General features: G+C 57.7%; 2 protein-coding genes and 1 long non-coding RNA gene across 4 annotated transcripts in view; 2 read left to right on the top strand and 1 right to left on the bottom strand.

Annotated features, from left to right (window-relative positions):
• LOC136407113 (uncharacterized) overlaps positions 1-5,528 on the bottom strand; it is a 7,631-nt gene extending 2,103 nt beyond the window's left edge. Inside the window, exon 1 of the long non-coding RNA XR_010751770.1 lies at positions 5,329-5,528. This is a non-coding gene — a long non-coding RNA (uncharacterized lncRNA). The remainder of the gene's footprint in view (positions 1-5,328) is intronic.
• A 3,422-nt stretch (positions 5,529-8,950) lies between these two features.
• TRMT44 (tRNA methyltransferase 44 homolog) lies at positions 8,951-30,326 on the top strand. 2 transcript variants are annotated; one of them, XM_066385932.1, is made up of 11 exons: positions 8,951-9,589; positions 11,623-11,737; positions 15,038-15,257; positions 16,665-16,733; positions 17,446-17,553; positions 18,778-18,849; positions 21,119-21,225; positions 22,206-22,389; positions 22,971-23,388; positions 25,390-25,506; positions 29,568-30,326. In XM_066385932.1, the coding sequence occupies exons 1-11, from the start codon at positions 8,956-8,958 to the stop codon at positions 29,795-29,797; spliced, it is 2,274 nt and encodes a 757-aa protein (XP_066242029.1). In that variant the 5' UTR covers positions 8,951-8,955; the 3' UTR covers positions 29,798-30,326. The 2 variants fall into 2 exon arrangements, with proteins under 2 accessions (XP_066242029.1, XP_066242030.1); XM_066385933.1 differs by having other exon boundaries at positions 9,451-9,589; positions 15,067-15,257.
• A 32,438-nt stretch (positions 30,327-62,764) lies between these two features.
• Positions 62,765-68,679, top strand: part of CPZ (carboxypeptidase Z) — a 16,695-nt gene continuing 10,780 nt past the window's right edge. The window contains exons 1-2 of the mRNA XM_066385275.1: positions 62,765-62,948; positions 67,347-67,379. Of these exons, the coding sequence (XP_066241372.1) occupies positions 62,867-62,948; positions 67,347-67,379 (115 nt within the window). The 5' untranslated portion in view covers positions 62,765-62,866. The remainder of the gene's footprint in view (positions 62,949-67,346; positions 67,380-68,679) is intronic.

The raw sequence follows: 68,679 nt of genomic DNA, 5'->3' as shown, positions 1-68,679 counted from the left end.
TGCTACTTGAAAGAAATACCTTAGGCTCGTGAACAATGTCTTTGGGCCTTCAGTGGCAATTCCCAGCATGCTGGGCAAGGTCAGGTCACAGGTAGCTGGAGCAGGGCTAGAGGAGACTGAACCCTCCCTCCATGGAGCAAGGGGAGAGCTTACCTTCTTGTGTCCCTTTTCCACAGCAATGATGTGTCGCTTGATGGGGTCGGGAGCCTGGCAGGCTTCAGTTCAATGACCTTTCTTTCCACTCTTGAAGCAGGGCCCTAATGGAATCCTATGAAGACCTTTAGGGTGCTAGAGCCTTTAAGAGCGTATGCCAAAAGCTGGTATTTCCTGATTTCTTTTGGGCCTTATTTGCCTTTTCTGTTACTTCCTTGGCCATTATAGACCTTAAAAGCCATGCTCAGAAGATCTCACTGAGGGGTTTGACTAAGAGAGCAAAATTGGGAATCCAATGTCTAAAGAAGCCTATTAGACCAGGGGTCGGTAACCTATGGCTTGCGAGCCAGATGAGGCTCTTTTTTTTTTTTTTTTTTTCATTTTTCTGAAGCTGGAAACGGGGAGAGACAGTCAGACAGACTCCTGCATGCGCCCGACCGGGATCCACCCGGCACGCCCACCATGGGGCGACGCTCTGCCCACCAGGGGGCGATGCTCTGCCCATCCTGGGCGTCGCCATATTGCGACCAGAGCCACTCTAGCGCCTGGGGCAGAGGCCACAGAGCCATCCCCAGCGCCCGGGCCATCTTTGCTCCAATGGAGCCTTGGCTGCGGGAGGGGAAGAGAGAGACAGAGAGGAAAGTGCGGCGGAGGGGTGGAGAAGCAAATGGGCGCTTCTCCTGTGTGCCCTGGCCAGGAATCGAACCCGGGTCCTGATGAGGCTCTTTTGATGGCTGCATCTGGCTCACAGACAAATCTTTAATTAAAAACATAATAACGTTAAAAATATAAAACATTCTCATGTATTACAATTCATTTTCTAGCACTCATGTTCATGGTTGCGGGTGGCTGGAGCCACTCACAGCTGTCCTCTGGGACAACACCAAAATTTTATTGTATAATGCATATGTACATGGGTTGTTGTGAGATCAGGAAGTAAACTTCCCTCCTTTTAATCAAGTAGTCAGCTAGCTAATTGCAGAAATCCTTTTGACTAAGAAGATGGCTAAAAGAAAAAAAGATGAGGAGTATCATACTTTTCAGCAGGAATGGACAAAGGAATTCGCCTTTGTGGAGAGAGCTGGTTCTGCAGTGTGTCTAATATGCAATGATAAAATTGCATTGATGAAATGGTCAAATATAAAGCGGCACTTCAATACACGCCATACTACATTTGCATCAAAATATCCAGCGGGGCACAGCAGGAAGAAACCATGTCAAGAGCTACTGTGCAGAGTGCAAGCTAGTCAGCAGCAACTCTGTGTTTGGACCCAACAAGGTGACTGGAATTCAGCTAGCTTTGCTGGTGCTTTAGCAATTGTGAGAAATGGAAAGCCATTCACAGAATGGGAAGTATGCCAAAACATTCATGCTTGATGTTGCCAATAAACTTTTTGACGACTTTTCAGATAAAGACAAGATAATCAAATGAATAAAAGACATGCCTCTGTTGGCAAGAACTGTTCACGATCGTACCATCATGATAGCAAATCAAATTGAGGCAACACAAGTGAAGAACACAAATGCAGCACCATTCTTTTCTCTCGCTTTGGATGAGTCAACAGATGTAAGCCATTTATCCCAGTTCAACGTGATTGCAAGGTATGCTGTCGGTGACACACTATGTGAGGAAAGTCTTGCTGTTTTGCCTATAAAAGAGACAACAAGAGGGGAGGATTTATTCAAGTCTTTCACTGAGTTCACTAAAGAAAAATATCTACCAATGGATAAACTTATTTTGGTGTGTACTGATGGTGCTCCGTGCATGGTGGGGGAAAACAGAGGATTTGTAGCACTTCTTCGTGAACATGAAAAGAGACCCATCCTAAGTTTTCACTGCATCCTACATCAGGAGGCACTTTGTGCTCAGATGTGTGGTGAGCAGCTTGGTGAGGTGATGTCGCTGGTCATTCAGGTGGTCAACTTTATTGTTGCCTGAGCTTTAAATGATCGCCAGTTTAAAACACTGCTGGATGAAGTTGGGAATAATTATCCTGGTCTGCTTCTGCACAGCAATGTGTGTTGGTTGTCAAGAGGGAAGGTGCTCAGCTGTTTTACGGCTTGTCTGAGAGAAATCCGGACTTTTCTTGAAATGAAAAACATCGAGCATCCTGAATTAGCTAACACTGAGTGGCTCCTGAAGTTCTACTATCTCGTGGACATGACTGAACATCTGAACCAGCTCAATGTGAAAATGCAAGGCATTGGAAATACAGTCTTATCCCTTCAACAAGTAGTGTTTGCATTTGAAAGCAAGCTGGAACTCTTCATAACTGACATTGAAACAGGCCACTTACTACACTTTGAAAAACTGGGAGAGTTTAAAGATGCATGCACAGCAAGTGACCCTGCTCAACATCTTGATCTCCAGCAGCTAACAGGCTTCATATCTCATCTCCTACAGTTATTCAAAGCATGCTTTGGAAAATTTTGTGAGCGCACTCATCTTTTTAAGTTCATCACCCATCCACACGAGTATGCAGTGGACAGCGCCGACCTGAGTTACATCCCTGGTGTCTCCATCAGAGATTCTGAGCTATGAGCTGCTGACCTGAAGGCCTCAGGATGAATAAGTTCAAGTCACTGAATGAAGATTTGGAAAGACTTGCACGACAGCAAGCAGAGTTGGCGAGCAAACACAAGTGGGGAGAAATGAAAAAACTTCAATCCACGGACCAGCTGATTGTCAAAACTTGGAATGTGCTTCCCGTCACATATCACACACTGCAGCATGTGAGTATTGCTGTAATGACAATGTTTGGCTCTACGTATGCATGTGAGCAGTCTTTCTCACCTCTAAAGAACTTTAAGACCACCCTACCATCACATGTAATGGATGGAAGTCTCAATGCCTGCATGAAGCTTAACCTCACCACGTATCAACCAGACTACAAAGCCATCAGCAAAAACCATGCAGCACCAGAAATCGCATTAATGGTAAGAAGTACTTTATTCATCATTGGTTAACAACAGTATTACAACGTTATTAAAAAGAATTCAGAGACTTACTGTACTTTAAGAGTGTTGGTCTTACATAAAATGCACACATTTACTTGTATTTAGTGTTAAACATATTGTATGGTTCTCATGGAATTACATTTTAAAATATGTGGCGTTCTTGGCTCTCTCAGCCAAAGTTTCCCGACCCCTGTATTAGACCAAGGAATGAAAGAATTTGATTTGCGGTGGTAGGTGATTGGAGACTGCGGAGAGTCTGAGTTCGATCTAGGGTGAGACCTCAGGTGGTGGGGGTTAAGGAGATGCCCAGATAGACTATGGAATGAGAGTGACGTTGAGCCTTAGCAGAGAAGACAAGATAACACTTCGTGGCAAGAAAGTTAAGAAAGGTGGCAGTGTGTCTCCTTGAGGCAGGCAGGGAGGGGCTGCAGAGGAGTAGGTTATTTACATATTGTAAGAGAGTACTAGTTTCGAGATTGCATGCTGCTAAATCCTGAGCTAGTGCCTGCCCAAACAGGTGTGGGCTGTCTCTGAACCCCTGGGGTAAGACAGTTCATGTAAGTTGCTGGGCTGCATTAGTGTCTGGGTCAGTCCAAGTGAATGCAAACAGAAAGTAAGAGTCAGGGTGTAGAGGAATGGTAAAGAAGGCATTCTTGAGATCTAGAACCGTGAAGTGAGTGGTGTTTGAGGGAATGTGTGGCAGTAATTTATAGAGATTAGGGACTACTGGATGGAGGGGAACTACCGCCTCATTGATTAGGTGTAAGTCTTGTACGAGGCGATAAGCCCCTGAAGGTTTTTGAATAGGAAGGATGGGAGATTCCATGGGGATGAGTAAGTCTTGATTTAAGAGGCGGGTAATTATTGGTTTAAGGCCTTAGAAACAGATACAGTTACATATTAAACAAAGACTTCACATACAAATTATAAATTTAAATGAGCATGCTTTGCTTGTTTTAATTAAAATTATACTAGAGATATTTTCTGACAAAGAGACAAAACAGGTTGCTTACTCACACAGTTCAATAGACAACTCTGCCTTTTTAAGTTTTTTAAAATGGCAGGGAGTTGTCAGCATAGAGGGGAGGAAGAGAGAAAGCAGACGGATGGACAGCGTGAACAGCTGGATGGAAAGAAGGAGGGTCAGAATCTGCAGCAGGAGGAGGAGGAGATTAAAGTGCTGGTAGTGGCACCACGTGGTCAGAGGAGTCAAAAAGATTTGGAGCTCTGAAGAGAGGGGAGAGGACGAGGGGGAGAAGGGCATAGCTGGTGGGCAGGGGGGAATGGCCAAAGAAGAAAAAGAGACAGAGCCACTGTCCGTAAGGAGGGAGGAGGGGTTTAAGAACACAGTGGAGAAGGGAGGGGCCCCTGGCCAGCAGGGTAGGAGAGAGACTGGTATTTGCAGGTGAATGAGAAACAGGGTCCTGCGAAGGGAGGGCAGGGGGCTCCTGGAGGAAAGAGACCCGATTGAAATAAGTCAGCAAAGGGACCAGAGAGGGGTCCGGAGAGAGGGGTGCCTCCAGGGGTCAGGCAGGAGGGGAAGAGAGTTGGGAGTCTGCGGAGAAGGAAAGATTAGGAGCGGAGGTTTTAGGTGAGGTTTCTTTGGCCATAAAACGGTCTGCGTGTAGAACAGGAGACACAGAGATTAAGGACAGGAGTGAAGGGAGAAGAGAGCCCGCACGTAAGGAATCTCTGAGACCTTCTCAGTCCGGTGGCAAAAATTATCTAGGTCCCTCAGAATATTGTAATCGAATGTCCCATTTTCAGGCCAATGGGAGTCATTGTCTAATTAGTATTGGGGCCACGCCGTGTTACAGAAGAAAATGAGGTTTTTTGGCTTAAGGTCAGAGAGGCCCAACTTAGTGAGGTTTTATATGAGACATCCTAGAGGGGTCTGGTCAGGAACCTTAGACTCTGAAGAACCCATAGTGGAGACAGGTGAGCAAGATGGGGCGTCCCCACCTTTTGACACTGTCCCAAGAGGAGAAAATCTCTGTGTGGGGGAGTCGTCCCTGATAGAGGTCGTCACCACCTGTCAGGGAGCTCCGAGAGAGAGAGTGGAGAGGTTTGGCTAGGCACCTAGTCTTCCGTGCAGTCCACTGAGACTGAAAGTCAAACCTCTCAAAAGCTGAGGTGTGTCAGAGAAAACTGTCTGACCAGAGAAAGTTTTGTGGGAAAGAGAAGCTGACCGTGGAAGGGGAAGGAGAAACTCCTTACCTTTCTGGTCCGGCAGGGGTTTGGGACAGGGACAGATCGCCGGCCAATAGTTTACACATCCAAACAGAATCAGGGAGTAAGCCCGGGTCGAGCTGCTGCTGCCCATTGCTTTCCTGGTTGTAAGTTTGGATGGCAAAGAGGGATCATCCAGGCAGTTAGTACCCTGTCCTGAGTTTCGGCACCAAATGTTGGAATCCATGGGAATCCGAAAAGACCAGAGTAACAGGCTTTATTGAAAGGAAGAAAGAAACCCTGCCAGGCACTTCTCCAGGGAGGGCACAGGTACAGACTAGGGGCGAATTTTTATAGGGTTTGGGAGAGCCTGAGGGGGTACTGAGTCAGAAGTTCTGGTATGTTCCCTTTTATGGTTTTACAGTTTTGACTTCCTAGAATGCTCCTTCTTGAGGCAGTTGACCAGCTTCCTGGAACTCTTCTGCCTCAGGGGCGATTGTCCAGTAAGTAAGGGTGAGGTCAGGCAGCCAGGCAGAACAACCAAAGGGCAGTTGGAATTTCTGGTAAATTCATATATCTGTCAACTTTCATTTGTATATGAAAAGTAAAAAGTAAACTTGAAAGTAAAACAGCAACAACAAAAGAAACGGCATGTGATACTATATCAGATTAAATATGGTTCTATATAATACAAGAATTGGAAGAGTCCTAACTGATAGGCTGTGTGGTATATAGCTTAATAAAGCACCTGGCATAGGGAACCAGGCCTAGGTATGGTTTCCTGTGGGCTATACTGGCGTGAACTTTACAACTTTATTTAACCCTTTAAGTAGTGAATTTTTTTCATGCTCGTTGACTCCTGGGAGTGAGTTTTCTTTCAAAATATGAAATTAGTTCCAGTTCCAATTTTATTAACTTAAAATCATGTTTGTTTGATAACCAATTTATGGAAACAAGAACATACATTTGCCTTTTTTTAATGTTGCCTACACATTTTTAAAATATATCGATTGAACTCTGTATGATCAGGAGGCAGAAGGACGTCCATACTACTCAAACAGTTAATATTTATGCTAGGTAATTAAATACGCAGTTAGTTTTTTTTTACTATATGATGCCACCAGAACATTTTGTGTGAGGAACCAAAGTGGACCCAATCCTTTTTTAAAACGTTTCAGGTGGCGTCTCTCCTCGAGATTCCAGCAGGGTCAGGCAGCTCCCTGGAGAGACCAGTTGATTCGGGGTGTCTCTACCTGGTGACATGAAACACCGGATCCCGGATGAGCCCCCATATGATGTAAAGTACCGTACCCCATGTTAGATTCAGGGAGTGCTGATATGCTGGGGCTACCAAGAGTGTAACTATTGAAGGAACAGGGAGTGCTGATAGGGCCCCTGTGAGGCTGAGAACAAAGAAGGTCAGAGACCCTTATCAGAAGTTTATGTTTGAAATTCGCCACTAAGCTAAAACCGGCCCCTGTTGCTATGCCGGCTCCTGTTGCTATGCTGCGTGCAACCTCCCTAGCCAATAGCTAAACTGCCACATCTGCTTCTGTAAATGCTCGCTCACTTAGGATATATAAGGACCTGGCTGTAAGCGCCAGGTGCGGCTTCCGTTTGCAGCTCCTTGTGAGCATGGTGTATCCAGACATCTTGGGAGTTTGCCCCTGCGCAGGTTAAACAGGCCAATAAAATAACATCTAAACTCCTGAAAGTCTCCGACGTTTGTTCTTGTACCCGGTGGATGCAACACCCCAGATGCTGAAAAGTACCGTACCTCACTCCCGCGGGTTTACGTAGACACCAAGTCTAGGTGAATTTTAAGGGGTTTTATTAAAGGAGGAGATTTATTAAATACGCCGGCCACATATGGCTAACATGGGCAGCTGCAGACCCAAATTGTATGTGCCAAATGCATCTCAGAGGCTGGTTATATACCCTTGATCACACAAGCTGGGGGGAGCATGACATCATGACACAAGCTTATAAAATTTGCTTAGGGAATCCATAGAGACATGAAAACTTTCAAGGTAATACAATCAAAGATATTTACAAATCTTTTAGTATCTATCTCCCCTCCTTCGCCTAGAGCAGGGGTCCCCAAACTACAGCCTGCAGGCCACATGCGGCCCCCTGAGGCCATTTATCTGGCCCCTGCCGCACTTCCGGAAGGGGCACCTCTTTCATTGGTGGTCAGTGAGAGGAGCACATTGACCATCTCATTAGCCAAAAGCAGGCCCATAGTTCCCATTGAAATACGGGTCAGTTTGTTGATTTAAATTTACTTGTTCTTTATTTTAAATATTGTATTTGTTCCTGTTTTGTTTTTTTACTTTAAAATAAGATATGTGCAGTGTGCATAGGGATTTGTTCATTTTTTTTTTTTTATAGTCCGGCCCTCCAACGGTCTGAGGGACAGTGAACTGGCTTCCTGTGCAAAAAGTTTGGGGACCCCTGGCCTAGAAGTATTTTACTCTCAGGATTCCAGGAAGGGGGAGGAACTACAGTCAATGCAGGGGGCATGTAAATTCTGTCTCTTATTGAAAGAGAAGTAGTTCCTCAGTTAACCTTTATTTTAGATTTAAAACTAAATGACACATTGTCCTTACAAGCCAGAAACTTCTACATTCTTCTCCCTCCCCTCCCCAAAGGAAGGACAGGACAGGAAAGCCTGACCTTTCCTCCTAGAATATCAATATTAATTTTGCAACTTTTTGGTACCTTACTACACACTCACCTTTCCCCATTCCTCCTGGGGACACTCAGGCGTCAGCAGCCTTGAGACACACACCCAGGCTGTGCTGGGGCAGTGTGGCAATGCACCACTGTAGCCCTCCCACCTGAGACAGAACAAACATGAACAAACATGGGGAGGAAGGAGCTTCCAGAGGTGTCATTTTGAACACACACATTCTCCGGCACCCTGACTTCAATCTGTCCTTTTTGGGAAAGTAGCTGTGTTAGGCTTGCTGGCCGGTTAACTGGGGGCAAGCACTTTGCCTGATTGATGCGTGGGCTTGTGGCAGCACGTGTGTGTGTGTGTGTGTGTGTGTGTGTGTGTGTGTGTGTGTGTTTTCTATGTAAGGCTGCGGGTACTTGTGCTCAGTGTGGATTGCAGACGGCGAAGGGCGGATTGCCCGCCCGCCCTGTGAGGGACCCTTCTGCTGCTTTCCGTTTGCTGCTGTGAGAAGAGGGTTCCCCCTGCCTGTCTGCTCCTCCGCCCTTGCGAGAATCTATTAAAACGGGAGTGGCTCCACGTTTCCCTGCTCCGCAGTTTCTCTACCATCCCGGGGTATCCAATGTGGGCCGGCCTGGCCTCGGCCACCAGCATTACAGTCACGGTTACTGGAGCCACTCTGAGATCAGCATGCCGGGCTGACCCTTATGACTTCGTAAACACACCACCTGCAGAACTCTCCCAAACGCGGCTCCGACCGTGCTTCTGCACGGCTGGGTCAGGTCCCCGCACAATAAAACAAAGGTTCAACTCCGCAGCCCAACCCCGCGCTGGAAGCACAGCGGGCACGTGCAAGGCGATGGGTCCGTCCTCTCCCCTCTCCTATCGGGTCCACGACGCCCCGCCCCCATGACGCCAACAGGCCGCGCCGCCGCCGCTGTGCGTCATCGCTGCGCGCGCCGCTGCTGCAGCTGCCAGGCGCAGTGCGCGGACCCATCATGGCGGAAGTGGGCCGGTCCGCCGTGCGCGACCCCGGTGCGCTGCTCCCCGGCGGCTTCTGGGCGGCGGTGGCCGTGTGGCTGGAGAGGCCGCAGGTGGCCAACAAGCGGCTGTGTGGAGTCCGCCTGGAGGCCCGGCGGAGCGCTGCCCTGCCCCGGACCGACGCCCGCGGCCTGAGCCCCAGCGCAGGCCCCGGGCAGGAGGAGGAGCGGGTGGCGGCGGCATGCGCACTCGAGGAGGGACCGGGACCCTGTCATCGTTCCCCCGAGAGCGGCCCGGGTCCCAGGCCGAGCGCAGGGCCCGAGGAGCCCCAGGGCCGGCGCCAGCAAGGGCAAGACGAGAGGGAAGCCACCGCCGCAGCGCCTCTGCTCGCAGGGGCCCCGCGACCGTCCAGCAAGGATGGACGCCGGGAGGACGACGATCCCGCGTCGGATCTGGATTCTCTCTGGGACGGTTTCTCCCGCAGCCTCGTCGGCGGCGACAATGGGGAGATGCTGGCTTTCCTCGCCGGCCCAGGGGCCGGCGTGCAGCTGGAGGCTCAGCACGAGCTCGACGTGGTTCTCAGAACCGTCATTCCGAAAAGGAGCCCGCATTGCCCGCTGGCTGCTCCGAGGAGAGAGCTCGTCGTGCAGGGTGAGAGCGTTTCTGCTGACGGGGGGTGTCCCGTAGTGACAGACGGACGCCGGGTCAAGTGGCAGGGATGGGTTTTCATTGTAATGCACTGATTTGCAAGAGGGACTCGAACTGCCCCAATAGCTTGCTCCTTAACTCCTCCGTGGGTGACCGGGCGTTTTAAAGGGAGAATGGGGTTGGAGGTGGGGGTGAGGGGAGCCGTGCATGTGTGGAAATTAAGCTCCTGCTTTCCCACGGAGGCGGGAGGTGGGCCCCCTCTTCAGGTGTGGGCTGGAAGAGTCGATGATTCTTTTCTCAGTCTTGACTTTTCTCAGGCAGACACTTGAAAGGGGCCTAGGGGCATCCTAGGGATGCAGCCTTGAGCTCTGAGAACCCATTGATTGGGGTGGTGGCCGGAAGGCGTGGGGGAGAAGGGCAACACGCAGCGAACGTGAGATAGTTTATCCGGTAGACAGATGCGCAAAAAAAAAAAAAAAAAAAAAAGCCGCGCCTGGAGGGACCCGCAGAGGCCGCCGTCTGGCTCTTGCTCGTAGCTCCCTGCGTCTCAGAGCCTTCCGTGTTGACCCTTCTTGCACTTGGCATCTTTCCTACAATACTTCCCCCTTCTGCTGCCCCGCTTCCGCCTCCAGCTGGAGGTGCTCCACTTTCAGGGTTCATGTGACGAGATAGAGCCCACTGTGCTCTCCCACTTCTAAGGTCAATAGTCCGAGCCACGTCTGCCAAGCCCCTCTATGCTATGTGACACGATGCCGTCCAGGCTCTGGGTGTTAGGGCGCAGACACCCACAGGAGGCTGCTCTGTGCACACCGGCAGCAGTGCTAAAATGCGGGTAGGCGCACACCTCGCTCTCCCCCCTACCCGCAGTACTGTCTGCCTCTGCCCCTGGGAGTCTCTTCCAGGTGTCCCCTCCTCCAGGAGGCCCTCTGACTCGGCCGTGCCCAGGCTAGTATGGGAGGCCTTCCAGCTTTTATCAACTGTGGCATCACCCTCTACATTTCACTCTACTAAACCTAGAGAGTTCGTGAGTCAGGACCCATGCGGCCCTCAGATGTGGCCCTCTGTGTGCAGACTGGTTTTACTAGAAGAGGCAGAGCCAAACTTCTGAGTGTGAACTCTGAGAAAATAGCTGCAGGAGAAGAGCTCCTGGTGGCTAACTGGGCTCAAGTTAAAAACAAAAAAAACACAACAGAACCTAGTAGCCATTTATACGTAGGGGCCACTCACTCACACTAACCGTACTTCAAGGAGAAGCCTGCACAGCGCTCCTGCCCAGTGAGCCAGCCCTTGTGAAGGACCTGGAGTCCTCTCTCAGCCAATAGGACCGAGGTCTTCCCCATCCTATTGGAGCTGTGCTACTCTGGCCAGTTAGAGCAGTTTCTGGTCAATCAGAACAGTGCCTTTGGACCAATTAAACTGTGAGGATTTGGAGTCTTCATTTGCATGAGGCAAGACCAATCAGGGGCCAGGGGTGGGATTTCTGTCTATTTAAGCCAGGTCCCTCTCGTTGGGGGAGCACGTTTTCCTTTCTTGCTGAGGTTTGTACTCCATTGGCTGAGTGGGACCGTGGCCACGAAGTGCAGCTCTGTTGGAGGTGAGCTGACTGCTCCGTGTGAAGCAGTGTGGAGGGGCCTGGCCCCAGCGCTGTCTTATAATTACTGTTTTCACAGTGGTGCTGTATTACAATTAAGTTGTTCTGCACCGAAGGCAGTTTCTGTCATCACCGCATCCCAAGTTGGTGACTCCTGTGGTGGTGAATTAGTACTAAGGACTTTGTCCCTCAGGTTGTGTGAGGCTAGTGCGCCTGTCAACCAGGAGGGTCTTTTTTAGGACTGCTCCTGCTGGCGGTGTAGGCTCGGTGCAGCAGTGGCCAGGACAGAAGAGCCTGTTTGTCCTGCCTCAGCGTTGCAAACGGTGGGGAAAGCCCTGGGAGACTGAAGACACAACATCTGATCTGTTACTACTTTTACTACCGCTTCCGTTAAGACAGGGCACTAAGCAGCATTAACCTGGCATCCGTGTCCTTTTTTCCTTAGATGTCCTTAATGGAACCGCAACTTTTTTACCTCTGGAAGAAGATGACAAAGGGAATTTAAAGGTTAAGATGGGCAATGTGTATCAAATTCAGCTCAGCCACGACAAAGGAGAATGGTAAGAACTGGATAATGATTCCTTTTCCGATGTTTCAGTTTCTCTAGGTGGCTGCAAGGTTCTGGGCCGTTGAAGAGCTAAAGGAGCTCTCTTAGGCAGTTAAGGTTTGTGGGAATGTGCCTTCCAGCTGGTGCTTCTGTAACGTGGTTTTGTTCAGCTGGTGCCCAGCCCACGCCTGTGTGGTCCTGGCCTGGCAGGCAGGAGTCCTTAATCTCCACATTCCACGTAGCATTTAGTTTTACCAATGAGGTCAGACAGACTCAAACACCTTTATTTTGTTATTTTTTTATTGAGTTAGTTAGGGTGTCGGTAATTAACATACAGGTTTCAGGTGCCCAGTTCTATGACACATCTCTACATCATACTGTGGGCTCACCCCCCCCCCCCAAACCCACCGTCAAGTCTTTGTAAGGAAGCTTCGTCCATCACTGTTTAGGCCCTGGAGTGGAAAGAGCTGTGGTTGGGCTTGCTCACTTGTTTTCCGACTGTGTGCACTTTGCACGATTAGTGGATGAGCACGTGGCAGAAAGCCACGTGTGTGTGTGTGTGGTCTATGGTCTATGGTCTATGTAAGGCTGTGGTCCTGATCGCTGGCCCACCACCACGAGAAGCAGTTTTCCTCTGCCTGTTCGCTCACGGGCCTCTGCAAGAATCCAGTAAACAGGAATGGCCCAGTGCCTTTCAGCCCCGCAGTTCTTCTGTGGCCTGCCCGAACCCACTGTGAACCTGCCTGGCCTCGACACCGGCAGGACACCTGGTGTAGTGACAGGGTTCGGCTCAAACTGCTGTGGAAATGCATTCCAGCCCCCGCAGCCACCTCCTGTTTTCTCACACCTCGGCGTAGAGAGTATGCGTGAGACTTATTTCCTGCTGAGGCCCATGTCATTTTAGATGTGGTGGGTACTTAGTAATGCTTATTACAAACCTAGCAGCTCAGTGAACTCCCTTGTGTTCTGTATGGTGTTTGTGTCTGTACATGACAGTGCATAACTTGGTTTATTTCCAGTTGGTATTTTCAAAAATGAAAAGGTTGCCTTGGTTCTCGAGCATCGTCCCAAAGCACAGGTTACCAGTTCGATCCCCGGTCAGACCGATGCGCCTGTCTCTCTCGCTCTTCCTCTATTCTTCCCTCCCTCCCTCTAAAATCAATAAAAATATTTTAAAAAGTAAAAATGAAAAAGTTGACTGGTAAATTCTCTCACTGATGTTCTCCTGAGAGCCGTATCTGTCTATACTTTCTAGAATAACCGAGGGGAACTTGTCTGTTTACCTGTGCTGGGCTTTGCACATGGTTTTGTAGAAAGCAGAGGGTACAGTGGGAAGAGCTTGCTTTGGGGTCGGAGGGACTCGGTTTCGCCGTTGGCAGTGTGGCCCTACGGACGTGGTGGCCTGTGGCTCCCAGTCTCCACAGCTGTGCAGTGGGTTTCATAATTAAGCTTCTGAGGAGGGGCCGGGCTTCATGTTCACGCTGAGAAGCTGGCTGGCGTGCTGAGGGTCCATGTTCACGCTGAGAAGCTGGCTGGAGTGCTGAGGGATGCACAGGTGCTAGCTCTTGAGAGTTTTAGGAGGTTGCTCCAGGCACCTTGTCCCGGGCGTTCCTCTCTGCACGCTCTGGTCAGCGGGGAGTGGGAGTGACCCTCTGGCTTGCCTGCGGTGGCCCTGCTGGTGGGAGCTAGTATGGAGCTGTTAGGTGACCCCGGGGCCGCGTCTCTGCGTAGGGGTGGGAGAGCTGGGGAGGCCCGGAGCCATCCCCCCATCCCGCCCCTGTCCCAGCAGGAGTGCTTCCACAGTGAGGGGTCCGAGGGGGACACCTGGCGCCCGTCCCAGGCTCTCCTTTGTGCTCTGCCCGCGGGCCTCTCGGCAGATAGGGCGCCTAGTACGGGTGGGGCTGGGTTGTGACCCTCTGATGCTCATGGTGACAGAGCCTGACATCTTCGTTCTGGCCCCACAGACCACCCCTTGCCCCTGCCGGTCTCCAGCCTGGCCGCTCTCATCTAGCTGCCCGAGCTCCGCCTGCTCTGAAAGGCCCCGTGGAGTGCGCAGACCCACAGAGCTGATGCTCGCTCTCCTCACGTGCTGCCTGAACTGCAGCCTCGGGGTGTGCTGTGCTCGGGGCCCACTGGTGTGGGCGCCTACTGTGGGGCCGGGGGCTGGGCAGCGACAGCCCAGGCGGGAGCCGCCCGGCTGTGTTCCGGTGGTGGGACGCCCGGCTGTGTCCTGGTGGTGGAACTCCCGCTGTGTTCCGGTGGTGGAACGCCCACTCTGTTCTGGTGGTGGAGCCGCCCGGCTGTGTCCTGGTGGTGGAACGCCCGCTCTGTTCCGGTGGTGGAGCCGCCCGCCTGTGTCCTGGTGGTGGAACGCCCACTCTGTTCTGGTGGTGGAGCCGCCCGGCTGTGTCCTGGTGGTGGAACGCCCACTCTGTTCTGGTGGTGGAGCCGCCCGGCTGTGTCCTGGTGGTGGAACGCCCGCTGTGTCCTGGTGGTGGAACGCCCACTCTGTTCTGGTGGTGGAGCCGCCCGCCTGTGTCCTGGTGGTGGAACGCCCGCCGTGTCCTGGTGGTGGAACGCCCGCCCTGTTCCGGTGGTGGAACGCCCGGCTGTGTTCCGGTGGTGGAACGCCCGCTGTGTTCCGGTGGTGGAACGCCCGCTGTGTCCTGGTGGTGGAACGCCCGCTGTGTCCTGGTGGTGGAACGCCCGCTGTGTTCCGGTGGTGGAACGCCCACTGTGTTCCGGTGGTGGAACGCCCGGCTGTGTTCTGGTGGTGGAACGCCCGCTGTGTCCTGGTGGTGGAACGCCCGGCTGTGTTCCGGTGGTGGAACGCCCGCTCTGTTCCGGTGGTGGAATGCACCGTAGGCAATGGACCTGGAAACTGCATGTGGACACGTATGTGTCCTTAGCTCTGTGGCTGGACACTCGGCTTTCGGGCCACTGGATGGCGAGCCAGTAAACACACTGAGTTGCACGTGTGAAGATGCGTGGAGAACAGAAGCTCTGGGCAGACCCACGGGCACTAGAACCGGGTGGTTGGTTGGTGGGAGAGGCAGGAGGCAGGGAACATGGTTGTTTGTGGGCGGCCCTTCCTGTGGGCTCCGTAGGACGTGTGATGCACTTGAACAATGTTTGCAAGAGAAGGAATTCTGCTCTTTGCTTTTCAAATGGTTTTCTCTGTTGGTGAAGGTTCTGTAACTGTTCGGGGAACGTATTTTGTAACAGTAGCCATCTCCTCTCCCCTTTGGTAGATGAACGTGTGACTGCACTTGAGACCAGCTCTGCTTACTCGTGTTTCTTTTTACTTTTAAAGGTTCATATCTGTTTTAATTTTCTGTCCAGAAAGATGGCATTCAGATGGAATTGTCTATCCCAAACCCAGCTGGCTTGGACAAGAGCTGCTGGCCAAGCTGGCCAGGTGGTCTGTGGAGCGCAAGGGGAGTGGGTTTAAAAGCACCCTGTCCCTCATCCCCATCCTGAAGTACAGCCAGGCTTACCAGGAGCTCAAGGACAAGTGCAAAGATCTGGTCAAGGTAATTCGGCGGCCGCCTGCCATCCCCTCATAGAAACGGGTCATTACAGCGTGCTGGCAGGTGGGGCTGTGTCCTGGGAGCCCGCCCGTTTCCCACAGCTGCGGGCGTGTAGCCGGTGAGCCCACCCTAGCCCTCTGCGGCGGCGGCTGACGCACCGCGGGACGCGGACTGCACAGCCGTGTTGGGGAGAGGATTCAGAATTGCCCATTGCTTTTCCCCCAAGAGAATGAAAGGGAAATAATTGAAAACAGTTGAACATTACCTTGATTACTGAATTACCGTAATTCTTTGGTATGAATCAGGTACTTTGAGGAGGTAAATGAAAAGTTCAAGTAAACAGCATCCCCTTAGAATTGACGTCCCTCTTTCTAGACTTCACAGTACGAAACACACGCATTCGCCCGAGTGTAAGAAGTAAAGCACAGTGTGGTTGGAACTCCTTTTTATTCCTCCTAGTTCATGTCTCCCTCCCTGCTCCTAGAAATCGCAAGGCTGAGCATTTCCATGTCTTTTATCAGTCACCTCTTGCTGTGTAACAGAGCAGCCACAAGTCTCGGCTGGGGACCACCGCCCTTCCTTTCTGCTGAAACCTGTGGAGGCTCTGGCTGGGCCGACCTGGTCCCTTCTTTCCTGGGTCCTACCCGAGCCTGCCTTTTTATCCTGTTACCTGCTCAGTCCCTCCAAGAAGGGACTCGTGTTCTTCCAGCTTTTAAATTGCCTGTGGTGAGATGGTTCGCCTGAACCGTCTGACCCACTCTGGATGGAACAGAAATATGAACACTCCGCGTCGGCCGTCGGGTCCTCTCCTGCCAGATACCAGTTCTGCGTGTTATTAGTGTTCACGGACCCCACACTTACACACCCAGTGCCGGGTGTTTTCAGAGCGCCTGACGGTCATCCTGTGTGGTGGCTACGGCTTTGTGCCTCCTTTGCAGGCGGGCACAGGGACAGAACTCTGAGTGATAGCTCCTGTGGAGTGACAGGAGTCACCGACAGTGCAGGGGACGGAGCACTGGCCCCGCCCTATTCCTTTGCCCCCCACCCCTGCCCACCCTTGTTTGCTTTTTCATTGTCATTCAGATAAGTGACGAGGCTAATGTCACTGTTTTCCTGTGATGTCCAGTTGCCTCATCTAAACAGCTTACATGCACTGTCTTTACTGCACAGTCTTGCCTTAGATTGCATCTCGTGACGTATCCTGGACACACAGGTGTTGTAAGAGTGTTGTGCCTTTAGACACATCTCTTACTGCGAGGGACTGGTGGTGAACTTCTGCCTTTGGGATGAGTTTATTTTCTTAGGAACTTCATAATCAGTCCAGTTTGACTTATACCTTATGGACGTACTTTAAATATTGTGACGAGGTGGGAGGAAGAAGAACAAGACACACTCTTGGCAACTTTTTAGGTGTGGCCTGAAGTGACTGATCCTGAGAAGTTTGTGTATGAAGATGTGGCTATTGCTGCCTACCTGCTGGTAAGAACGTGTCCAGTCCAGGCGCATGGGGAGTGGGGGCGGTGGTCAGTCCAGGCGCGTGGGGAGGGGGGGCGGTGGTCAGTCCAGGCGCGTGGGGAGGGGGGGAGGTGGTCAGTCCAGGCGCATGGGGAGTGGGGGAGGTGGTCAGTCCAGGCGCGTGGGGAGTGGGGGCAGTGGTCAGTCCAGGCGCGTGGGGAGTGGGGGCGGTGGTCAGTCCAGGCGCGTGGGGAGTGGGGGCGGTGGTTGCTGGCTGATGCTGCCCATGGTGAGCTGCGTTTGTCAAGCCCCCGGCGTAGGGCTCTGCTTCTGCTTTGGCTTCTGTGGGCCAGAGTAGCTTACAGCTGTCATTCTTAGTCTTTTTCGAAATAGCGTGATTTTTTTTATTGTTATAAACGTGTACAGAATTTGAATGTAGAAAAAGCATGAAGACACTGACCTCTAAAGCTCTTGCCCAGAGACGGCCCTTCAGTGTGGGCTCTGTCTTGAGGAGGAGAGCCCCTCCCCCCTCGCAGCCTCAGACGCTCGCAGGGCCGGTGCCGGCTCCCCCACCCCTGCCCACCTGCCCGTCACCTGCACGGAAGCCTGGGACCTCAGCGAGGCCTCCCCGCCTCCTCTGAGCACGTGTTAGAGGCTTGTGTCTTGGGGCTTGTGTCTCAATTATGCTAGGTTAGAGCCAGTTGCAAACTGACTTGGTTTTGTTCTTTCCCGTCAGGTTTTGTGGGAGGAAGAGAGAGCCGCGCAGGGGGTGACCGCGAAGCAGTCCTTTGTGGACCTGGGCTGCGGAAACGGCCTCCTGGTGCACATCCTGAGCCGCGAGGGGGTAAGCCTGGCACACGGCCGTCCCCCCCCCCCCCCCCAGCGCGTCTCCACACCCAGCCCAGGGTCGCTGAGACCTCTCCTGCTATGACCCGGGTCCCCGTCAGCCTGGCCGTGGACACAGGGTCGCTGAGACCTCTCCTGCTATGACCCGGGTCCCCGTCAGCCTGGCCGTGGACACATGGGGCTGGTGGGGGCTCTTTGCGGACAGGCGGCTTGTCCGACAGGAGGGAGGACAGCGGTGTCACCAGACGAGGAGGGTGTTCTCAGGGACCAGTGTGTGTGCCAGGGAACGGCAGGCTTGGACAGCACGTGTGTCTTGCTGTGGACTGTTTCCTTTGGACAGCCCACCATTCCCAGGGGCCGGAAGGGCATGAAGGGTGAAGGGGCCCTGCCCTCAGAAAGCTCAAGTCTAGCACAGGGCACCGACATGGGAAAGGGTGGTGGTAGCTTCTGCAGCCATTGTTGGGCCCCTGAAGGAAGGCAGAACACACTCAGCACCGGGCACAGCGCCCGGGGCCTCCGCCAGCATCTTGCCTTCTGGGCGCGTCCAGGGCGCTAGGCCATTCCCGGCTCACCTGGCACAGCCAGCGGGGCCCAGCGGCCTCACAGTCGACGGGGCCAGCTGGGGTCTGAACCCCAGAGGTGAACCCCTCGCCTCTGCCGTAGGGGTCAGACCCGTCCTCAGTGGGGGACCTGGCACGGGCTTGTCAGGATGTCCTTGAACTGCTGTACAAAAGAGAAACCTGTAGCACCCATGAGCTGGATATTTCTGGGCGTGAGCACGCTCGTGGTCGCCTGCCGGCTGGTGGGGGGGTCATGAAATAGTTGCCCTGTGAGAGCCCGAGGGGCCTGCTGTGCTGGGGACAAGCCACCTCGGAGGACAAGGATGGAGCTTCTCTCGGTTGGTGAGCTGGAGAAGGAGCCCAGCCTGTGGTCTGATGCCCACTGGGAGCCGAGGGGCCTGTCGCCTGGGGCTCCAGCCCAGACAGGGCCCATAGCCCAGCTCTGTGTCCCCCGTGATGAAGGCACCTAGCGACTGTGAGCAGAGGGCGGGTCCCAGCTGCCTTGTGGGGCGCATGTCTGTCGTAAAGAGCTGAGCGCTGACCTGCAGCCGCCCCAGAACGCTGCCGGTCTCTGGACTTGACGCTGCGGCCCTGCCTGCCGCCTGTCCTTGCTCATTTACTGCAGTGAGTGGCACTGACTCTTCGTTTTCTGAAACTTTCAGCATCCCGGCCGAGGGGTTGACGTGCGGAGGAGGAAGATCTGGGACATGTATGGGCCGCAGGCGTGCTTGGAGGTACTGCTCCCCTCGCTCGCCACTCCCCTCACGGTGCTGCCTCCTGACCGTGGTGTCAGTGGTATTGCTCTGTGTGTGGGCCAGTCCAGTGCCAGCCAAAACCACTCACCTTCCTCTAAGTCAGGGGTCCCCAGACTTTTTACACAGGGGGCCAGTTCACTGTCCCTCAGACCACCACATACAGTGCTCCTCTCACTGACCACCAATGAAAGAGGTGCCCCTTCCGGAAGTGCGGCGGGGCGGATAAATGGCCTCAGGGGGCCGCAGTTTGGGGACGCCTGCTCTAAGTAGCCTGAAGTCCAGAGCGAGGGAAACCTGTAGACTCTCACAGCCTCTCGCTGAATTGAAGAGAGGATGCTGACATCTGCAGCCAGGGTGTCCCCTCCACGGGCCAGCTGCAGGGTGACCTCGCACTGTCTGGGGGCTGCTGCCGCCTGGGGGCAGCGGGCAGGCCGAGGAGTCAGGCCAGGGGGGCAGGGAGATGCGTCTGGACTGGGCTGGACGCTGTGGAGTCGGGCAGCCCGTTTGCCCTGAGCCGTCAGGAGCCCTGTTCCAGCCACGCCGAGGGCTCACGTGTCCCAGGTCACTGTCCTCAGGCAGCGCTTGTCCAGGTGCCCATCAGAGAGGAGTCTCCCCGAGGAGGGAGTGACCGGTCACCTCCTTGCCGGCACTCCTCCAGCTGGCCTGGTGTCAGGTCTTCAGGGGCGCTGGTCTCTAGCCGAGGCCTCCCAGCCAGCCAGGGAGCTCTGAGCCGTGGGGCCACACCCTCAGCTTGGGGTGCCGTGGGCACAGCCCCCTCCCCAGCCCTGCTGCTCCGCTGCCCAGGTTGTCCAGGGCCCGTGTCCTGGAGCTCACGTGCCTCAGCCGCCCAGGATGTCCAGGGCCCGTGTCCTGGGGCTCACGTGCCTCAGCCGCCCAGGTTGTCCAGGGCCCGTGTCCTGGGGCTCACGTGCCTCAGCTGCCCAGGATGTCCAGGGCCCGTGTCCTGGGGCTCACGTGCCTCAGCCGCCCAGGATGTCCAGGGCCCGTGTCCAGAGCTCACGTGCCTCAGCCGCCCAGGATGTCCAGGGCCCGTGTCCTGGGGCTCACGTGCCTCAGCCGCCCAGGGTGTCCAGGGCCCGTGTCCTGGGGCTCACGTGCCTCAGCCGCCCAGGATGTCCAGGGCCCGTGTCCTAGGGCTCACGTGCCTCAGCCGCCCAGGATGTCCAGGGCCCGTGTCCAGAGCTCACGTGCCTCAGCCGCCCAGGATGTCCAGGGCCCGTGTCCTGGGGCTCACGTGCCTCAGCCACCCAGGGTGTCCAGGGCCCGTGTCCAGAGCGCACGTGCCTCAGCCGCCCAGGATGTCCAGGGCCCGTGTCCTGGGGCTCACGTGCCTCAGCCGCCCAGGTTGTCCAGGGCCCATGTCCTGGAGCGCACGTGCAGGGGTGTGGCTGGGACATGGGCTCCCGTCCAGCAGGGGCAGCGTGCTGACTTGGGACGGGAGAAGAACTAGTTTCCGTGGTGGAGAGGTCGAGAGTACAGCCACGTGTGCCACCCAATGACATCTTGGTCCTCAGTGGGTCACATACAACTGTGTCCCGTCAGGCTGTCATGGAGCTGAAAAGTCCCTGTGGCCTGGTGACATTGTGGCTGACGTCACGGCACAGCTCTGCTTGTTGGGGGAGCTGGAGTCAGCAAGCCCGCTGCACTGCCAGTCTGTGCGTGCAGCAGTGCCGTCATGTGCAGGGCGTGACCCTCCGTCCCGGTCAGAAACAGCGGCCGCGGTCTGTGCATTTACTGTGTGCCTCAGCATCGCTCTCGAGCCTCTGCCCTCCTGAGAGGTTTGCTGCACAGCGGTCGACGCGCTACGTCAGCACGTCATGTGTCTCGTGTTTACCGTGTCCCTCGATGGCATCACTTTCTCTCGTGCCCGACTTCACCTCGTGTTGCTTTGAACAGTGACGTGCTGTGCAGTCCTGCACCCCGGGGGCCCAGAGCGGGCGGCGGTCCTGCACCCCGGGGGCCCAGAGCGGGTGGTCCTGCACCCCCGGGGGCCCAGAGCAGGTGGTCCTGCACCCCGGGGGCCCAAGTGGGTGGTCCTGCACCCCGGGGGCCCAGAGTGGGTGGTCCTGCACCCCGGGGGCCCAGAGTGGGCAGGTGGTCCTGCACCCCGGGGGCCCAGAGTGGGCGGCGGTCCTGCGGGGTCTCTGCCCTCTCGCTGCAGCTGCTGCCTCCACAGCTCGGTGTTGACTCAACTGAACTTTCTGTCCTGTTTGTGTTTTCCTTTCAGGAAGGCACAATCACGCCAAGTGATAAGACCCTCTTCCCAGATGTTGATTGGTTAATCGGCAACCATTCCGATGAGCTGACACCGTGGATACCTGTCATTGCAGCCAGGTGAGGGAGACGATGGCAGGGCGAGTGGCTGGGGACGTTTGCTGCTTCAACCTTGCTGTGCAGAACGGCAGCTGCCAGCTGTGGGGGCAGCGGGCACCACAGGGGCAGCGAGGCCAAGTGCTGTGTGACGATGCATTGGGTGAAATGTCAGAGTCTGCCTAGTTTCTATTTAAAACCTGGAAACTGGGAAAAGCTAAGTTACATACGCAGTTCATCCTCTGTTTCTCTGGGACAGTGTTGACCAGAACAGATTACTTGTACAGTACTTACATCCAGTGGTGAAAGAGGTACCAATTCTTAGAAGGGTTTTTTTTGGTTTGTTTTTTGATAGACGGGTTTTTCTTCAGAGGAAAAGCCTGTCCTCAGGAAGATACTTGGCAGCAATGTTTGCTTCTTGAGTCGCATCATCCACCTGTTGGAGGCAGCCTGTGCCTCTGCATCAGGAGCCCTCAGCCGGGCACCCGCTCACGGGGCTGCCCCAGATGTTTTGTTGCCAAGTCTCCCTTGTACGGCCTGTGAGCTGTTCCGGCTCTCGGGGATCCCGGGTCCAAGAGCAGATCTTCCTGCCTCTGCGCCTGCCTCCGGTGCCGGTTCACAGCTGAAGTCTGGGGCACTTCCCAAAGCACCAGACGAGGCTGACCAGAGACCGCAATGGAAACACCGAGTCTGAAAGTCATTAGCCGCAGTTGTTACAGATACACTGTGCCACATGGTTCCGGGCGTTAGCTCTGGTAGGCTGTGACTCAGTCAGTCTGCGTGGCTCTCTGACGTGAAGGCCGTGACTCGGTCAGACTGCGTGGCTCTCTGACGTGAAGGCCGTGACTCGGTCGGTCTGTGTGGCTCTCTGACGTGAAGGCCGTGACTCGGTCAGTCTGCGTGGCTCTCTGACGTGAAGGCTGTGACTCAGTCAGTCTGCGTGGCTCTGCTGACCTCAGTGATCTGTGGTTGACTGGTTTCTGTGCTTGTTGCTGTTTCCGAAGGTCCTCCTACCGCTGCCGTTTCTTCGTCCTGCCCTGCTGCTTCTTTGACTTCGTGGGGCGGTACTGCCGCAGGCAGAGCGAGAAGACCCAGTACCGCGAGTACCTGGACTTCATCCGAGAGGTGGGGTCGACCTGTGGGTTCCACGTGGAGGAGGACTGCCTCAGGATCCCTTCCACCAAGAGGGTGCGTCCTGCCCCCTGCGTGTTCGGGGGCGGCCTGGTGGCGTGTGGGTGGGAAGCTCAGAGCCCCGTCTCAGCCGTAGAGGACCCTCGTGCACGCAGCACGCATGTTCCCAAGGCGCCTGGGCTGACTTCACCATCTCGGTCACTGCCGGGGTTCGGGGGGCTCTTCTCTCGTGGTCCCCGTCTTGGGGGATGTCCTGGCGCTTCCTTCTCCAGGCAGCTCTGTGGGAACCCAGAAATTCTGAATGGCCCTGGGGACCTCCCCAGAGTAGGTGTCGGCTGGACCTGTGCAGAGCCGTCTTGACCTGTGTAGTGTCATCTGAGGCCGGACGCTGAGCTCCAAGTCCTTGAATTGCAAGTAACTGGCTGCAATTAAAGCCTGTTTCAGAAGCTCAGAATGACTTAAAGTTTTTTTATTGGAAGCCTCATTAACTCAGATGCACCTGAAATGTACAGTCGGGGCCGCCTCCTGGTGACAGCCAGGTGGTCAGGGCAGGGGTCGGAGGGACAGGCGCCCTCAGGCTGCCAGGTCCACAGAGGATGCTGGGTACCGCAGCGGCTGACCGCTCTCCTCCATCGCAGGTTTGTCTCATCGGGAAATCGAGGACGTACCCGCCCGCCGCGGAGGCGTGCATCGACGCGCGGAGAACCCAGTACATTAACAGCCGCCGCCGCTCTGGCAGCCCACCCGTCAGGGGACCTGCTTCGGCCCCGCCCCGGACAGGTGCCGACAGCGGTGACCACGGCCCGGAGGGGCATCCCGATGGTCCGGGAGCCCTGGACGGGGGCGCTGGGCGTGCGCCCGGGGCCGCGGCTGGGGGGCGCTGGCTGCCTGGCTTTCACCCTCGTGAGAAAGCGGAGCGTGTGCGGAACTGTGCGTCCCTCCCCCGGGAGTTCATCGACCGCGTGGTGCTGCAAGTGGCCAGCTTGCTGCTGGGTGCAGGGCGGCTGACGCCAAGCTCTCCTCTCAGCGGGGGTCTGAGGACCTGGAACCGAGGAGGTAACTGTCTGGACGCCCTGGGCGCTCGGGGTTCGGGCAGCGGCCCCATCGCCCTTGTGACCAACTTACAAGTGTCAGCTCTAGTTAAATGTGTTTAAGAGGCAGTGACGACGACTAGGCTACTTGACAAGCTCACCCTGAAGTTTCCTGGGGCTCTGTTGACAGACCGGACTCGGGCCAGGAGGAGGCCGAGGGCAGGGCGGTGACATCGGCCCGCAGTTACCTCTACAGCTGCGGGGCTCGGGGTCTGCAGCCACTCACGTTCCGTCTCTAGAACTCGTCAGAGCAGAAGATAGGTTACGGTGCTGTCCCCTGGAGTATGTGGTGACAGTTGATCGTCCCTGAAGGCCCCAGAATACCAAATCAGACATGAGTCCCTGATTGTTCTAGGAGTTCTGTGTTGAAACCAGTGGTGTCCACGTAGGACTCTGGTTCTCTTTCTGAAGTTGTTCCCGGTAGTTGGTCCCGGGGCTGCTGGGCAGGGGCTGTTTTCCTCCTGCTCTTCTGCCCCGTGGGGAGCTCGGCCGGCCACCAGAGGGTGCTGTGGAGCAGTCCGTCGGGCCCTGCCAGAGCTCTGCCTCCCCAGCCTGCGGAAGGCCCCTGCTAACCCTGTGAGGGAGGGGCCGGGAGCATGGCCCTCAGCCTGGTCCCCCTTAACCGGGGAGCATCGGGGAGCACGGCCCTCGGCCTGGTCTCCCTTAACCATAGTCGCCTTGCTCAAGCTTGTCTTCATTTCACCCCCTTCCATCTCGTGTCCTTGTGACACGGCAGCACCACTGAGCACGTCCCCTTCCCCAGGAGTCACCCGACCCCCTTAGTGTCCGTTAAGGAGCACCTACCTCTACAGCCCCCACGGCAGCCCTGGCCCGGGTGGCTGGCCATCTGTAACTGCAGACAGCCCAAGGGGCCATGGGTGTGCTGCAGTGTGCCCCCCCAGGTCTACCCCACTGGGCGGAGCCCGAGTAGGGGAAGATAGGCTGGGTGGGGCGCCTAGGGGGGCTGGGGCAGAGTTCAGGCCTCTGGGGGGTGCATCTGCAGACGTGGGGCCTGACCTCTCAGTCCCTGGGTGTCCCTCTCCCCTGCCGGGTCCTCAGGCCTGTGGTCTGTGCCTGTGTGCACTGTCCTCCTCGAGAGCAGAGAGGGCTCCCTCCTGGCTCGCAGACAGCAGGGGTTCTGGGCTCATTTCTGAGCCCCTCCCCACATTGGGGACAGCTGGGAGCTGGGGTGTTGACCTTCCTATCTTGTCTCTGTCAGTCCAGAGCTGGTCTGAGGTCTCTGGCCCTGGTAGGGGAGGCATCCCTGGCCTCTCAGCCCTCAGTTCCTGCCCACAGGTGGTCCTGTCCGTGGCCACTGGAACCAGTGATGCCACCCCCATCTGCCCCCGGCACTGGGTCCTCTGTGTTGCTGACCCCTGCGTGATGTAAAAGTGGGTCTGTCCCTGGGACGTAGCCGACTGCAGTCCTGGGGCTCCCCTCTGCAGGGCGTGGCCGTGGGGACTCAGGTGGGAGCGGGGGCCCCTGCTCTCTCAGCTGGGTCATGGCACCACTGAAAGGGTAAGGAAGCTAGCAGTGTGGAGCGCGTGGGGGCAGGCCTGGGTGTGTGGGAATGCGTTCTGGGCCAGTGTTCAGACTTCTTCCGCAGACTTCTTCCTCCCAGAACGGGTTTGAGGCGGCCGAGAGGTGGACCTGAAGGCTGGCTAGATTGAACTGTATTGTAGCTGCTGCTACAGGGGCAGCCGCTGACCTGTCATGTCTGGGAGGCACAGTTATCCCGGGCTCACCTGCAGGAGGGCCGGCAGGCAGCAGGGGTCTGGCACCCGGGCTGGCCCTGCCCGCACAGCACTGCTGTGAGGTGTGGACTAAAGCACGTGGCGTGTAAACAGCATGGTCCCGCCTGCTAACGTGCGGAGGGTCTGAGTTCACAGGACCGCCGTGGTGTTTGCGCCCATTTAACGGGTTTGTAACTGCCTTTGTGTTGTTTGGGGGAACCCGTCCTCTGCAGAGAGCCTTTCCTTGGCGGAAGTCGCCGGCGAGCTGGACAGGGAGACCCTGCAGAGACTGAAGCGGGAGTGTGGCGGCTTGCAGACGCTGCTCAGAAACAGCCACCAGGTGTTCGAAGGTGAGCGGGTCAACCTGGAGATGTGCGTGTTTCCGGAGGCGAGCGCTGCCGTCCTCACCTGCTCTGCCAGACCAACCTCTCAGCTCCTCCCGCGTGGCGTGGGGCCCACCGCGTGTTCTGTGGGACCGACACTCTGTAGCTCCCCCCTGCCCCCACCTGTCTGCCCTAGCCTTGCTATTGGTGGCCGCGCTGTCTTCCCCATAAAGTCACCTGTCCTGGACAGCTTCCCATCCGCCCTGCCCCTCTCCCTCCGCCCCACCCCTCCCTCTGCTCCGCCCCTCGCCCCGCCCCCTCTCCCTCCGCCCCGCCCGGTCCTGCCTCCTGCACTTGTCACACTCTCTCCCCAACTGGACCATGGCTCCCAGTGGGCGGACCAGGGCTTGGTCCACAGCCCAGAGCAGTCTGGGCGCAGTGCTGGGGTGTCGCGGGAGGGAGAGATGAGTGATGCCCTGCAGGAAGGAACTGGCCTGACGGCCCTCCCCTGGGAAGGGGGTGACCAGCAGGTTCCAGGATCCGTTGCCTACAGGGCGCCATCTGGGCAGGGCTCTCCTATGTATGCTCCATGCTGGAGGCTGCACAGCAAGGTGATGGCCTCTGTCCCTGTCCCCAGGACATGGTGTGGGAGGTTGCACAGCACGTGGTAGGTCCAAGAGCAGGACTGGTGCCTCGGTCAGGGTCTGTGAGGGGAAGGGGCTGACTGGGGAGCCAGCCTGGAAACACACAGGTTTGTCTGCGTGGAGGGTACCGGCTCAGCCCTGGGTAGTCTCGGGATACGGACCGCTGTCTGCAGATCCTCCGCACTCGCGCCTTTGCGCTCCTCCTGAGAAAGGTGTTGGGGAGGAGGCCTCCGCGGGGCCCCATGGTTGATGGAGGCATGTCTGTTCATTCCCTCAGTCTGTAAACTCCTAAGGGGGTTGAGTCCTGCCCCCTGTGTGCACCTGAGAGCTTGGATGTGCACGCCTGCGCTATCCTTCCCCCGTGTGTGTGTGTGTGTGTGTGTGTGTGTGTGTGCATGTGACAGCTAGGTGTGCACGCCTGCACTATCCTTCCCCGTGTGTGTGTGTGCATGTGACAGCTAGGTGTGCACGCCTGCACTATCCTTCCCCGTGTGTGTGTGTGCATGTGACAGCTAGGTGTGCACGCCTGCACTATCCTTCCCCGTGTGTGTGTGCGCATGTGACAGCTAGGTGTGCACGCCTGCACTATCCTTCCCCGTGTGTGTGTGCGCATGTGACAGCTAGGTGTGCACGCCTGCACTATCCTTCCCCTGTGTGTGTGTGTGTGTGTGTGTGTGCATGTGACAGCTAGGTGTGCACACCTGCACTATCCTTCCCCCTGTGTGTGTGTGTGTGTGTGACAGCCGGGTGGCACGCCTGCACTATCCTTCCCCCGTGTGTGTGTGCGCGCGCACACGCGCATGTGACAGCCAGGTGGCACGCCTGTACTATCCTTCCCCCGTGTGTGTGTGTGTGTGTGTACATGCACATGTGACAGCCAGGTGGCACGCCTGCACTATCCTTCCCCCATGTGTGTGTGTGCGCGCGCACGCGCATGTGACAGCCAGGTGGCATGCCTGCACTATCCTTCCCGTGTGTGTGTGTGTGTGTGTGTGTGTGTGTGTGTGTATGTGCGCACACGTGCATGTGACAGCCAGGTGGCACGGCTGTATTGCGTTTCGGTGGCCTGGTTTCCCTGTTGAGCTGGACTTGGTTTTTAGGTTAACGATTTCAGTGGGATCAGTACTGTGTCACTGGTGACAAGCCTAGTCAAGGGAACCAGTCTCCACATTTGGGGTGGGTGGAGGGGGTGAGGTGGCCCCACAGCCTGTGGAGAAGCTTGGAGGAGGGGGCTTGGGAGGAGGGAGAGCTGGGAGGAGGGAGAGCTGGGAGGAGGGGGTGCTGGGAGCTGACCCAGCTGCTGGAGCTACTGTCCCTGAGCGCCCTCTGCAGTGGGGGCTGCTCCTCTCTTTTTCTGTTTGCTGTCCTGAACTGGCATCTTTTTCCCATTATAAACAAGCGTGCGTCTGACTGCTCTTCTATGCAGTTTACACGCAGGGAGCATTTATTTTTGGAAGTACTTCTGAGTAGGAGGCCTGGGAATAGAGCTTCAAGTAAGCTGTTGGCTGCATCACATAAAAGCTGTGTCCTGGGCCAGGGCTAGTCTAGGTGAGGGCCTCTCCTAACGGCTGTGGCTCCTCCCGGGGTGAGGAAGTGGTCCTTGAGTGCTAGGCATGGCTGGGCTGTGCTACGCTGGGCTGCGGCAGGCCTGAGGGCGGTGCCCGCCCCACCCCTGGGGCTGCGTATGTGCTCAGCACGTGGTCAGCACGCAGAACTCCCTGGCTGGGAGCGCAGGCACTACGTGGCATGCCCACGTGCTGTCCTCAGTTGCTACGCTCGTGTCCTTGACGGTGCCCATGCAGCTCAGTGCGGCTGGTGACTTGTTTGGAGGTCTCCCGAGAAGGGTGGGGCTGGGCTGGTAAGCCAGGTTGGTGCGGACCAGGCCAGAACCAGGGCTCCTGAGCACGTGGCACCTTCCCAGGAGATGTTCAGAAATGGGCGTCTGTAGTGTCCGTGTTCTTGTAATTCCATCCCAACCCGGGACCATGTTTCCACGTGGGCACAGTGTGGGTGGTCTGATGTGGGAGCCCGCTCGAGAGTGCCTGGCACACGCCTGCCCAGGCCGGGGCGGGGCGTTAGGAGGGGGCAGCAGAGCACTCGCTGTCCCTGGGGTGTAGGGAAGCCTCAGGGCTCTGGGCCTCTGCGGTCTCCAGGGCCTCCCGCTGTCGTCAGTGCCCACTTCCAGGCCTTAGAAACCCTACCAGGGCCCCCTCGTCCCTGAACCTGCGGGTGCTGCTCCACACCTGTGGCCGCCTGTCCTCTTGTTGGCCTGTGGGGGGTGGGGTGCACGCTGGCTTTGGCTCCTGTGACCTCCCCCATATTTCTCATGAGCCTGTCCCAGCGGTCGGGGACTCCTCCCCTGAAGCGCACAGCGCAGGGGTCTGTGGGAGTCTTGCCTCCCACACACACCTGAGGGGCCCTGGCTCCCCAGGGGCGAGCATGCCATTCCGTGCTCTGCCAGGAGGTGCCGCTGTGTGCACAGCCAGTGGACACTAACGTTTCCTCCACCCGGGCTTTCAGGGGAAGAGAGCCGGGAGGTCAGCGCCCCAGGGAGAGCAGGATCCGTGGGGTACAGCACCGGCCTGGGAGGTGCCCTTGGCCCGGGTGGCCGAGTCCCCCTTTGTGGCCTCAGCGCTCCTTTCTCTGGTCCCAAGGGGAGGGTATTTAATAAGTGGCAGTGCAGAGATGCCTCATGGCCGTAACATGAGACAGTCTGTGCACAGACTCGGCTGTAACTCACACGTCCAGTTCTCAGGTCAGAGCGGGTCTCTTCAGGGGGCCCCTTTCATTCCCCCCGAATCTGCATCCCCAGGTGGCTCATGGCTCCCAGGGACAGTCTGTCTGCTTCAGCCTCGTCTCACGTGGAGTCCTTGGCACTCAGGAGGAGCAGCCAAGTGCAAGCTCGCAGGGAGTCTCGGCTGAGTGGGTCAGCTGCCGGGGCCCCAGCCCCCTCCCCTCCTGGGTCCTCCCGCTGCCCCGCTCCGAGGTCACCTCGGCCACACAGGCCCCTCCCACTGCTGCTCCCTGTTACCCACTACCCCTGCTGTCAGGGCCGCGGCCAGCACCCTCGTTACCGGGCTCTGCCCTCGGCATTGCCTGTCTGGAGAGGACGTCTGTCTTCCTTGCTTGTGCTCTTATTTTGAAAGAGACGTGGTCCTTAGAGACCAGGACCTCTGTGCAGATGGTGTCCAACTGTGGGCTCCAATCAGAGCCACATGTGTGGCTGCTCCCCGGCTCTCCCAGGTCCTCGGCCTAGTTTCCCATGAGCTTGTCCCCTGTGCAGCCCAGACCCGGGCCTCCACGTCCCTCCTCCCCACAGCCCACAGGAGCTGCTGGGGGGTGCAGGGACTCCGGACTCAGGTGGCCGCCTCCCACAGACCCCGGTGGGTCTCAGCACTGGCAGGTTAACTTCCTGGCCGTGTCTCTCTCTGTTCCGAACCACAGTCCTACACGGGAGAGTCCACATTCGCGACTGGAGGGAAGAGAGGCTGCAGGAGAGGCACCCGGAGGCCAAGCGCAGACTGTTCTCCGAGGCCTTCAAGACCCGCCTCTGCTGGTTCTTCACCCATCACCCCGACGGCTGCGCTCTGTCTGCACAGCGCTGCCCCTTTGCCCACGGGCCCGGGGAGCTGCGGCCGCCCCCCAGCACCAAGAAGAAGAAGCAGGCTCTGTGAGGGGGCCCGCGGGGAAGCCGTCCGTGCTCTGCCCTCTGCAGGGTGGGCGCTGCACCTGCGCCAGCGGCCTCCTTCCGCCTGCCCTCAGCACCCACAGGGACAGGACACGGTCCCGGACGGGCGGAGCCGGTCCCTCAGCCCCACCCGAGTCTGGGCTTGTTCCTGAGGGGGCACGCTCGCGTGTGCCGTGTTGTCAGTGTGCAGGTCCCCGAGTGTCTCATAGTTCAGAAGACGCAGGCAGTGCTGACCCGGCACTTTTCAGGGCGCTACCCAACCTGGGTGTCCCTGTGTGGAGGGTCGGACCCAGGGCAGAGCCGTTCCTGTGACAGCTCGCTGCCACGGAGACCCGGCAGCACAGGCGAGTCCGTCTCCACTGCGTCTTTCCCCACCTGCACACTGCGGCTCCAGGGGACGTCCTGCTGTTTCTATTGAAGATCGGCTTTGTTTTTTTTGTTTTTTGTTGTTTTGTTTTGTTTGTTTTTATAGTGACAGAGAGTCAGAGAGGGATAGACAGGGACAGACAGGAACAGAGAGAGATGAGAAGCATCAATCATTAGTTTTTCGTTGTGACATCTTAGTTCATTGATTGCTTTCTCATATGTGCCCTGACTGTGGGCCTTCAGCAGACCGAGTAACCCCTTGCTTGAGGCAGCGACCTTGGGTCCAAGCTGGTGAGCTTTTGCTCAAACCAGATGAGCCCGCGCTCAAGCTGGTGACCTCGGGGTCTCAAACCTGGGTCCTCCGCATCCCGGTCCGATGCTCTGTCCACTGCGCCACTGCCTGGTCAGGCTGAAGATCATTTTTACAGCTTTACATACATGTCAGCTGTAGGCACTGCCATGCCCTCTATTTTCTGTGGTGTGTGTTCTGGCGACATTTCCGCAGTGTGGGTGCGCCCGGTTCATTCTCGAGTAGCGCGGATAAACTCACTCCTTGTGCTGAGGCCGCAGCACCTGGCACCCCCGCCCGGCTGTCATCGCCAGCGTGGGCCTCACTCACTGCCTCATTGTAGCCACGGGTGGGTGCACTCGGCCAGTGGCTGCTGGCGTGTCCTGTGGCCATGACTGGGCTGTGGAACTCACTGGCAGAGCGCTGAGCCCAACTGAGTGCCCCATGTGGAAAGCGTGGTGTCCGAGCTCCTCCCAGTGGCCGCGAGGGGCCTGAGCCAGGCGGTGCTGGACTCGTAGCCCGGAAGCCGCCGTGTCTTCTGTGAGGCAGCGTGACTTTCCCTGCTGTGCCCTCTGGTGTGTGCTTTTTCTCTGGCTGGGTTGAAGGATTTTTTTCATCTCTGTGTTTAGCAGCACTGCATAAGCTGTGATTTCTTTTTTTTATAGGGCTTGCTGAATCTTGTAAATCCCTGGGTTACTGTTTTTGATACAATTTGAGGGTAAAACCCAGCCGGTATTCCATATTTTTTCCTACTCCATTCTCTCTCCTCCTGAAACTAATTCAGTTAGACCACTTGGCACCATCCCACTGGTCACCAAGGCTGTTTTTTTCCCTCTGTGTACCTCAGTTTGGGCAACTTCTTTACTGGCCTCTTTAAGGTCATTTGTCCTTTTGTCGTATCTAATCTGTTATTCAGTGATACATCTATTACTAATTTCGGATACTGTAATTTTAACAACTAGGGTTTCCATTGGGGTTTGTTGTTTTACAAAGACAATTTCAGGAGAAATACTTTTGGCCCTTATCCATCAGGTTTCAAGTCCTTTTGTGCCAGTTCTGACATTTGGGGCTTTAAATCTGTTTTTATTGACTTTTATTCTCTTAACACATTGTTGATCAATTTTATGCAGAAGTTATCCCATGTCACCGGCTATTTTTTCGTAATTGAGTATGAAAGTGAAACAATCTAAATAAACTTCAGTATACTTTATTTATACATAATAAATTTAAATGAAACTTTGTCCATATCTGGTACATACTATATTTTATACATATTATATATTTTAGTAACTTTTTGGTGTGGTATATACTGTATGGCAATCACCTGCGTGTAATGGTACGCAACATGTTTTGCAATTGTATCTGGTTTTGCTGCGCTTTCCTTTTGAAACACACAACTTTACATGCTCTAGTTGGATTTTTTTTTATACCAGTGACTATTTTTTCTAAAACGTGGTCTTTTAGTTGCCCTGAGAGCCTAAAGGGTGACTGAATATGAGGAGCTCTCGGAAGGACCGGAAGTGCTAGGTTCTGAGCGGCACTCGTTCGGACCGGCAGATAGCCGTTCCCTAGCTATTTCAAGTAGAAATCTTTGTATCTTATTTTGTCTATTCTAATTATAGTAAATTTTGAACGCATTGAATAAAGCTCAGTTGATCAGAAAGAATGCTACTTTTTTAGGCCACTTGATACTTTTTTTTTTAATAAACTGAACACAATTGAACAGGAGGAAGATTTTACGACAGCCTTGATGCGTATGTTCAAACGGTCAAACAGCAAGCAGTTAGAAGATAGTCCAGGTTCCCACGGCTCGACACTGATTGTTTTTGTTCACGGCTGGCCAGGGCTGGGGTTGGGCACTGAGGAGGCAGCTCTGTTTGCCCTACTTCTGACCCTTCATTCCCTGTCCCTGCAACCCTGGACAGGTGGGGTTTCGTGGGAAGCCAGGCTCTCGCCTCCCTCCACCCCGTCTTGGCAGGACTTGAATTGCAGACTGTCTTCACTGTGGCCTGGACTGCAGGCTCTGGCCCTCGCCCCAAGCCCCCGGACTTGGCCTGCTCCTGTGCACTTGGGCAGTTGGCTGCTGGAACATCTGAGCTGAGGGGGAGTCCTGGCCAGCCAGGACCCAGAGGGTGGCACCCCAAATCTGCATGTACACTCCCGTTTGGTAGCTGCTGGTCACTAGCTGCTTGAAATGTGGCTGTTGCCACTGAGGAGATGAGTGTTTTAATTTTCTGTGATTATAAATAGCCACACGTGGCCAGTGGCTGGCTTACTGGAGAGTGTTCCAGACTTCCCCCTGGCCTGGGAGTGTGAGAAATGAAGACTTTTGGGGACCACCCAGACCTGCTGGGCACCGTCCCTCGGGGGACCCCGCGGGTGAGGGCAGCTGCCCTGCAGATGGTACGTGTGGATGCTGACCTGAGAGGTGGCTGCTCCCACGCCCTTCACACCTCCGGGCCCTTTCTTGCGCAGTTCTCTCTGTTTGGAAAACACTTCTCCCTTTTTTGCTTCCTGTTCTTCAAAATCCAGATGAAGCCAGCTTTCTGGGAAGCCTCTGGCCTGCGGCGCCTTGGCTGAACTGTGAGGCTGGCCCAGGACCAGGCCTGAGGATCGGCCCAAGGGAACCGGCCCAAGGCAGCAGACTCGGGGAATCTGAGCACGGGGTGGGATCGGTGGGGGTCCCGAGTGGAGGGCCTCGCTCCCGCTGGCCAGGAACAGAAAGCACTGCCCAGCGGTGACCTTACCGCCTCTCCTGTCCTGTGGAGTGTGGGCCGTGGGCTGAGCTGTAGGGTGGGGTGTTAGGCGGTGCTTCTGCAGTCCTGGCCGCCTCGCCCGTGGGACGATGGATGGAGACACACACCCCCGGCTTCCGTCGTGGCCTGGAGAGGCAGCGGTGGTGGGAAGGCTGAGGTCTCGGGTCGGATGGAGTCGGGTGGCAGAGAGCAGGAAGCTCGCCTGCCCTCAGATCCTCATGGCCACTCACGATCCACTGAGGAGCAGTCAGAGACGTTGAGGCACTAGCCCTGGCCACACGGCGCAGGACAGCATCAGAGCTGGAACCCAGAGCTGGGGCTCACATGTGCACGGGCACGGGAGGAGGCCCCTTCTCTGTCGGGTGCTTTACAGAGAGACGGAGCTGCGAGGGCCTGGAGCCACGGGGACTGTCACAGAGGTCCCGATGGCTGCCCCTGCCGGCACTGCTGAGAGGACCCAGACTGTAGAAGTATTCCCACCAGCGGGGGAAGCAGGGAAGAAGCAGGAGGGCTTTCTCTGGAGCCCTCGGTGCCCCGGGAAGGACACCGGCTGGAGCTCCCTGTGTCTCCAGCAGTCTGTCTTCAGGCTGATGTCACTGAGGCAGCACAGGGCCCTGGGCCCAGGCCGGCAGGCCAGGCGGGTGCCTTGAGGGCAGAGCCGCGGCGGGCAACAGTCGGCAACAGTCCACGAGCTCCCTGTGTGGTGTCTCCTCTGGCCCCCAGGCTCTGCACACTGCTGGGATCCCTCCCTTGGCCTGGGGGTCCCCTCTGCCCAGGGAAGTGTCCCAGGGCTGCGTGTGCACTTTCTCCACAGAGTGACCTCCCCTGCTCGTGCCTGAGGCTCCAGCAGGGGCCTAGCTTGGAGCGCTGGGAGCCGTCTTGGCAAAAATAAAACCCCGACTCAGCGGCTCCCTCTCCCAACGAGGATGCTGCTTGGCCAAGCGGCCCGCCCTCCCTCCTCACCCAGGGCCGTGCTGCCTGGGGTGGGGCGTCAGCAGAGCCTCCAGAGGTGGCCTGGCTGGCTTTTTCTCAGGCTGCCAAGCGGCTGCTCTGTGGGGGGCCACCTGGCTCGGGGTCAGCTCATGGCTTGTAGGACTGGGAGGCCTGTGAGCATGCCCACTTCCCAGGCCTGGCCGGAGCCTGCAGTGGAGCCAGCAAGTCCTTCACCATGTCCCCCTCCCCAGCACTGACCTCCCTCCCCCCAGGGGGCCTTGGAGCAGCTTTCCCAGGATTACCACCTGCCGGAGGCTGCTGCTGTCTGCACCCTCCCTGCCTCCCGTTGTCCACCACATGGTCACAGCGGAGTGACTGTCCACATGATGTGAACACTGACTCAGGCCGCAGCGCTCCACTGGGAGTTTGAAGTCTGGAGGACAAGTCTGCTCAGGTTGGACTGGTCACAGGACCCGGGTCATAGGGCAGCAATTGGCTCTGCGTGTGACACCAGCCAGAGAACAGGCGACACCCCTGAGGGGGGCCTGGTTCAGGATGGTTCCTGAGTCCCTACACATCGCCATCTGTGGGCTCTGTGGCACCACTGTGCCCTCTACCTCTCTCCGTCCATCCCTTTACTCTGGCTGAAGCTGGAGTTGGTTTCTGTTAACTTGCATCCGTGAAGAGTTTATCCTGGGCAGTGTGAGGCCCCGCCCACAGCCTGAGCCCCGCCCCTTTGCCCCTTTGCCCCTCCGCCCACAGCCAGAGGCCCCGCCCCTTCTGCCCCTCCGCCCACAGCCAGAGGCCCCGCCCCTTCTGCCCCTCCGCCCGCAGCCTGAGGCCCCGCCCCCTCTGCCCCTCTGACCGCAGCCTGAGACCCCGCCCCTTCTGCCCTCCTCCCGCAGCCTGAGGCCCCGCCCCTTCTGCCCCTCCTCCCGCAGCCTGAGGCCCCGCCCCTTCTGCCCCTCCTCCCGCAGCCTGAGGCCCCGCCCCTCTGCCCCTCCTCCCGCAGCCTGAGGCCCTGCCCCCTCCGCCCACAGCCGGAGGCCCCGCCCCCTCTGCCCCTCTGACCTCCCGCAGCCTGAGGCCCCGCCCCTTCTGCCCCTCCGCCCGCAGCCGGAGGCCCCGCCCCCTCCGCCCGCAGCCTGAGGCCCCGCCCCCTCTGCCCCTCTGACCGCCCGCAGCCTGAGGCCCCGCCCCCTCTGCCCCTCCGCCCGCAGCCGGAGGCCCCGCCCCCTCCGCCCGCAGCCTGAGGCCCCGCCCCTTCTGCCCCTCCTCCCGCAGCCTGAGGCCCCGCCCCCTCCTACCGCAGCCTGAGGCCCCGTCCCCTCTGCCCCTCTGCCCGCAGCCTGAGGCAGGGCTGTCCAGTGTACGGCAGAGTCCAGACTCCAAGGGCCCAGCATTGAGCCGAGTGTTCAGTTTGCACAAGCTGCTTCACCCCCTCCCCACGCTCCCCCAGTGATGGGTCCACCAGGAGGCACGGCCCCGAGCCCCAGGAAACCCTGCACCCTGGTGCCCCTTGGAAACAGGCCGTGCAGCCTAGCTCGGGGACCCGCTGTGTCTGTGTGGGCAGCCCCCGGGCCAGTGCTCGGGCCCTGAGTGGGAGAGAGGTGACACCAGGCAGTTGTGGGAGGTTAGTGTGTGGCTGGAGGCTGCCAGGGTGGGCGGGGAGCCTCTGGTCCTGCTTGGCTGTAGGTTTTGTCCGGCTGGCGGAAAAACAGGAACCTGAAGCCGCCCCCCACTCCAGTGCGTGGCCACAAGGGTGAGGCCTCTAGCAAACCTGAAGGCCAGTCCGAGTGACCCCGGTGCAGGCAGACGCTCGGGAAGCCCCAGGGGGACTGGATGAGGGACGCCTGTCCTTCAAGCCTCGTCAGGGTCGGCCGCGGTCTGTGGCTGACCCCGACCCTAGCTGGGGTTGCGCTGACGTGGACAGTGGCACCGACATGCTCCGTGCAGTTCCATTTGCCGGCGGGTCCTAACACTTTGTTCTGTCAGACTTGGGCTGGTGGTGCCTTTTCCTCCTGAGCCTCTGTTTACTGACCTGTAAAATGGGGTAGTAGCCCCTTTCCAGTGACACTTCTGAGTCCTTGGGCCAGCGTTCTCCTTTGGGGCCCCTTCCCACACTGCCCTGAAGGCCGGGCTGCTGGTGGGACCTGGAGGGGCCCAGCCAGCCACTCCTGATCGGGTGACAGTCCAGTGGGGTCTCCATGGAAACTAGAAGAAAACAGATAAATCTGTGATTCTGGAATCAAAATTCTTCGAGTAGCCAAAGAAACAGCTAAGAACCCTTAGCCCTTAGGTTCTAACTACAGTGCTGAGGACCCGCCCCCCGCAGGAGCTCGAGGGGGAGGGGCATCTGTCTGCGCCCCCTGCTTCTTCTCGGATGCCCCCCAGACACTTCTCTACAGGCAGGACCGCTGAGGGCCCTGGGCAAGTGACACCCTGGGAATGCTGGACAGGAGCTCGTTCTGTCCCCAGCTTGTGTGAGGCAGGTGGTCTCAGTTCCTGTGGCAAGCAGAGCCCCAAATGGGGGTTCTGGCCATGTGATTCATTGATGGAGCTCAGGACAGGCCAGTGTGCTGACCAGCCGGTGGCCCTGCCTGAGGCCAGGGCCCTGTGTCCCTCGCTGTGCTCTGGTGGGGGGGCCTCCCCAGGGGAAGCACTAAGGTTAGTTTTTCTTTGAAGGGTCCCTGTGAGTCACCAGCACCCGGCTGCTTGGGGAGAGGGTGGGGCCGGTGGCCACCAAGCAAACTGTTCGGACACCCGGAGTTTCCTCTGTGATGCAGGTCTGTCCCCATCTCACAGGTGAGGACACCGAGGCTCAGAGGTCAAGGGGCTGGCACAGGTCCCAGAGCACGTCCGACGGGGGCGGAGCCAGGCCTGCTTTGCGCCCTGTCTCCCACAATCAGCTAGCACCCTCCTCCAGAGTGTGATTCTGCCCCTCTGGACACTGACCGTGGGCTGCTGGCCCTGGACTGCGCACGCTCAACTCGGGGCCCTGGTTAGGGTCTCTAGGCTGCAGCGTCGTTCTTGTCACTGTCCCCTCTCACCACAGAACTTGGTACGGGGCCACTGGTACGAACCAGGAACCTGCTGCCAGCCTGCAGCCGTTTCGTGGGGACCAGCTCCCCTTCAGCCAGAGGCCCTTTGGCCTGTGTGACCCTTGAGGGTGGCAGACAGTTCACAGCTTTTAGAGGAAAACACGAGACACATCTTCGTGACTTTGGGGTGGGCAAAGAGTTTACCAGGACACGTAAGGTCGGTCTAATTGTAAAGGACGACGTTGTAAATTGGACAGGAACAATTCTGCATGTCCGTCCATCAAAAACCACCATTAGGAGAATGAACCAGCAAGCCAAAGACCAGGAGGAGATGTCAGTGCATATTAACTGACAATCTAGAATATCTAGCTACAAATTAATCTTACCATTGAATCCCCTCGTCTGGAGTGGGTTTCCTGCATAAGAAGTACTCGGTAAGTGTGGGATGAATGAATGAATGAATGAATGAATGCATCTGTCCTGGAATAGTATCCCCCCAGGTACCTGTCTCTCTATCCACCCACTCTCCCACCCCCTCCAGCAAGTTACTGACCTAGGGACTTTCCTCGGCTAGATGTTGCCTTATCCTTGGCAGGAGTTTCTAGTGACACTTGCAACAATGTAACCTGTGACAGAGGAACCTGTCAGCATCCCCTCTGGCAGATCTGAAACACCCAGGGAGGGGCTGGTGGGAGCAGGGCTTCTTCTCCACGGCGGGGCTGTTGCCCCGTCCAGAACGGCCGACAGCTGTTGGCAGCCTGTTGGGGTGCTGTGTCTTCAAGGACCCCGTCTTCAGTCCCAGGGGGCCCTGGCCGGGGAGGACGGGGCATGCGGGGAGAGCACAGCCCTTGCCATGTGCTCCTGAGCCACCTGGGTCGGACTGTCTGCCCCACCCGCATGGGTGGGTGCCCAGGGCAGCCCCTCCCAGCTCTGCGGGGAGGATGTGGAGGACGGCAGGGGCGCTGGGGGTGCCCCGGGGTAGAGGCCCGGCGTGGGCTGCGTTGCGTACCCGCTGGAGACAAACGACTGGGGACGCAGCCCCCTGCCAAGAGGGTACTCTGCTCCCTCCCCAGGGAGCCCCCAAAGACACGCCTGCTAGAGCCATGTCCCTCCGACGTGGGCTCCTGGGAAGGCCCCACGCTCTTCCTGCGCGCCCCAAGCTCACGGCCACGTCAGCAGCAGGCCCACGGCTGGGAGGCAGCTGGTCCTCCCGCTTCCACAAGGCGCAGACTTCTGGCAGGATGCAGGGAGGGAGGGCGGGGGCCTGGGGAGCCGCCCTCGTGGGCGGCTGAGAAGGAAAAAGTGACTTCCAAGAACTGAGTTGGATTCGGGACGTGTTCTGCCTTGAAAACACTTCCTCGACCCTGGCACTGCCCAGAGCCACTGGCTCTGCCCGCCTGGCCTCAGCGGGCGGGGCTGGGGGGTGGCAGAAAGCTCCCAGGGGGCCATCCGGAACCTCAGCTCCCATCTGCGGAGTGAGAGGGGGCCCTCACCCTTTGGAGGTCTGGGAGACAAGGAGGAGCCTTCGGCATGGGGTGGGGGGCACCAGCACATCTGCTCACAGACCCCTTGTAGCCAGTCCCCAACTCGGGGCCACCCCGGCCTGGACAGGGCTCCTAGGACCGCAGAGTGCCACCTATGGGGGTGGGGCTGCTCCTGACCGCTGAGGGCTTTCTCCCTGCCACTGGCCGCCAGGTGGGGCCAGGCCCAGACACTCCGGTCATTTGCCCTAAAGCTCGTTTCCTCAGTGTTTCCATGCCAGGGGTCTGTGAGGCGTGAGCACTGAGAGGAAGCGCTTTCTGTCCCTTTGCTGACCCCCTGCTGGGCACCACGGCCTGTGTCAGGAGCTGGGCTGACCTGTGGGAGTGGACAGGAGAATGTCTGTGATCAGCAGGACAATGGCCACATTCCTGGGACTCAGGCACCTGCCCACTTGCTGTGGGTGACCAGTCAGCCGCCTACTGGGGTGACCCTGGGTCCTCGTGGCCGCCTGCTGCACAGTTTTGTGGGTGAACCTTGTCCTCGAGGCCTCAGCTTTGCCATCTGCAGAGTGCTGGGCAGTGAGGGCCACCCTCTGAGCCTTGGTGGGGAAGGAGCCCAGGCCTCCGGGTGCAGATGGCTGGCGTGGTTTTGCTGGGGACGGAGCGGGCTGGAGGAGACCCTGGGCACGGGAGGGAGGGGACGGGTGAGGTGGGAGCTGCCGGCCGGAGTCTGCGAGGTGTGAGTAGAAATCCCCGAGTGGGACTTCAGGACAGACAGACAGCAGATGCTCACCCCCTTTGGCCCCTGCTCTTCCCTCCTTCCTGGCTGGAATGCAGATGTGCTTGTCGGAGCTCCGGCAGCCACACGATGCCGCTGAAGACAGACACCACACTCGGTGTTGATGCAGACAGAGAGAGAAGGACCCGGGTCCCGCTGGCCTCACCCCTCCTGAACACCCACCTGCTGACACCTCCTGCGTGGATCTGTGGGAGCCTCCGTTTTCCGCCGTGTGCCGCCGTCCCTGCCGTCACCTGGCTCCGTCACCCTGGGGGCCGGTGGTGCAAGGGGAAGCCTGAGGAAGGCAGTGTTAGGGCTCCCGGGAGGGTAAAGTCACGGCTGGAGAAGCCTTCTCGGCGTGTCCAGCTGAAAGGGTGCCTGTGCTGTGAGAGGTCCCTTAGGGCACCGCCGGCCAATGCGATCAGTGTCAGGAGTGAGAGAGATGTCACCACAGGTCCCACGGGCACGAAGAGGAACGGAGGGTGCAGGGTGGACACCAATGCGATCAGTGTCAGGAGAGAGGGAGAGAGATGTCACTACAGGTCCCACGGGCACGAAGAGGAACGGAGGGTGCAGGGTGAGCACCAATGCGATCAGTGTCAGGAGAGAGGGAGAGAGATGTCACTACAGGTCCCACGGGCACGAAGAGGAACGGAGGGTGCAGGGTGGGCACCAATGTGATCAGTGTCAGGAGTGAGGGAGATGTCACCACAGGTTCCACGGGCACGAAGAGGAACGGAGGGTGCAGGATGGGCACCAATGCGATCAGTGTCAGGAGTGAGAGAGAGAGATGTCACTACAGGTCCCACGGGCACGAAGAGGAACGGAGGGTGTAGGGTGGGCACCAATGCGACCAGTGTCAGGAGTGAGAGAGATGTCACTACAGGCTCCACAGGCACGAAGAGGAACGGAGGGTGCAGGATGGGCACCAATGCGATCAGTGTCAGGAGTGAGAGAGAGAGATGTCACTACAGGTCCCACGGGCACGAAGAGGAACGGAGGGTGTAGGGTGGGCACCAATACGATCAGTGTCAGGAGTGAGGGAGATGTCCCTACAGGTTCCACGGGCACGGAGAGGGACGGAGGGTGCAGGGTGAGCAGCCTCCTGAGACCCCGTCACTAACTTCACGATGACGGACAGAGTCCCCGAGCACCAAGGCTCACTCCAGGAGGAGAAAGACAGCACGAGCAGCCCTGAGTCTGCGAGGGAAATGGAAGGAGTAGTCGCAAACCTCCTCATGAGGAAAATTCAGGCCCAGGCGGCTTTCACTGGAAATTTTTTTTTTTTTTTACCAGAAATTCTACCGATTGTACTCAAACTCTTCTGGCAAATAGAAGAGGAGGAACTATTTCTCAGCGCATTCTTGGAGGCTTGTTATTCTGACACCAAAGCCAGATGAAGACATCACAGGAAAGGAAAGCGAAGCTGCAGGCCTGACCTCCCGTCTGAACCCGCGGGCAGAACTTGAGAGTGTTAGCAGGTCGGATCCAGTAACACAGGAATGTGACCGCCCATCGACATGCGAGGCAGACTTACTCCAGAATGCAAGGCTGGCTTCACGTTTGAGCAATTGGTGTGATTTGCCACATGGAGAAGCTAAATGAGAAAAACCACGTAAGCATCTCAACAGAGGTATTAATAACTAAATAAGAGTGAGCTTTGACAAAGCCTAACATCTATTTTTGATGAAAAAAAACCTCTCCACACGCCAGGGCTGGATGGGGACGCCCTCCGTTGGGTGAAGGACTCCTGCACAGCCCACCCCCCTTCGCCTCGTACTCAGTGGAGAAATGCCCCCAAGGGGAGAGCCAGGGCCAGGACACATGCCCAGGGGGTCCTTCAGCCTCACGCTGGACGCTCCGGGGAGAGCAGTGGCAGCAGAAGAGGACAGAAGATGTGCCCTGGAAACTGAGAGCACCCCGTTCACATACGGCAGGGCCGTCTCTGTGGGATTCCTGACGGCACCTGCAGACACCCTGCTGGAGCTAACATATGGACCCTCGTATGCGTCTCAGCCCCCACGGGAGGGGACACGGTGGAACTAACATATGGACCCTCATATGTGTCTCAGCCCCCACGGGAGGGGACACGGTGGAACTAACATATGGACCCTCGTATGCGTCTCAGCCCCCACGGGAGGGATCGCGGTGGAACTAACATGGACCCTCATATGTGTCTCAGCCCCCACGGGAGGGGACACGGTGGAACTAACATATGGACCCTCGTATGCGTCTCAGCCCCCACGGGAGGGATCGCGGTGGAACTAACATATGGACCCTCGTATGTGTCTCAGCCCCCACGGGAGGGGACACGGTGGAACTAACATATGGACCCTCGTATGTGTCTCAGCCCCCACGGGAGGGATCGTGGTGGAACTAACATACGGACCCTTGTATGTGTCTCAGCCCCCATGGGAGGGATCATGGTGGAACTAACATACGGACCCTCGTATGTGTCTCAGCCCCCACGGGAGGGGACACAGTGGAACTAACATGGACCCTTGTATGTGTCTCAGCCCCCACAGGAGGGGACATGGTGGAACTAACATATGGACCCTCGTATGCGTCTCAGCCCCCACGGGAGGGATCGCGGTGGAACTAACATATGGACCCTCGTATGTGTCTCAGCCCCCATGGGAGGGGACACGGTGGAACTAACATATGGACCCTCGTATGTGTCTCAGCCCCCACGGGAGGGAACAACAGGGTGGTAGAACTCAGTTCCCTCACCAGTGTCCTTAGAGGGGGACTTCCCTGATCTCCCTTGGGCTCCAGCTCAGGCCTGGAGGGGCCCCTGGCACAGGGCGTCCTTCCCCACAGGGCGCCTGCTGTGAGTGCTCATGTGACGTCTCAACCCTCTGTCCGCCCCAGGCGCACAGTGTGGCCGCCTTGCCGGGCAGCCCCGCAGGGAGGACCATGGGGTCACCGTGTCCCGTGGCTGGGTTGCGGCCAAACCCCGGTGGCCGGCACTAGAACACCATTATCTTTCACACCCGAGCTCTGTCCTCCTGAAGCAGCCTTTTTGTTCTTTGCACGTAACAAAGCGGAGAATTCACTTCCGTTGCCACCTGCCTGATTCGTCAGCTGGCTCCAGTCTGGGGCAGACAAAGACCAGGATCAGTGGAGATGTCCCCACTCCCAAAGGTAGTCGCACAGTGTCCCTGACGGGCAGGTGCTGGTAGGGTCCTCATCCTGCACACGAGGAAGTAGAGGTGCAGAGAGATGAATGAGCAATGGCTGAATGAAAGAGAGAATGAATGAGGGAGAGAGCAGTTTGCCACCAACGCCTGGGCTCTTTGCCATGAGCTACGCTGCCTTTGACACAGAGTGGGGTTTGCCCGCCGGGAGGTGGTGGGGCAGGAGCCCAGCAGCGCTGTGGACATGCTGAGTGGAGGGGACAGCCCCCTGGGAGTGGGGCAGCAGGTGCCCCATGCCCTGTCAGCTACGCCCTTAGCAATGGGGGCTTGGGCGGCACCTCAGGGTGATGGGCAGGGGCAGGGTCTCTGTCCCCTCCCACCCTGCTCCCATCCCAGGGCTGGACATAGAAAAGGCAAGGAAGTCTTGTTGAGCAGTCTGGTGGGTTTTAAACATTTCAGCTTTCCCACTTTGTTAGTGCGGGAGAGGATGACCCCTCTCCCATCCTGAACCTGCTCGCCTCTGTCCCAGGCTCGGGGACGGGCCTCACGCCCCACCGACCCACACCGAGCGGCCCAGCCCTCTGGCCGGGTCTGGCTGCCGCCGCGGCAGGCTGGAGAGCGCTCTCAGCAGGAATGCGGCCGAGATGTTCCCAGCATCTGGAGAAGTCCTCTGGAGGGCTGGCCAGGGTCCGTGCCTCAGGGGGATGCCAGGGCTGGTTTTCCACTGTGAGGAGACAGGCTCTGGAAGCCATGGGTGGCCACGTGGACTGGAGCCCGTCCCCGGCCACGTCCAGGCTGCTGGGCAGCTCTCCTCCCTTCACCAGGCCACGGTCACATCCTCTGACTGCCCCCGTCCCCTCCTCCCACCGGGAGGCTCCATTCTGCTCCACAAACACCAACGCCCCCACCCCCGTGAGGAAGGTGTGCACTCTGCACCCAGGGAGCACTCAGCCCAGTGGGGCAGCAGGCGGGAAAGGGGAGGTCACCACAACCCACGTTGCAGCAACCCTAACGACCCCCGTGAGTCATCCTCACGCACAGGAAGCTTGTCAAGGCTGCCTTGTTCAACCCGTGTTTTACAGACAAAGGCACTGAACTAAGAGAAGTCAAGAAAATTGTCCAAGGTCACACAGCTTAAAGAAAAGCCAGATTTTACTCTGTAATGACGGACCTTGTATATCAGACTGTGTTTCCATGTGTTTTCTGCTCTGATGGGCAGGAGGGTGGGCAAAGGAGCCGCCAGTCTCAGGTCTGGCATCAGAGAAGTCCGCCCAGGAGCAGTGAGAACACAGCAGGGTTTTGAGGGATGCATAGGAGTTGGCCACGGGGAAGTGCCAAGTCAGATAGCTGGCCTGGGCTTCCCTGTGTCATTCACTGGGGTCAGGGCAGGAACTCTGTCAAGGAGAGGCTGGAATGATTGCCTCACTGTACGGCCAATGGAAACGCCAGAGCACTGTCGTATACGCCCACACACCAAAGGGAATTCTGGGTGGATTAGAGACCGGAGCGTGACGAGCAAAACTCTACAATGTTGAAAACACACACACACCTCGCACGAGGGCTCCTCCTGAGACCCTAGACTCTCTGGAGCTGAGAGGCCCCTGACGGTGCTATTTGGTGCACTTGATGCCTGGGGGTTATCCTCGAAATGCTTGTCACAGGCCCCGGCAAGTGCAGATATCAAGAGCAAGTGTCTGGAGACTTTTATAGCATCTCCCAAGAACCTACGCGCACCAGCTCACCCGGTGAATCCCATGTGACACAGGCCACACGTGGTCACGGTCACACACCACCGTGGGGCCTGCGGGTGGGTGGTTCTTCCACAGACAGAGTGACAAGTGCCAACCAAAGTCACCCTGCTCCAAGGGGCTGGGTAGTCAGAAAGACTTTCTGGGGAAGATGTTTCCCGAGGTGACATGAGCTTCAGAAGTCATCTCCAGGGAGGCCCCCCGGGATGGGATGGATGAGGGTTGAATACTCAGTCCCCGTGAGGTCCTCCAGGCTGCCCGGTGAGCCAGAGAAGTTTCTGGGCCCCCGGGGGTAGGGGTGGGCAGAGGGCAGCGCCAGAGCAGGCAGGACAGAGGGAAGATGCATTTCCAGGCAGTCGCAAGAATGTGCCGCTCAGGAAATATTTCTTCAAGAGTTCAATGGGGCATCTTGTGGAATCTCAAGTATGCCCAGTTTAAGAGGAAAGGAGGGAGGTTTGTGTTCGCGCCTGCTTGTGGGGCCAGCAAGGCCGAGGACAGCCCGTCCAGGCTCCGGTTTCACAGGCCAGGCGCTGGCTCTGGGGCGGGAGGTCAGCTGGAGTTCGCGAGGTGGGCTGCGGGCTGGGGGCACGAGGAGAGGGCTGCACCCAGGCTCACAGCAGAAGACGAGGGGCGTCCTGGCTCCCCGTGGCTGCCCCTGGGGTGGGGCTGCGTCATGAACCCCGGGTGACACCCAGTGGGTGCCCTGCCGGAGCCTACATCCTGGATGGATAAGCCACTTCCCGTGACTCCTGGTCACACGCACCACGGAGGGAAACAGGACAGCGCCCCATTCGCAGCGCCAGAGCGTGGTCTTTGAGACACGCGTGACGCAGTCAACCTCCCCTGGGCGCCCTTCCGTCCATCACGACAGGACCGCCCCCTGGCGAGCATGGGGGGCGGGGTCTCCGTGCGCTGCGCGCAGGAAAAGTGCCCCCCACCCCCACCCCCACCCCACCCCGCAAGGAAGTGTGAGGACCTCATTCCCGGGCTGGGATCTCCGCATGTCTGATTTCTGTATCCTCGTATTTTGTTTCCAGTTTTGTAGCTGAGGAAACTGAGGCACAGAGAGAGCCTGTGGTTTGTGTTGGGGAGCCCGGGCTGGACCCTCCATGCGCCCCAAGTACTCTCCGGACCAGGGTAATGCCCTGAATGGATTTGGAGAGGCCCCGCCTCCTCTGCACGACGGGAGGTTGTTCGGCAGATGAGACACGTGCAGGGAAGCGTGAGCCTGGGGGAGGGGCAGAGAAACCAGCCCTGCGGTGGCGACCAGGGCAGGGACTGTCCTTTCTGAGAGCTGACATTGCTCACCCGCCTCACCCCGGTGGACGTGAAGAGCACGCATGACAGGATGGAGAGGGCTTGCTGGCCTCAACGTCCCGTGCACGTGGAAACATTTTTACTAAAACAAAATTCTAACAACAGCCATCTTCCACCTTTTCTTCATCTGGGGGTTCCCCACACGTCTTTGCCCTGAACCCCGGTGTTAGAAACATTTTGTTCTTAGTATATTTTATTGCTCCAATGATCACACAGGCCACTTGCCCTTCGGTGGCATCCAGTGCTGTGAATTTTTTCGTGTGTGTGTGACCGAGACTGAGACACAAGAGGGACAGATAGGGACAGACGGGAAGGGAGAGAGATGAGAAGCCATAACCGTGGGGCTACTGCAGACTGAGTGACCCCTTGCTCAAGCCAGTGACCTTGGGCTCAAGCCGGTGTGAGCTTTGCTCAAACCAGATGAGCCTATGTTCAAGCCGGCGACCTCAGGGTTTCGAACCTGGGTCCTCTGCGTCCCAGTCCGAAGCTCTACCCACTGTGCCACCACCTGGTCAGGCCAGTGCTGTGAATTCTCACACGTGTACAGGTTGGTGTAAGCATATCAGAGATGGTACAGAATGCCCCAGCCCCCCCCCCCCCAGAGCACCATCCCGTGGCCTGGCCCCCTCCCTGGTCCTGACCCCTGGCAACCAGTGACCTGCTCCCTGTCCCCACAGTCCTGTCTTCTCCAGAATGTCACCTAGATGGAATCTGACGGAGACATGAAAGGAATTACGACAGAAGGAGCCAGGAAGGCAGGCAGGCACTGGAGAAGGGCTTCCTCGCTCATCACCAGACGTGGCTCGGCAGGCTGTCCCATTTAACCGCTGGTGGCATTCTGTCATATGGTCACACGGGTCAGGTAGCCGCATGTGTTTATTGGTTCACCCAGTGGAGGACAGGTGGGTCATTTCAAGTTTACTTCTTTTATCAAATCTGGGGAGTTTTTAGTCATTAATTTTTCAGATATTCTATTCTGCACAGCCGTCTTCCTCCTTGCCTTCTGGGACTCCGACGACACGAACGTTAGACCTTTTATCATTTCCCCACTGGCCTGCTGCGGACCAGCGCGGCTAGTAATTGTCCGGGTCCTGAGTGAGAATGGTGCAGAAGGAAGAAATAAACTCAAGAGAGAAAAAGGATGGGATCTGGAGACCTCTGCAAGGCCCGTAGCTTGCAAGAGAGAGTCTCCACTTCCAAACTGGCTTTATTTATAGGGCAGAGTAAAGTCATTAGCAAATCAAAGAGATCTTTAAAACAAAGTCACATTTCCAAGGCATCCCAAGAGTTCCCCCAAGTGCAGAAACCCCCCACCCTGAATAGCATCTTAACTTCACAAAACAAAGAATGAAAAGAAACCTGCCTCCAGTCTCTCCGAGGGACGTGGGGGACCAGAGGAGTAAAAAACAATCCTGCCTGACCTGTGGTGGCGCAGTGGATAAAGCGTCGACCTGGAAATGCTGAGGTTGCCGGTTCAAAACCCTGGGCTTGCCTGGTCAAGGCACATATGGGAGTTGATGCTTCTAGCTCCTCCCCCCTTCTCTCTCTCTCTCTCTCTCTCTGTCTCTCCCTCTCCTCTCTAAAATGAATAAATAAAAAATTTAAAAAACAAACAAACAAACAAAAAAACAATCCAGCATCCGGCTCACATGCAGGTGTGGGAGAAGCTTAGCCCTCAGCAACTTCACTAAGCAAGTGAGGCCAGCGAGGCTGGACAGCCTGTCAGCTCACTGCCAGTCCCCACACCTCTGTCCCCCCAGAATCTAAACCGCCAGGCCCCTGTCGGCTTGTGGCCCCCAACACTGGACTATGAAATGTCGTTCGCTGGTTCATTATTTTCTAAATGGCGTTTCTGATGGCGACATAATTCACATAAACGTCGCCATGTAAAACCCACGACTCAGTGGTTTTGTTGTAAAGTACCGTTTCGCCGGGTTTACGTAGAGACACCCAAGTCCAAATGAATTTTTACAGAGTTTTATTAAAAGGAGGAAATTTAATATGCCAGCAGCTGCATATGGCTAACACGGGGCGGGGCGCAGCTGACCCAAACCATGTGCCCCGACTGTAGCCCTGAGGCAGGCTATATACCTTTAATCAGACAGGTTGGTGGGAAAAGGAGGAGGGGGGAGAGATGACACAATTCATTAGCAAGCTTATAACATTCGTCTATCGGACTTATAAAGATATTTCTACACATTAAAACTTACGAGGTAACACAATAGTGAAAAATGTTGTTTCACATATTAAAAGACATTCCCAAATTTTTCAGTGTTCCTTTGCCATTCCTTCATCTCGCGGTGTATCCATCACTAACTAGACGCTCTCAGGATGGGGCGGGGAGCCCACATGGCGCCAGGGAATGAGCGTTTGTAAACGGCCCATTAAAGAAGGAAGAAGAGAGAAAAGATTGCTTAACCCAGGGGCAGTCAACCTTTTTACACCTACCGCCCACTTCTGTATCTCTGTCAGTAGTAACATTTTCTAACCGCCCACCGGTTCCACAGTCATGGTGATTTATAAAGTAGGGAAGTCACTTTACTTTATAAAACTTATAAAGCAGAGTGACAGCAAGTTAAAGCATATAATAATAATTACTTACCAAGTACTTTATGTCGGATTTTCGCTAAGTTTGGCAGAATAAATCTTTATAAAACAACTTACTGTAGTTAAATCTATCTTTTTATTTATACTGTGTTTGCTCCGCTACCGCCCACCATGAAAGCTAGAACGCCCACTAGTGGGCGGTAGGGACCAGGTTGACGACCACTGGCTTAATCTCTCCCTCCCCTCCCCACACCTGGCTAGGTGTTGACCCTGTTTCTCACAGAGGTGGGGGAGGGGGGGTCTAATTCTCCCCAGCACAAAATCTCTTTACAACACAATGTTGCTGTCTATCCTGAGTTGGTGCAAGTCACACACAAGTATAAAAATCATATTCACAAAATCTCTCTGCATGCTTAGCCCAAATTATAAAATGCTCTTTAAGCTTCCTAGTAAAAGGGGTTTCCTACACAGTATGTCTCTGCAAGCCAGGAAACTTTCACATTTCTTTCTCTTTTTATTCTCTACAGGAAGGACAGGACAAGACACCTGACTTTTTCTCCTAAAACATCAATATTCATTTTTCAATTCCTTGGTACCTTACCACAGTTTTTAGTCGATTCCCACTGCTGAGCAACCATCGCCATTATGCCATTCCAGAAGACCTGTGTCATCCCGGAAGGAAACCCCACACCTGTGAGCGGTCACCCGCCCCCCACACACACCGTCCCCCTGGCAGCCACCCACCTGCTTTCAGGCCTCTACCGATGCGCCTGTGATGGGCGTGCGTATGGATGAGATGCCACGGCATGTGGTCTTCTGTGCCGGCTTCTCTCACTGGGCACCGTGTTCTGGAGGCTCATTTCTGGTGTAGCAGGTGTCGGGGTCATCCTGTTCGCGGCTGAGTAACATTCCGCGGCATGGACGGACCACCTGGAAGAAATCCATCCATCAGCCTGGCCTGCGGTGGACCCGGAACACTGAGGTCGCTGGTTTGAAACCCTGGGCTCGCCCGGGCCAGGCGCACACACGACAAGCAATCAATGAACATCTCGCTCCCCCACCCCCACCCCCGCCCCCTCTTCTCTCTGTGAAATCGATACATTCGATCTTTTATACTTGGGTGGTTTCCACTTTTGAGCTGTTACTAATACTACTGCCAGGAACGTTTGTGTGCAGGTTTCTGTGCGAGTGTAGGTTTCAATCCCTTACACTAAATTATCCACTAGGAGTGAGGTTTCTGGCTATGTAGTGAGTAACGCTGTCTGCAACTTTCTGAGGAAGCTCTACGCTGTTGTCCACAGGGGCCCTTCCGTTTTCCGCTCCCCCCATCAGAGCACGAGGGTCCCCGTTTCTTCACATCCTCGCCCGTGGTGGCTGTTTTCTGGTTTTGACAACAGCCGTCCCAGGGGGTGAGCAGGGGTGTCCCGTGTGGGGTTGAGTGACATTTCCCTGAGGGTTCGTGACGCCTAGCGTCCTCTCAGGTGCCCGTGGACCGTCTGTCCATCTCCTTTGGAAAATATCCACTCGGATCTTTGGTTCATTTTTAATTGGGTTACTTGTCTCTTTATTATTGTGGTCTAGACACTATCCATACCCTCGTCAGATACATGAGTTGCAAATGTTCCATCTCATTCTGGGTGTGGTCTTCTCACTGGGCTGAGAATGTGCCTCACAGCAAAAGTGTTTCATTTGGATGAGGCCCCGTTGTATCTATTTCTTTTTCTTTTCAAGCTCTGACCAGGCGGTGGCGCAGTAGATATATATTTTTCTTTTAAAGCTTTATTATGCTTTTGATTTAGTATCTAAGAAACTGGTGCCAGATCTAAGTTCACAAACTCTCTTCCACCTTAGTTTCCTTCTAAGAGCAGTGGAGGTGTAGCTGTTACATTGAGGTAGATCTTGGAGTTCATTTTGAGTTAACTCTTGTATATGGTGTGAAGTACAGGAGGTAGCTTCCTGCCGATGTGCAGGTGTCCAGAAACAGGGACAGCTTCCCCTCCCTCCCTCCTTCCCTCTCTCTTCCTCCCTCCCTCTCTCTCTCCCTCCCTCCCTCTCTCCTTCTCTCCCTCCCTTCTTCTCTCCCTCCCTCCTTCCCTCTTTCTCTCCCTCCCTCCCTCTCTGTCTCCTTCTCTCCCTCCTTCCCTCTCTCCCTCCCTCCCTCTCTCTCTCCTTCCCTCTCTCTCTCCCTTCCTCCCTCTCACTCTCCCTCTCCTTCCCTCTCTCTCTCCCTCCCTTCCTCTCACTCTCCCTCTCCTTCCCTCCCTCCCTCCCTCTCTCCTTCCCTCTCTCTCTCCCTTCCTCCCTCTCACTCTCCCTCTCCTTCCCTCTCACTCTCCCTCTCCTTCCCTCCCTCCCTCCCTCTCACTCTCCCTCCCTCCTCCCTCACTCCATCCCTCCCTCTCACCCTCCCTCCCTCCCTCTCTCCTTCCCTCTCTCTCTCCCTCCCTTCCTCTCACTCTCTCTCTCTCCTTCCCTCCCTCTCTCCCTCTCACCCTCTCACCCTCCCTCCCTTCCTCCCTCTTATCCTCCCTCCCTCCCACTCTCCCTCCCCCTCCCTCACTCTCACTCTCCCTCCCTCCCTCTCACTCTCCCTCCCTCCTTCCCTCTCTCTCTCCCTCCTCCCTCTCTCCCTCCCTCCCTCCTTCTGACCCTGCCTTCCTCCCTTTCACTCTCTCTCCCTCCCATCCTCCCTCTCTCCCTCCCTCCCTCCCATCCTCCCTCCCTCCCTCCCTCAGCACACTGCCTGCCTCTTCCCTGGTTTGTCTTCTCCCTGTGCAGTGCACTGTGGGGCCTGGTGGGCACCCTCTTCGAGGTCAAATGCTGTCCTTTGACCTTCAAGGTCCTGCCAGCAGAACCCCGCAGTCCTGTGCCCTTTGGTGCCATTTGCTTCATACAGGGTGTGCCCCTGCCCCTTGGTCTGAGCCTGTGACGTCCCACTCGCCCCTCCTTGGAGAGCCCCCCCAGGCCGCAGCCCGGGCTCTGTCTTGAGGGTCACCTGCTGTTTAGTTGAATGAATGAACTTTGAATTAGCTCTTCAGAACTGCCCTTCACACACCCAGCGCCTACACCTGCCCCCATGTTGGGACCCGTCCACACCCCTCCCACCTCATCAGCAGGGCACAGCCCTCTGGGGTCCACGAGGGACCCCTCCCCACTTCCATCCTCCGGGCAGCCACACTTCGTAGGCACCTGCTGGGGTTCCACTTTGTTTTACCTCACAGTTCCTCCCAAGGACCCTAAGGCAGTGGCAGATCCCAAGGACCCTGAGGCAGTGGCAGATCCCAAGGTCCCCGAGGCAGTGGCAGATCCCAAGGATCCCCGAGGCAGTGGCAGATCCCAAGGACCCCGAGGCAGTGGCAGATCCCAAGGTCCCCGAGGCAGTGGCAGATCCCAAGGTCCCCGAGGCAGTGGCAGATCCCAAGGACCCCGAGGCAGTGGCAGATCCCAAGGACCCCGAGGCAGTGGCAGATCCCAAGGACCCCGAGGCAGTGGCAGATCCCAAGGTCCCTGAGGCAGTGGCAGATCCCAAGGTCCCTGAGGCAGTGGCAGATCCCAAGGTCCCCGAGGCAGTGGCAGATCCCAAGGTCCCTGAGGCAGTGGCAGATCCCAAGGTCCCTGAGGCAGTGGCAGATCCCAAGGACCCCGAGGCAGTGGCAGATCCCAAGGACCCCGAGGCAGTGGCAGATCCCAAGGTCCCCGAGGCAGTGGCAGATCCCAAGGTCCCTGAGGCAGTGGCAGATCCCAAGGTCCCTGAGGCAGTGGCAGATGACATGGAGGCTCACAGAGAGGCGGAGACTTGTCCCAGGTCACAGGGACCACGTGTCTGAGCCGAGGCTCAGGGCCCATGCTGCCAGATGTGGCTGCACACACTGATGTCGTGTCTCCCACAGACAGCCCCTGAGTCGGGCAAAGGGCTCCGTGTGACCTGCGGCTGTGGGGTTGCGGTGGCCCAGGGGAGGGGGCTCCGGGCTGCGTGATGGAACTTCACCAGCTGTCTCCAGGACCTCCTGAGACTCTGGCTTCCCACCCCCTCCCCATCCCGGGTGGTAGCCCTCTGCAGAGCTGGCCTTACCCTGCTCAGGGCTCTTAGCAGCAGGAGCCCAGGCTGCCTGTCTCCAGGAGACCCCAAAGGCTCCCAGACAAAGACCTACACACACACTACCCCTCCCAGGCTCTGATATGGCCCTTTGATCCTTTAACAGTTTACAAAGTAAAAAAGTTACAGTAAGCTAAGGTTAGATCACATAACAAAATCACCTAAGGACACATTTCTGAGAACACAGTTCCATCCTTAAGGGGCGGGCTATGGCACTTCAAGAAATAAGGGTGTGTCCTTCACCTCTTTCCCTCGTGTTTCAATGACAAAGCTCAGTGTTGGCTCCTGAAGGTCCCTTCCCTGTTCAGTATTATCCAAAAATTCCCTAGAGTCCCCCCAAAACCCCAAGAATCTGCTGGCTCTTCTTGCTGCTGTGATCACCTGTTGGGTCAAATCTTTGACACCTGCTCTCTGACTTCACCTGTGCTGCTGTCTTTACCTGGGAAGCTCTCTCTCACTTCCCTCCGAGGCCTCTCCTGTAGGAAAGTGGCTGGGAATTAGACTGCAGCCCTGAGACAAGTCTTTGGTGTGAACATCGGAACGCCAAGTCCTGCGGGGGCAGAATGCAGCCCGGCCAGCACCGATAAGAGTGTTTAAAGGAAGCAGCTGATCCCTATAGCCATTTTCCTGCCTACCTGAAAGGTATTAGTTCTGCACCTGAATCCATTCTAGACTAATCTGGCCTAGGCTCTTCTAATTTGCTTGATGAGTAAAGAAACGAATAGTCCTGGTCGGTTGGCTCAGTAGTAGAGTGTCGGTCTGGTGTGTGGAAGTCCTGGGTTCAATTGCTAGTCGGGGCACACAGGAGAAGCGTCCATCTGCTTCTCTACCCTTCCCCCTCTCCTTCCTCTCTATCTCTCTTTCCCTCCTGCAGCCAAGGCTCCATTGGAGCAGAGTTGGCCCGGGCACTGAGGATGGCTCCATGGCCTCTGCCTCAGGCACTAGAATGGCTCCAGCCTCAATGGAGCAACAGCCCAGATGGGCCGAGCATTGCCCCCTGGTGGGCATGCTGGATAGATCCCAGTGGGGCACTTGTGGGAGTCTGTCTGTCTGCTTCCCCCTGGCTTCTCATTTTGGAAAAATACAAAAAAGAAAGAAAGAAAGAAACAAGCAAACTAATAAGTACGATGAGGCGCAGAGCTCTGGGCTCTCAGTCCTAGAGGCTGGGAGCCCCCTGGACCCATCTCTTCTCTATGTGTGTCTTGTGTGTGTTTTTTCTCAAGCCCTGCAGCACCCTCCTTCTGTGCACCCCCATTGCCGAGCTGGTAGCGGCCCTCTCCCAGCTCCCAGCCAGGAGAGCGAGCTCCTCTGAGCGCAGCCCAGACCTCTGCTTCCCTGAACACATGGCTTCCGAGTGCCTTTCCCTCAGCCTCGTCCTGCCACCTGGCCAGGGAAGGGGTTGGGAGATTCCCTAAAGGTGACTAGGTTTAGCGGAGCAGGGGGACAAAGACCACACCCCTCCCGGGGGCTCCAGGAGTCACAGGGCGGGGCCCACCCCCAGTGCCAAAGGTGTTTGCATATTGCGCCTCCCCGTCTCCGCCCTTCTCTCTCCTCTTCCTTTCCTCTTCCTCCATCTACCTTTCCTTCCTCACCTCCCTCTCCTCATTCCTCCCCCAACCCGGTTGCCAATTCTTGCCACCCTGCTTGGTTCAGCAGACGTGGGTCAGTCCGGGTCCTGAGCTGGTAGAGAGGGGAACGCTACCCAGCCGGCCAACCACGGCCTCCCTGCTGCTCCTTCTGCGCACCCTGCACGGCTCCCCGCCCCCAACAAGCCTCTGGGACCCCTCCTGTTTGGTGCCATGGCAGAGGAGAGCGGGGCGAAAGGTGAGGATCGATGCCTCCGAGGAGCAGACGGGCTCGCTGGCGTCTCAACCGCTCAAGACTCGCTGCCGGACGATCCAGCCCAGATGTGACCATTGCAACGACAGACCCGGTTCGGAGCTGTAGGGCGCGCAGCACTCTCCCGCCACGCCACGAGGAGGGAAGAGAAGCCCAGACTACCGGAAAGAGACCTTTGTACCCCGCCACTCCGCGCCCTCCCGCTTAGGTTTAGCCAAAGGACAGCTCTGCGCAGGGCGCGGGGACCGCGAGAGCGTTCAGCACCCCGGACAGCGCCGCGCGCGGTGAGATGTGCTGCGAGCGGCACCTGTGCTCTGCCGCCCGGGGTCGCTCCCAGCTCCGCAGCGCAACTCGCTTGGCCAGGACACCCGGGATCCCTTGTTTGCCGCCGCTCCACGTGCCGCTGGGGACTCTGGCCTCCGGCTCTGTATCTCCGGAACTCCGCGCGAGCTTCCCCTGCCCGCTGCTGGAGCCAAGCCATGAACGCGGGCCCCCGCGGCCGCTGGCCCGCGGGGCGCCTGGAGAGCCGCTCTGGGCCCGGGAGAGGCGCTGCTGGCGTGGCTGCCGGCGCTGGTGCTGGCCGTGTCGCTGCTGTCCAACGGGCTGGTGCTGCTCTGCTGCGCTTACAGCGCTGAGCTGCGCGCGCGCGTCTCGGGCGGCTTCCTGGTGAACCTGTCGCTGAGCCACCTGCTCCTGGCGGCGCTCGACACGCACTTACCGCTGCTCCGCGTGCTGTGCGGATGGCCGCCTTCGGGTCTTGGCGAGTGCCAGGGCGTCGGCTTCCTGAACCCCTACCTGGCGTCCTACGCAACGCTGAGCATGCCCAGGGGTGGATTTCCAGTTGCTCTACGCCCAGCTCCTGCAACCGCGCGACACCTTCCTGCTGCTGGTCCAAGCGTGGGGACAGTTGTTGGTCTTCGCGTTTGCCACGCTCGCTTGCTCAAGCCTGGGCTACAGCGCACCTTTGATCCTGGGCTTTGCTTGGCCGCCTTCCCCACCGCGCTCCCTGTCCAGGGCTTCCCTCTGCAGCTCTGCGCTCAGTTTCACCTCGTTCAAGGTGCTGCGGGTGGCGCGCGCTGGCACTGCTGGCGCACTGACAATGTCACCGTGTAGGCGGGGCCATGCCTGCTCAAGGCCCTGCACACACACACACACACACACACACACACACACACACACACACACCAGCCCCCAGGGCTGCACCAGAGCTGTGCTAAAAACTGCCACCTGGCTGGGCATTGGCAGGCTTGGGGGGCTTTCCCTGCGTGCTGTTCCCGGGTTCCTCATTGGCTTGTTTGTACACTCCGTGCGTCTGCACTCCGGAGGGCGTTGGCCTTGTGGATTATGTGCCCACAGCCCGCAGGGAGGTTTTGCCCCAGCTGTGAGGTCTGTGCCACCGCCCTGCGCTGGGGACAGCCAGCCACTCCCCTCCCGGGGCAGGAGGGCGTGGAGGTAAGCCCCCCTTGACATTTCTGCCCTGCTGACCCGGTGCCCTTGCCTGGCCTGGGCTCCCACGTGTTGGGGACGGTCTCCCCGGTTCTGTCTGCTCACTGCATCTCCAGCCGTGTCGTTTCCCGCTGTGGTGAGGGGCGTACAGAGGGAAAAGGAGGATCGCCCCCTCTCTCCGGCCCTCCCCCTGCCCCGTTATTTCACTCTCACAAGAGAAACTCACCTTTGCATTGCTCTCCCTTTCCTGTCTTCTCCCTCTGTGTTCCTCGGCTCTCCAGCCTGGACATCCCCCTGACCCTGCCTGGTCCAGCCCCAGGGCCTGGGCTTGGGCTCTACCCCTGCCCTCCCAGGTCCCTCACTGCTGCAAAGTCCTCTCTCCCTGCAGGGTGTCATGGCAGTGCCACCACGGGCTGCCACAAAGATCAGCATCTTCAGTGGGTCCGTCATCATCTGCTTTGCCCCATGCTTGTGACCAGTGGGGCGCTGGCTCTCAGGGCCCTGTCCTGAGGGCCACTGGGCAGGGGGCTCGGCCTCAGGCAGGCAGGCCTCTGCGGTCTCCTGGTTCCAGGCGGGCCCCACTGCCATGGGCCCTTGGTTCTGATGGCAAGACATGCCCGTCAACAAGAGCAGACAGGTGTCTCCATGGAGGGAGGGCCATGGAGGGACTGAGTTGGGGGCAGCACCGTGACTCCACGTCCCTCACCCCTCCCTTTCCCAGGCTGCCTGCTTACAGAGGTGACCGCTACGTCCTGCCCCCTCCATCTGCATGTCACACGCCCTGAGCCTTAATCCGCATGGTTGACTGAATGACTGAAACCCAAGGGTGACAACCAAGAGAGAGGGAGGGGGACCACTGGTCCCCGCCCCCACCTTCCCCACACACACCAGCAGGATCGAGGCGGCTTTGTAATGTTCCCACCTGCAGTCAGTCAATCTACCTTCAACATGTCCACTCAAGAATCTAAGGACACATCCCGGGTCTGAAAACAGTTTCTGGGAGAAGATCCCCGAGAAGTCTTAGCAGGTAAGTGCGCGACCTTCTAGGGCTGGGGACCCTCGAGAGGAGCGACTCCTCCTGGGTATAGGAATCCCTCCCGGGTATAGGAATCCTGTGGGTATAGGAATCCCTCCCGGGTATAGGAATCCTGTGGGTATAGGAATCCCTCCCGGGTATAGGAATCCTGTGGGTATAGGAATCCTGTGGGTATAGGAATCCCTCCCGGGTATAGGAATCCTGTGGGTATAGGAATCCTGTGGGTATAGGAATCCCTCCCGGGTATAGGAATCCCTCCCGGGTATAGGAATCCTGTGGGTATAGGAATCCTGTGGGTATAGGAATCCCTCCCGGGTATAGGAATCCCTCCCGGGTATAGGAATCCTGTGGGTATAGGAATCCTGTGGGTATAGGAATCCCTCCCGGGTATAGGAATCCCTCCCGGGTATAGGAATCCTGTGGGTATAGGAATCCCTCCCGGGTATAGGAATCCCTCCCGGGTATAGGAATCCTGTGGGTATAGGAATCCCTCCCGGGTATAGGAATCCTGTGGATTAGTCCAGCTCCTACTCAGAACCTGCTCCACACACTGGCTATGACCTTCCGGCACAGTGCGTGCTTAGAGTGTGGGAGGCAACTCCTTCCAACCCCCTCGGGCTGTGCTGCCCCTGGCTGGACCTCGCAATGCCCCTGGTCGCGTTACCAGGTGGGGACCGGGCCCAGAGCAGGTCTGCCTCAGGCCCGCCAGTAGCGCGTGCCTGCTCAACTTTGTGCAGACAAGATCTCACAAGCCAAGTCCAGGTGATCTGGAGAACACGGTCCTGACAGCTGGGGACAGTGAGACCAGAAAGTTCTTAGGATCCAAAAAGCACCAGGAGAGAGCATGGGCGGGCTACCTGGGCTCTTTAGAGACGTCACAGGAAAGAAGGGGGCCACCCTGGGCTTCGGGGACTCCCTGAGAAAAGTCACAGTGACAGAAGTGGGTCAAGGCGGGGCTGCGGTCAGCTCCGTGCACAGTCAGAGAGAAAATAAAAAGAGTCCTTGGAGCCAGGTTCAGGGGTGAGCCCGGGCTGAGCTGCTGCTGCTGCCCACTGCTCCCCGGGTTGCGAGTCTCGTGGGGACCCTTTGAGTTTCGGAGAACAGAGAGTGGAGATAAGCAGGGGTGCACCAAGGAAATGGGTGTCCTCCAGAGAGTGCCTGCTGGTCCTTCCTCCCCAGGCTTTTTCTCTCTTCAGCCGGAGGGAATCCTGGTGGAGGTGTCGGGGAGGGGGTCTTCACAGAATATTCATTAGCTTTCAAGGTCTGTCCTTCAACAGGTTGACTTGTCAAAATGTGCCCCTAGAGAGGGGTCAGGGTTATTCTCTGGTTAGTTTCATTTTTAAAGAATGCCATCAAAGAGGGACCAAGACCAATACCGGTCTGCCCCGGGACGGTCTGTAACATGTAAACCCTTCGCTCCTAAGCGTCCTTGGTTGAGGAAGATAAAACCTCGTCATCTGGCCCTGCCCGGTTGGCTCAGCGTGCGGGGGACCCGGATTCGATTCCCCGCCAGGGCACACAGGAGAAGCGCCCATCTGCTTCTCCACCCCTCCCCCCCTCCTTCCTCTCTGTCTCTCTCTTCCCCTCCCGCAGCCGGGGCTCCATTGGAGCAAAGATGGCCCGGGCGCTGGGGATGGCTCCTTGGCCTCTGCCCCAGGCGCTAGAGTAGCTCTGGTCGCGGCAGAGCGATGTCCCGGAGGGGCAGAGCGTCACCCCTGGTGGGCGTGCCAGGTGGATCCCGGTCGGGCGCATGCGGGAGTCTGTCTGACTGTCTCTCCCCGTTTCCAGCTTCAGAAAAAAACAAACAAACAAACAAACAAAAAAACCTCTTGACCCATCAGCTGGCTGAAAATGGCTCAGATTGTTTGACCTTGTTGAATTATTTTGTCTCCGTTTTCCTTATTCTATCTGTCAAGGAGTTTCCCTAGCGTCTTACTGTCTGTGGTTCATGAAGCTTCCAGACCTCTAGAGCAGTGGTCCCCAACTTTTTTTGGGGCCACGGATTGGTTTAATGTCAGAAAATATTTTCACAGGCCAGCCTTTAGGGTGGGACGGATAAATGTATCATGTGACCGAGACAAGCATCAAGAGTGAGTCTTAGATGGATGTAACAGAGGGAATCTGGTCATTTAAAAAAAATAAAACATTGTTCAGACTTAAATATAAATAAAACGGAAATAATGTAAGTTATTTATTCTTTCTCTGCGGACCGGTACCAAATGGCCCATGGACCAGTACCAGTCCACAGCCCGGGGGGTTGGGGACCACTGCTCTAACAGACAGCTGTGTGTGTGTGTGTGTGTGTGTGTGTGTGTGTGATCCCTGCTGCTGAACCCCTGCTCAACTCCCCAGGGGGTGGTGGAGCTTGTGCCTCTTGCTGCTGTCACTGGGGGTCCTGAGCAAGGTGGCGCTGACCCCTTTGTTTGCTTCCGGCTCCACCAGCCGCTCTACCAGGTGCTGTCCAGCCTGGCCAACTGTGGCTGAGGACGGGTGTGTCCACCCACAGCAGCTCTCTGGACGTGCAGTGTGACTTCTGCCAGCAGTGGACGCACTGAGGGCCTCATGGGAGCCCACTGCCCTGGGCACTGGTCTTGGCACTGAACCATCACCTGGGACACCCCCCACCCACCAGGGAAGCTTGGGTTTGGGCAGCGGCGGGGGCGGGCAGCAGCTGTGGGGTGGAGGAGGTAGCGCAGGTGGCGCAGGCTGCGGGTCAGCTCAGCTCCGGGCTCAGCCGGTGGCTGCTGGGTGGCCCCAGGACAGCGTCTTTTCTTCTCTGAGCCTCAGTTTCCCCACCTCCTGTCTGAGGCTGTGATGCTTCCCGATGGTGGGTCAGAAAGCACCTTGTGCATGGTGGGCCTCCCTCAGTGTGACAGCGACCGCTGTCGTCACGGGTAAGGTGGCCTTGCTGGCTTGGGGTCAGGCAAGGTGACCCAGGTTGTCCCTGACTAGTTACTGATACTGTCCCCTTCGCTCCCAGTCCCAGGGTTGGAGAGTCTGGTGTGGGGTTCCCAGACCTCTCCTCTGACACCCAGTGGTCAGCCAGGACGCCCATGCAGGCTGGAGCAGGGGTCTGCTGGGCACGCCTGTCCCCGAGGGGCCTGGCGGCCGGCTCCCTCTGCTCCCTGTTTGCTCACGGCGGCACGAGGTCCGGGCTCACTGGGGGCGTCTCCTCCCGCCAATCTCCTCTCGGTCCCCGGAAGGGATCAGAGACTTTTCTGGTGAAGATATGAGTGCATGTGGACCCTGTCCTGCTCCCCCCAGGCCATGCTGGGCCTCTTGACAGCTGTCCTGAGATGGCCCAGAGAGTGACCACTGCAGGCAGAGCCCTGCTGTCCGGGGGCCGGGAGGGTGGTGACCTCCCACTCTGCACAGCCCCAGGGGAACTGAGAGAGGGTGGGCCCTCCTTTGGGTCACAGCATTGTCCTCAGTCTCGTGGTCGAGGGGGCCACTGCCTGTGCTGCCAGATGGACCCAGGGGACAGCGTCTGTGAATGTGTGCACATCTGTCCCATCTCACAGGTCAGAGAAAGAGCGGCAGGTGCCTCGTGTGAAGGAGGTGTGAGCACCCGGTTGAATGGACACGTGTCCTCGTCAGTCCTGTCCAGTGCTGTCCCTCTCCTCTGCAGCCCAGGCTGTCCCCTGCAGAAGCAGGGTGGGCTGGGTGATGGGGGCCCAGCACGTGGTGGGGTGCACTCAGAAAGGGCCCCCTGGGGATCCTGTGGAGCCTGAGGTCGAGGGAGAGACGGCCCCCACACACAGCAGGCCGCACTGTTGGCCCGTCAGGCATTGGTGACAGTTTGCCGCCAGGTGGGGGGCGGTTTGAGACACTCTTTCTTACTCACTGGATGCTGTTTGGCTGCTCTGGGCTGTGTCCTTAAGGCCCCCCCTGGCAGGACATTCGTAAGTGCTTCTAAGTCATTATAAGGTGCCATTCAAACAAAACAAATTGTTAGGAATAGTAACTATACATATGGAGTAACAAGCAGTTTTTCAGAAGTTAAAATGAAACAGAAGACAAACCACCCAGGCGGTTTGGTGAAAACCCTGACGTGGGTCTAGGTGTGAGAAGGAGGTGACATCATTCCTGGGCTCACAGGGCGGGGTGTGTGGACCTTGAGCTTACCCTGGGCACCCCACCACTCACAAAGGAGAGGTGGTCTCTCTTGTCTGGGACCCCAGGACCAGGCTGTGAACCCCCTCTTTCCCAAGGTAGGAGGAGGAGCATGCCGGCTGGCCGGCCAAGGTGGCACAGTCTTGCCATGTAAGAGTCCACTGGCCCAGCCTCAGTCCATTCGAGGGAACGTGTGTGCCCCGTCCTGTGGACAATGCCACCATTCGGAAGAGTCAACACTTTTTAGAGATGGTGACTATTCCTCTCCCATTTTGCCTTCTCTGAAGCCCCCACGACATTTTCTAGAAGACCGCCCGGGCACGGGGGAGCGCTGTTGGCTGCGTCTGTGCTGAGCCCAGCATTCTAGAACACTATCCCTGCCAGCTGATGCCGCTCGCTCCCTGGGCTGTGTTCCTGTCGGGCTTGTGGTCTCTTTATTTATTTTTCTTATTTTAATTAGACAGATTCTTTTCATGTGAATTTAAATGTGTTGTGAAACAGTGTTGTGCCCCAAGGACTCTGTGAACCAACAGCAGACATCTGATTGAAAGGGGAGCCCCCACCCCTCCTCTGCCCAGGGGGAAAGTGCTGACGGGGCATTAGCCCGAAGGCAGCTGTGAAAACTGCCAGGAAAGGAGGGTCCCCTGCGGAGCCTCCAAGATGACCCAGACTGGACCCTGCCTGCCCCACGTGGCCTGGGAGGGGGCTCCGCTTCCTCCGACCACCTGCAGCCCCCGCAGGCTCCCCTGATTCTCAGACGGCCCGTCCCACCTGAGACGCCCGCAGGACAGGAGCCACTCTGCCGCGGGGCTTCCTCTGGGCCACTCCAGGAGGGGGCTGCGTGATGACACCCTCTCTTCAGTGCCCGGGAGGGGAGGGCCGGGGCCCAGCCGTGGGTGGGGAGCCCTTGAAAAGGGGTTTAGCATGATGAGATGACAGTCCGTGTGCCCTTGCCACAAATGGGCAGCTGGTCCACCGTGGCCGTGTCCCCTGGGGCCTGCCCAAGCTCTCGCGGGCTCAGGCTCTCGTCGCCTCTGCTGGGCCCCCTGCCCCATTCTGACCTCGCGGGTCTGGCTTTGGGCAGTCCCTGCCCCTCTGGGCCCATTATCCAGTGGGCTGGCTGGAGTCTGGCCGAACCCCCAAACAGTCCTGGCCCTGGGAGGATAGAGGGGGCTCTAGGGAGACAGTGAGTTGGGGGTCCCCTTTTCTCTTACCTTAGGGTCAAGAGTCCTGGGCCTTCCTCCTCCCAGGCCCTCCGGCCTCCTGTCCAGATGGCTCTGAGTGACTTGGGCACGGGCACGGGGAGGCACGGGGAGGGGAGACATGTGGAAGGGGCCCCCCCGCTCCCCCAGGTGTGAGCAGGTCACCATGGAGGCGGGGGGGTGTCTGCATGGGCTCTCTGGGCCCCTCCACATTGCCTCCCCCCTCATCTGGGGGAAGGTGAGAGGGAGAAAGGAAGACCCAGCCCAGAGACCCTTTGTGCCCCCACCTGGACCAGCTGCTGTCCCCTCAGAGCACGGAGAGATGGCTGCCACATTTCCCTGAGGTCGCTGGTGCCAGGCTCCCTGCAGGGCCCCGTGAGGAGCAAACCAGGAGGGGGCTTCTCCCCAGAGGCAGACAGAGGCCAGGCTCAGTGGCACGAGTCACAAAAGGCTTCGGAGAAGCCACCTGCCCTTCTAGGGACCTAACATCCTCACGGACCCTTCGGGGCATCCACACCTTGGACAGGGTGTGCGGGTGGGGCACTCTTTCTCCCCACCTCTTGGGACCGAGGCCCGGTGCTGGGGCACTGGGCCTGGCTCACGGCCATCTGGGTTCGGAGCTGGCCTCAGTCCTGTCCAGGAACCAGGACTTTGGGACGGATCAGCCGGTGATTCCGAGATCAGCTCCCAGGCCTCGCAGGTGGGGACTGGGAAGTGAGTCCCAGGGGGGTGGCACTCCTGGGGGCGGGACAACCCCGCAGAGAGGCTGCACTGGGCTGGTGTGTCCTCCGCCCCCTCCTCCCCGCGGTCCTGGCGCCTCGCTGTAACCCGACTCCGCTCGTTGGGGGGCGGGAGCCGAGCGCGCTCAGCCTGGTCCCGAGGCCCGAGTGCCACATCACTGCGCCCGCAGCCCGCCGTCCGCCGACCACCATGCCTCTGCTGCTGCTGCTCCTCGCCGCGCTGGCCGTCGCTGCCGCCGGGCCGGGGTGCGAGCCCAACTGGGACCCTGCAGGTAGGGCCGGATCACGCGCCCTGCGGGGAGAACGGGGCGCAGGGGACCCGGGAACACCCTCCCCTTAACATGACCCACAGCCCGGCTAACGTCTCCAAGTGGGCGCCCCGTGGCCTCCGACTGGTAGTGTGCCCAGGAGGGGGCACGGGCTCTCTGAGCACACGGAGGCTGGTACCCCAGGGCGGAGCACAGGAGCAGCTAGGGGCAGCGGAGGGACACTGTGCCCACGTGTAGGGTCCTTTCTCGGTCAGGGTCAGGGTCAGGGCGCAGCAGGCGGGGCGCCCAGCAGGTGGGGTCCCAGGCGCAGGAGCCAGGACTTGGCGGGCAGGGGGGAGGTTATCTGAGGTCGGACCTTCCAGAAAGGGGGCAGGCCACAGCGAACTCTTCACCCCTCCTTCCCAGCCCTGCTGTGATGTGGACAGCAACGTCTCCGGAAGCAGGCGCCGAGGGCCTGGAGGGCTGCTGGGCCCCTGGCCCCCCCGGGACTGCCGGGAAGGGGCGGGGGCTTATGAAAAGCTCCGCGCAGGGGTAGGGGTGACCCAGGGACCCTCCTGGGGTGTGTGTCTGCCTGCCTGATCTCACCTGAGCGTGGCGTTTGCGAGAGTTTGGGGTCCTGGCCACACCTCCCCTCTTGGAGTGGGCCTCAGTTTCCCTCCTTATTGAAAGGTGGGGTTGCCCCCAGTCCAGTCTCCTCGGTGTTCATCAGCAGCAGACATCTGTGGCCCCCGCGGGCGGGGGTCCCCCCGGGGACAGGGTCTGAGGGTGGGTGTCAGGTTCAGAATCCGTCCAGCGCCAGGGCTGGTGGATACCTGAGAACCCGCCACACCTGCCAAGTGCATATCCCGGCAGCCGCCCCGCGAATGCGTCCCTGTGGGCCTTTTCCTTTCCTTCTCTCTCAGCCGGGACTTGCTCTGAGCTCTGCTCTCCTCCTCACCTCTTCCCTCCCTCCTCCTCCTTTCTGCAGAAAGACCCGGGTCAGGAAGGGCGTGCAGGCACACAGCTGTGGGTGTGGACAGGTGTGTGCACGTGGACGCTCAGGTGTGTGTGTGTGGGATGCGGATGGAACTTGGACCGTGTCCTGAGTGGACCCTCCCTTGGACCTCTGAGACCCCAGGAAGTGTCTAGAGCCCTCGAATCCCAGGGGGGCGTGCTGCCCCCTCCTCTGGGCGTGGGCAGACCAGACCAGCCCTCCTCGCCTCCCTCACTGACCACAGTGACTCTTTCCAGAATGAGTCCTTCCTCCATGCCCACGTTCCTGATGAGTGTGACTGTGGAAGCCAGCTGTCTTTGCCAGACTGCGGACGGCACGGCTGGGCTGGGTAGTTTGCATCCAGGTTGCTCTAGCTGCATCTCACAGCCCCGGGGGCTCTCTCCCCTCTCCTCTGTCCCTTGCCTGGGGAAGGGGGGGGTCTCCAGGTCTTTATGGAGGGAGACTGGGGCCTGAGGAGACTTTCATGCTCCTCGGGGCCAGGCGGGTCTGAGTTCAAATTCTGACTCCTCTACTCTGCTGTGTGACCTTGGGCAGATGGTATATGCATTAGAGGAAGCCCTGGCCAGGAGGAATAAACCTATCCTGGTCTTTGTAACGGCCAGCCCTGGGTCCATCTCCGTTCTTCTGTTGAAGAAGTGGTGACACCTTGTGGTCAAGAGGTGCAGTGGTCATGCGTGGACCAGCGCCTTCCAAGATGCTGGTCGGCCACACTTATAATTTTTTTTATCTTTTCTAGTAGCCACACTAAAGAGGTAACAAGAAACAGGTGGAATTAAATTTTATAGCAAAACGTACTTAACCCGTTATATGCAAAATATTGTTCCAGTATTTCTCACCAATATAAATATTGTCAATGATATATTTTACTTTTCATTTTTAGTACTAAGTCTGATGTTTGGTATTTGACACCTGCAACTCATGTTGACTTGGACCCACAGCATTGCACGTGCTCAGGCCCCGCTGGTGGCTAGTGGGGACCACACTGGACGGTGTGGCCAGAACTCCCCTGTTCCCAGCCCCCACCAACCCCTGAGCCCTCAAGACAAATGCACGTTGTCACCTGCCTCTCGTTTCGGGTTGGATCGTGTCCTCTGGAAGATGTGCTGACATCGAAACCCCTGGTACCCGTGACTGTGACTTTATTGGGAAACAGTCCTTGCAGACACAGTCAGATTAAAATGAAGTCACACTGGCTTAGGGTGGACCCTGAATCCGATGGCCGATGTCCTTATAAGAACAAGGTAATTTGGACACAGGCACAACCAGGAAGGACATGGAGGCAAAGATTGTGGGGCGATGTGGCCATGAGCCCAGGGTCCCCAACAACCGTGTGCACTCTCATTCTCCCTATACTACAGATGGGGAAACTGAGGCACAGAGGCAGGTAATCGTCCAATGTCAGTTTTCCCATCCATAAATCGAGGCGACTTGAAGCCATGGGACTTGAGGAGGGACCCCCTTGTCAAACCTGCTCCAATCCATGCACCCAGTCGCTGGTGGGGGCACCCGGTGGCTTTGAGGGGGCAGGTGTGTGCGCCGTTGCTCTTGGGGCATCTACCCCGAGCCCGTTGCAGAGTGTGGGATGTCTCGGAGAACCCTCCCATTGTTCCCGCAAAGTGGTGGCAACAAAACCCAGCTAAGGTGGGGGAAACGGAGCCACAGAGCGCAGCTCCCTGGTCGGCCTCCCTGCTGTGACGGGCGGGGTCGGACCCGCCTGGCGCTGGCACTGGCGCCGGGCATCCTGCCCTGCCTTACGCTGCCTCGCGGCTCACAACGAAGTTTTCTTACCACATGACGTGGACAAGGAGGGAGGTGGTCCCGGGGCTGCAGGCCTGTCCCCGCAGGCCTCCTGCAGACGGCCGTGTCACCGAGTGTGGCTGTCTTTGTGACCAGTCAGGAGGGGAATCACACGAGCACCTGGTGGTGAGAGGCTCCCCTAAGACCCTCGTCCCACGGGAGCTGGGCCACCACGTCGGGCTCAGGGACGGTAGCTGCCCGGTCCCTGTGGGGAACCCTGTTCTCAGTTCCTGAAGGACCAGCGCCCGCCCTCCTGCGCCTCCTCCACTGGGGCCTCGCCTGTGCGCAGGCAGGTTATGGTGACCTCAGGATTTTTTTTTTTTTTTTGTATTTTTCTGAAGCTGGAAACGGGGAGAGACAGTCAGACAGACTCCCGCATGCGCCCGACCGGGATCCACCTGGCACGCCCACCAGGGGGCGATGCTCTGCCCATCCGGGGCGTCGCTCTGCCGTGACCAGAGCCACTCTAGTGCCTGGGGCAGAGGCCAAGGAGCCATCCCCAGTGCCCGGGCCATCTTTGCTCCAATGGAGCCTCGCTGCGGGAGGGGAAGAGAGAGACAGAGAGGAAGGAGAGGGGAGGGGTGGAGAAGCAGATGGGCGCTTCTCCTGTGTGCCCTGGCCGGGAATCGAACCCGGGACCCCTTGCACGCCAGGCCGACGCTCTACCACTGAGCCAACTGGCCAGGGCCGACCTCAGGATTTTAAGGTGAAACCCACCCTTCCCAGACTCGGGGTCTGGGCCTGGATGAGGGTCAGGGTGTGGGGGAGGTTACAGGATTAGATCGGGGCCTTCTCCCTGTGGTTGTAGCCTTCCTCCCTCTTCCACATCTTTTCCTTTCCTGTGTCCTCCTGTTCTTGCCCCCCCACCCCCCGGGACTCCTGGCTGGGCTTAAATCTCTCTCCATCAGTCCTCCCTCTGGTGCTCACAGACCTGCTCTGACGGCGACCTTGCAGGTGACACTGTTTGTGGTTGGTGTTCTCGGCCTCCCCAATAGCACCCCAAGCCTGTCGGGTCCACGTGCCTGGGCCTCGCGGGGGGACCTTGAGCCATAATGGCAAGGACAGTTCTGCATGTTTCTCTCTGTGAAGAGGGTCCCCCACCCGGGAGACAGAGGAACACCACACTTGCAGAAAGTCTTGGAGGGCAGGGAGCCGGCATCCCCGAGGCCGGGTGACTTTGAATAACATGAGGTCAGGGTCCGTGATGGACGGGCGGAGCCCCCCGTCCAGGCTCCGAGGGCTGGCTGCTCGTCCATGTCCAGGAACTCTACGAGAAGGCGCTGCTCCACGGCGGGAGGCTGGCGTGGTGGAAGTGTCTGTGCCCGGGCGGGCAGCTGGCGCACGTGGGGGCGGGGCTCTGGGCTGTGGAGAGCCCCCCACTCTCTGGCCATCCTCTCTGCGTGGAGTCACGTGACCTCCGTGACACGGGGGCTCCATTCCCTCGCGGTGGGGGAGCCCGGCCGCGTGGACCTCAGAGGTCGCTGTGAGGACCGAGTGAGACAAAGCCCGCCGAGGGCCCGTGCGGGGCGGGGTGCCCGGCGAGTGTCAGCCCGCGTCGGGGGACAATGACAGCAGGGCTCTCTCACAGCGCTGGCTCTCTCTCTCTGCAGGTGGCTGCCACCAGTCGCCGGCCTCTGACAGTGGTACGTACGTGGCCTGCCCTTGTTTCTGTATATGGGAGTGTGATGCAGACATTCCTCCCCCCAACTATCAAAGCATTTTATAAGTTATTTTTTTATTTATTCATTTTTGGAGAAGAGAAACAGAAAGGAGAAAGAGAGAGAAAGGAGGGAGGAGCAGGAAGCATCAACTCCCATATGTGCCTTGACCAGGCAAGCCCAGGGTTTTGAACCGGCGACCTCAGTGTTCCAGGTCGATGCTTTATCCACTGCGCCACCACAGGTCAGGCTATCAAAGCATTTTAAAGAGCTGAACCCATGGTTCTGAAGGGTAATGGATAGTGTGGCCCATTAATCAAATCCAGATTGCTTCTTAAGCAGCTAGAAATGAGACAAAATGAACAAGGAAGGACCCCCCTCTTTGCCCTGGGCCTCTGGACAGGCCCGGTTCCTGCAGAGCGGTCCCCCCTTCCTGCCTGCTCCTCCGCCCCCCGTGCCACCTCGGAGGTGGGCTCCACACGCTGGGGTTCAGCCGTGGGGGGGGGTGCTCTTCAGCCCCCGTGTTCCCAGGCTCTCGGCCTTGTGCCGGCACCTGCTGGAACCTGGGCTGGAGCCCCTTCTCCTCTCTGGGCTCTGATTTCTTCCTCCCTCCCCAAGTGCGGAAGGAGATGCTGTGCCCACGCACGGTTTTGAAGGCCGTGTGGGATCTGATGTGTCTGAGGGGCTCAGAAGCAGACAGACATTTCTTCAAGTCTTCTCCTGCCAGATTGGGTGTCTGCTCTATTCCAAGTGGAGGGACTAGACTTCTTTTTATTTTTAAAGCAGGAAAAGTGGCCCTGGCTGGTTGGCTCAGTGCTAGAGCATCAGCCTAGTATGTGGATATCCTGGGTTTGATTTCCAGTCAGGACACACAGGAGAAGCACCTGTTTCTCTACCCCTCCCCCTCTTGCTTCTCTCTCTCTCTCTCTCCCTCCCTCCCCCTCCTGCAGCCATGGCTCAACTGGAGTGAGTTGGCCCCAGGTGCTGAGGATGGCTCTATGACCTCTGCCTCAGGCACTAAGAAGAGCTCCATTGCTGAGCAATGTCCCAGATGGATAGAGCATCGTCCCCTAGTGGGCTTGCTGGGTGGATCCTGGTCAGAGTGCATGTGGGAGTCTCTCTCTGCCTTTCCTCCTCTCACTGAATTAATAAAAGAATGGCAGGAAAATCTTTTCCCAATATGGCAGTCAGTGACATGCCCTAATGTTGCAAACCCTGGGCAAAGCTGGCATTCCTGCTCCCATTTCACAGATGTGGGAGCTGAGGCCCAGGGCGACCCGCCTGG

Source organism: Saccopteryx leptura, chromosome 5 (assembly GCF_036850995.1).
Source record: "Saccopteryx leptura isolate mSacLep1 chromosome 5, mSacLep1_pri_phased_curated, whole genome shotgun sequence".
Taxonomy (NCBI): Eukaryota; Metazoa; Chordata; class Mammalia; order Chiroptera; family Emballonuridae; genus Saccopteryx; species Saccopteryx leptura.
This window is presented reverse-complemented; position numbering and strand designations above follow the sequence as displayed.

Bases quoted from the DNA above. Each gene is read 5' to 3' on its own strand.
- TRMT44 (XM_066385932.1), top strand. From the start codon at position 8,956: ATGGCGGAAGTGGGCCGGTCCGCCGTGCGCGACCCCGGTGCGCTGCTC. The intron at 16,734-17,445 runs GTAAGAACGTGT...CTTTCCCGTCAG, and splicing joins CTATTGCTGCCTACCTGCTG to GTTTTGTGGGAGGAAGAGAG. The intron at 17,554-18,777 runs GTAAGCCTGGCA...TGAAACTTTCAG, and splicing joins ACATCCTGAGCCGCGAGGGG to CATCCCGGCCGAGGGGTTGA.